Source organism: Lactuca serriola, chromosome 8, assembly GCF_051521515.1.
Source record: "Lactuca serriola cultivar US96UC23 chromosome 8, Lser_US96UC23_V15, whole genome shotgun sequence".
NCBI lineage: Eukaryota > Viridiplantae > Streptophyta > Magnoliopsida > Asterales > Asteraceae > Lactuca > Lactuca serriola.
In genome coordinates, this window is record NC_136415.1 from 123,029,462 (window position 1) to 123,101,550 (window position 72,089).

The 72,089-nt window shown below is 36.6% G+C and overlaps 1 protein-coding gene across 1 annotated transcript; it reads left to right on the plus strand.

Annotated features, from left to right (window-relative positions):
• The first annotated feature begins 28,561 nt into the window (after positions 1-28,561).
• On the plus strand, positions 28,562-35,817 carry LOC145067844 (polygalacturonase-like). The gene is made up of 9 exons (XM_079014882.1): positions 28,562-28,837; positions 28,981-29,112; positions 29,618-29,785; positions 30,778-30,798; positions 31,056-31,263; positions 33,580-33,661; positions 34,682-34,790; positions 34,938-35,054; positions 35,304-35,817. Exons 1-9 carry the CDS (start codon positions 28,589-28,591, stop codon positions 35,568-35,570), a joined length of 1,353 nt encoding a protein of 450 aa, XP_078871008.1. The 5' UTR covers positions 28,562-28,588; the 3' UTR covers positions 35,571-35,817.
• The last annotated feature ends 36,272 nt before the right edge of the window (positions 35,818-72,089 follow it).

The following is a 72,089-nucleotide window of genomic DNA, read 5'->3' on the forward strand; positions in this document are numbered from 1 at the left end:
AGATGCTATTGGCACAACCTGTTATACTTAGAATCGATCCCTCCTTAATAAATGATTCTCCATTACCCCTTATGAAATTCTGAATAAAGTAAAACCTAACGTTAAGTTGTTTCATGTTTTTTTGTTTCATGTGTTTTCTCTTCAATTCAAAAGAGTAAATGAACAAATTTGATGTGAAAGCAGATAAAGGAATTTTCTTGGGGTGCTCTCTGACTTCGAAAGCATACAAGGTTCTCAACAAAAAGTCATGACTAATAGAAGAGACCTATTATGTCACTTTTCATGACAATTATTGAAAGAAGTTTCAGACAACAGATCGTCAATCCGAGGAGATTTTTCCAGTAAAGAATCCCATGACCATTCCTCTTTTTGATATGTATGAAGAATTTTTGAATTTATTTTATAAACCAGAGAAAGAAATCTCTTTGGAATCCAAGGCAGCTGATAATAAGGAGGACGAGCTAAATAATATTAACGATGATGCTACGAAGGGTCTTGAAAACGATCCACCAAATCTGAAAGACTCTGACATTATGTCTCAACCACAAGTTGTGAATGCTTCACCGCAGGGGGAGGGTTTCAAGTCAACCTCTTCATCTGGCTCACCTATTCAGGGGGATCATGAAGTCCCGGAAATCAGCTTAGAACCTCCGTTTGAGGGGGAGAATCCAATTCCGGAAAAAGGGCCGGATCCATCATTCGAGGAGGAGAATGTGAATATAAATGATGATTCATATGTTCGGTTAGAATTTGAAACTCTTCATGCGGAACTAGATCCAGCCTATGATATGAATTACTCTCCACTAAAAAAATGGACCAAAGATCATTTGAAAAATCAATTAAACGGACAAGTTTCCTCAGGAAATCTAACAAGGGCACAACAGAAGCCAAAGCAAACTGCACTATTCTCCAAAGTGGAATTTTGCATGTTTAATTCGCTTATCTCTAATATTAAACCCAAAAATGTTAAGATGGCTCTTGATCATTCTGATTGGGTGCAAGCAATTCAATTGGATCTCAATGAGCTCAAACGAAACAAGGTTTGGATGTCACACCCCAAAACCGGAAAGGCGGAAACGTTTGGGGCGGAGGACGTCATGTATAGTATCATAGCAATGCATAATAGTAAACAAGAAACAATATCATCCATTACATTAATAGTATAATTAAAAGCAAGTGTGTTCTGTGTATAGTAATGAGACACCAAAAATGAATAATCAAAATAAAGATGAGTGTTAAAAGTGCTCCGTCTTCTCAAAACCTGGACATCTGTACTTGTCTACTGGTGACCTGAGAATACAAGTTATTTTGAAAGAGTTGATCAACATTTAAGCTAGTGAGTTCATAAGCATTTTAGTGCCATTTGTTGCATAAGTTGCTGAAAGTGTTTGAAAATGTTTGTTGTAAATGTCGGTAAGTGTGTGATGTACATGTTTGAATCTCCAAGAACATCCTATGTTTTCTACTTATCATGAAATGTAGTCTTCTACCAAGACTCGACTGTTCTGTATGTTTATTCTTTCTGAAAAAGTAACTGTTTTTCCCAAGTATGACTATCATTACCAAATATATAGTTTACATTACAATTTATATGAGAAGATCATGATAAGAATGTAATGGGAAAATGCATATGTACTGTAGTATGGTATGTAGTGACTACTGTAGTACTAACTACCTTTAAACCTATTATAGTTTACTAGTAATGTTGTTTGAATGACTGAGTATGTGTGTACACCTTTGCTACCCAAGGGTGTTGAACTGATGCAAGAACTTTTATATCTACACACATATACATACTATATAACTAAGATTTAAACGACCCTCTGACAAACAACCGATACCCTAAGTCCACAACCAAACAAGGAACATGAAATAAAGTGAGTTATTAATCCTAAGTCTTTGCAACCTTATTTACATAACTATATATGAATAGACATGACTTTGACAATCTATAAGTTTAAAAGAGTTTGATAAATAGTTTAGCATTTAAAACGGTTTGATAAAATGTTTTGAAGTAATTTGATTTATAACACAGCTTGAATTATAAGAAATCCATTTGTTTGATAGTTATTAATCACATGTGATTGATATGATAATTATAATGTTTTCAACTTGTATCCCCCCCCCCATAAAAGCAATTAAAATCATTTAAAAGGTAAGTTAAGGGGTATGAACTCACCTGTAGTGAGTGATTCAAATGTAAGATCGATATAGGATGTTGAGTGTCAAGTGAAGTCTCGAGCACAAACGGATCCTAATAAGCATATAATGATACATATATGGATATAATTAGTGTATATAACGACTAATTATGCTAGGTAACTACCTTAGGGACTAGGAAACACTTGGATTGAAGTGATACAATCATATATGATTACATTAACGGATTTACGGCCACACAAGGGTGTGCACGGCCATGGAGTTCACGGCCATGGGGTTCACGGCCATGGGGTTTATGGCTAAAGAGGTTTACAACCAAGGGAGTTGACGGTCAATGAAGATCATGAGGAGGGTTTACGGTTCATGACGTTCATGGCCAAAGATGTTCTTGGGAAGGGTTTACGGCCAACGGAGATGCTCATGGTCGTAAACTCTTGATGATCAAGCTAAAGTGGTTGATTTCAAGGATGTATGCCAAGAGCTTTTAAAGGATACTAGTATATGGAAGGATACTTACGTTTTGAAGCTTGAAGGGGTGTTCACGGTCCAAGAACTAGTGTGTGTTCTTGGTGTAAGTGATGAAGATTTGAAGATCTACCCAAAAGAGATGAAATCATGGATGAAATCATAGAGTTTTACTAGATTAAGAAGGATATCAACTTATAAATGGAAGAATCACTTACACTTTTGAAGATCAAGATGAAAGTTCTTGATGATAGTTGAGAGAGAATCGATTTTATAGACTTGGAAGTGTGAGAAATGGTGAAAAATGAATATCATATATATATATATATGTATGTATATATATATGGGTGGAGTTTACGGCCAGCCAAGAGATTACGGTCGTAATCTCTAGTTTACGGCCATAAACTCCAAGACTTGGAGTTTTCCAGCTTGAATGCTGAACAATGAACTTTAGCAGATTCTTCCTAACACCAAAACCTTGAAAGTACTAGGCCTAGAACACTCTAACAGGCCCTAAACAATACTAAAAGATAGCAGAAACAAGTCTAACTTTGATTGATTTGAGTGGTTGTACAAGATAGAAATTTCGGGTTGTCACATCATCCCCCTTTTAGAGAGAATTTCATCTCGAAATTAGAGTTTAAGCAATTACAATTAACTAAGTAAAAAGATGAGTATATTTTAGTTTCATTTGATCCTCGCGTTCCCAAGTGAATTCAGGTCGCCACTTGGCATTCTACCGAAGCTTCACTATCGGGATACGGCTTTGCTTCGTTTGCTTGACCTCTTGGTCCATGATCTCTTCTGGTTCTTCCACAAAGTTGAGGCTCTCGTTGATCTCGATCTCGTCGAGTGGGATTACAAGAGTCTCATCGGATAGACACTTTTTTCAAGTTTGAGACGTGGAAAGTAGGGTGTAAGTTACTAAGTTCGCGAGGTAGTTTGAGTTTGTAAGCTATAGGGCCGTTTCTAGCGATAAACTCGAAAGACCCTACGTATCTTGGATTTAGCTTTCCACGCTTTCCAAAGCGTATCAATCCATTCCAGCATGATACTTTCAATAAAACGCGGTCACCAACCTGGAATTCCAAAGGTTTCCTTCTCTTGTCTACATAGCTTTTCTGTCGGTCTCTATATGATTTCAATCGTTTACGAATCTGAACGATCTTCTATGTCATTTCCCATATGATTTTCAGACCTGTGAGAGTGTTGTCAGGAACTCTTCCTTTAGTTAATTGTGTGTCACCCACCTCAGCCCAGCACAGAGGGGATCTGCACTTTCGGCCATAGAGGGCTTCAAATGGAGCAGCCTTTATACTCGTGTGATAACTATTGTTGTAGGAAAACTCGACAAGGGGTAAATGAGTATCCCATGCCTTCCCAAAGTCTATCACACAGGCTCGCAATAGATCTTCCAAGGTTTGAATAGTCCTCTCAATTTGTCCATCGGTTTGCGGATGGTAGGCTGTACTCATGTCCAGGCTCGCAATAGAACTTTGTAGCAACTGCCAGAACCTTGAAGTGAATCTATTATCCCTATCAGAGATAATAGATACAGGAATACCATGCAGTCGTACGACCTCCCTAATGTATGTTTTCGTTAGTTTCTCCATCTTGTCAGTTTCCTTGATAGGCAGGAAGTGTGCAGACTTTGTTAACCTGTCTACGATCACCCAAATGGTATCGAGACCACCCGATGTCTTGGGCAACTTGGTTATGAAGTCCATTGTGATTCGCTCCCACTTCCATTCCGGTATCTCCGGTTACTATAGTAAACCTGTGGGTTTCTGGTATTCAAACTTCACCTTGGCGCAAGTAAGACACTTACTCAAAAAGGTAGCAATCTCTGCTTTCATTTTAGGCCACCAGTACAACTTTTTGAGATCCAGATACATCTTATCTGAACCTGGGTGGACGGAATATTGAGTATTGTGCGCTTCAGTCATGACCAAGTCTCTAAAACCCATGCTTCGATGTCCATATCCGGTCCAGGAGATATAAGGCTCTGCCACCCTTGACTTCCAAGTTTTTATCCATCCCTCTTAGGGATTCACCCGCCACCTTTTCAGGTTTCAAGGCTTCTAGTTGAGCCTCCTTAATTTGTGTGGATAGATGTGAATGTATAGTCATAGTCAATGATTTGACTCTACGACCAGCGTATTCATTCCGACTTAGGGCGTCAACTACCACGTTGGCTTTACCGTGATGATAATGAATTTCGCATTCGTATTCATTGAGTAGCTCTACCCACCATCGTTGTCTCATATTAAGCTCCTTCTGGTGGAATATATGTTAAAGGCTCTTGTCATCTATAAAGAAAGTGCTTTTTGTACCATACAGGTAGTATCTCCAGATCTTCATAGCAAATACCACTTCTCCTAACTCAAGATCATGCGTGGTATACTTGATTTCGTGTGTATTTAGCTGTCTTCAGGCATAGGCGATCACCTTACCTCGTTGGACAACAACACAACCAATCCCTTGGTTGGATGCATCGCAATAAACTATAAAGTCTTTTATCCCTTCTGGGAGGGATAGTATCGGTGCGCTGCATAAAGCTTGTTTTAGCGTTTGGAATGTTTTTTCTTGTTTTTCTTCCTAGTCAAAGGCCACGCCTTTATGGGTCAATGTAGTAAGTGGTTTCGCGATCCTTGTGAAGTTCTGAATAAATTTGTGGTAGTAGCCAGCGAGGCCTAGAAATTGACGAATTTTGGTAGGATTCTTCGGTGTTGACCAGTTCTCAATGGCTATTATTTTGAAAGGGTCCACGTGAATTCCCTCTTCGCTAACCACATGACCCAAGAATTCGACTCTGCGAATCCAAAATTCACATTTAGAGAACTTCGCATAAAGTTTCTCCAATCGCAGTGTTTCTAAGATCTGTCGTAGATGTTTACTATGCTCTTCCTTACTTCAAGATTAGACAAGTATGTCATCGATGAATACAATAACAAATTGATCCAAGTAAGGACGACACATCCAGTTCATTAAATCTATGAACATTGCGGGTGCATTAGTTAATCCGAATGGCATCACTACGAACTCGTAGTGCCCATAACGAGTTCGGAAGGCTGTCTTCGGAACATCTTCCTCTAACACTCGTAACTGGTGATACCCGGATCTCAAATCAATTTTTGAAAAGTAATTCGACCCTTGCAGTTGGTCGAACGAGTCGTCTATGTGAGGCAGAGGGTAACGATTCTTGATGGTAAGCTTGTTTAGTTCTCTATAGTCGATGCACATACAGAACGATCCATCTTTCTTCTTTACGAACATGACCGGTGCTCCCCATGGAGAGAAGCTTGGTCTAATAAAGCCCTTGCTGAGCAGTTCGTTAAGTTGACCGGATAGCTCCTGCATCTCAGCTGGTGCTAGACGATAGGGCGATTTGGCTACTTGGGTAGCCCCTGGAACTAAGTCAGTTTTGAACTCGACTTGGCGCTGTGGTGGTAATCCGGGTAGCTCTTATGGAAAGACGTTCGGAAATTCTCGTACTTCTGGGATGTTCTTTATGTCATTTATCTCTTGGCTCATATTGACAACATGATCAAGGAATGCATGACATTCCTTTCGTAAGTACTTCTGAGCTTGTATACTCAAGATGATAGGATGGTTCCTGCCGGGTTTGTCGCCATAGATAACTATAGTTTTGTTAGACGGTAGATTAAGGCGAACGGCATTTTCATAACAAATGATGTCAGCACGATGAAGAATCAACCAATCCATGCCGATTATGACGTCGAAACTTTTAATTAAGACCGAAATGAGGTCGATTGGGAATGAATCGCTATCTAGGGTTAGAGTACATCCTATGTATATACTGCTAGTGCTCTCTGTCTTTCCGTTAGCCATTTCTACAGTAAATGGTTCTTTCAATGCACATGGTTTTTGTTTAAGTAAGTGAGCAAATTTATGGTTCATGAAACTCCTTTCTGCTCCACTATCAAACAGTTGCATGCATATGAGTTATCAAGGAGAAACGTACCAATGGCCACTGTAGGGTCAGCTACAACTTCCTCGTAACCTATAGCCAAAACTCTTCCTAGTCCCCCCGCATTCCCTGCCTTCAGTAGTTCCTTTTGAAGTGACCCACCTCGCCACATCCGTAGCAAACCTGGCCCACACCAACGACGGGGACTTGGTTAATCGGCGTTGTCGGAGACTTACAGAATCGGACAGTGTGCCCTTTCCTGTTGCAGTTAGAGCACTGCATTTCTCGACAGGGCCCGTTGTGGTGGAAGTTTCACTTGTTGCACTTGGGCAAGATCCCAGCATACTGCTTCATTGGCGCAGTATCAGTAGGTGTTATCGCAGCATGAACAACCACGACCTGCTGCTTTTTAGCAGAGTTTTGTGTCGCTTTGTTCTTCTTGTTATCCCAAAACTTACGCTTGTAGTCAGTGGCTTTTGATGGTTCCGGTACAGTGATGGTTGTTGTTGTTGGTGGTGTGCGAACTCCATGATCGATGTGATGGGTTTTAGCCATAAGAACTTTCCTATGTGCGCATGCAAAACCCTAATGCTTGGATCTAGGCTTTCTAATTAAACATGCTTTGAATCCAACACTTCTAATGGCTAATTAGGTTAAATAACAACATTGAAACAGATCTAGAACCATACCTTTGAATTCCTTGTTGACCTTGTTGTATTGGAGCTTCTAGAGTCACAATTGTCACTCCTCTAATGGCTTACAAACACCAATAGCAAGAAAGATGATTTAGGAGAGAGGAGAGGGGAGGAAATCGGCCAGGGTTCTCTTACTTTAGGTGAGGTGTCGATTTCCTTCAGCCATGGGGTCTATTTATACTTGTAGACTCCTTAAGGGTTACAACCTAAACCCTAATTGGATAATCTTCTCTTAAGGCTATCCAAATCCTATCCTTAGATAAGCAATGGACGATTTTGAAGCTATCCTAGCTTCTAGAATCCGTCCACTATATATCTATAAGGATTTATAGTCTAAAGCTTAACTATTAAACAATTGACAGTTTATACCCCTTTATTTAATTAATCTCTTTAAGTCACCAAATTAATTCCAATTAATTCTATGACTTATATTAATCAAATAATAATATATTATTCTTTATATTATTCTCATAATATATTAATAATATTTACTCTCTCTTAATAAATCATCCTATCAAGTTGCTATGGTGAAGGCAACCCAAAAGGACCATGCACAACCGGGTCAAATACTTACCTAATATAGTTGTAGCCTTAGACATTATTCCAACAGTCTCCCACTTGGATAAGTCTAGTAACTATATGCACAAGTACAATTCGGTTTGCAATCGTAGCTCTCAAAGACGCTGTCAAACTCTGATCTAATCAATCTTGTCCTTTAGATAAGGGATCGTACAGTCCTCTGTTAGATATCATGCTGACAATCCTATGGAATAGTTAGACAAGCATTTAGGTTTCTCAATCTATGATTTATTCGACATAGAACTTAATCGAACACATCAATTCAGTTCTGACCGGGCCCGGAACATAAGTCAAATCAAATCATCGAGCGGCCGAGATATCGCTTTTACCCTCTTAGATAAAAGTTACAGATAAACTTCGACTTATATGCATTTACTTATTCATTAACCAACTATACACAACAATGCGTTTTATAACACCGAGTTACTGATGCGTTTTCGCATTATCAATGTACAATCAATTAACAAATAACAAACCATATATCTAGGTTTTAAGACTATATGATATTATCGTCTTGCGATCACCCTTTTATATCACATTCCATAAGGTGATTCCAGCAAGTGCGGGTTTGTTCCAATGCTCAAAAGTAGTTCATAAGCACTCATGAACGTTGCAGCAACCCTTTGCTATGTCTAACACCATTTAGACAATCTACATTCCAATTCATGACAATCTTCATTCATATCTACTTCCAACATATGAACGATTGTGGACAATTCGAATAATTCGATTATTCCTAATAAACTCAATTATTCTGGAAGTCAAAACATGCAAAGTGAAACAATAGTTAAACAATTAACATAAGACAGTAACATTACTCATAAATAAAACTCCTTTATTTAATCATCAGCTGTTAATTACATTTATCTATTACACGTTTCTAATACTATCTAATCTATGCTAATATCATCCTTCAGCCCAATACTCCTAGCATGCTGAAAAATGCTTAACCCTACTAAGTCCCTTCGTAAGCGGATATGCTGGGTTATCCTCTGATGATATCCTCTTCACTACGAGTTGTCCTTCTTCTACACGATGTCTAATGAAGTGATATTTTCTGTCGATATGTCTTGATCTACCATGATCCCTCGGTTCCTTGGTTAAGGCAACCGCTCCTTCGTTATCACAAAAAATCTCCATGGGCTCCATTATGGAAGGTACGACTCCAAGATCACCGATGAAGTTCTTTAGCCATATTGCCTCCTTCGACGCTTCGCTCGCTGCAATGTACTCTTATTCGCACGTTGAATCAGCTACGGTTTCCTGTTCGGAACTCTTCCATGTCACTGCTCCTCCATTTAGGGTAAAGACCCAGCCCGACTGCGAACGGTAGTTGTCCCTGTCGGTTTGAAAACTGGCGTCACTATACCCTCGCACCTTCAAGTCATCACTCCCTCCGAGGACTAAGAACCATTCCTTCGTCCTCCGAAGGTACTTAAGGATATTCTTCACCGCAATCCAATGTGCTCTGCCAGGGTTCCCTTGATATCTTCTAACCATGCTCAAAGCGAAGGCTACATCAGGGTGAGTACAAGTCATAGCGTACATGATTGAGCCAACTGCGGAAGCATATGGTACTCAACTCATTTCTGCTATCTCAGCTTCGATACTCGGACTTTGAGTCTTACTCAACTTGGCATTACTTTGTATCGGTAATTCTCCCTTCTTCGAGTTTTCCATACTAAATCGTTTTAGTACTTTATCTAAGTAAGTATTTTGACTAAGTCCAATTAGTCTCTTACTTCTTTCTCTTACTATCCTTATTCCCAAAATGTAAGAAGCCTCTCTGAGGTCCTTCATAGCAAAGCACTTCCCGAGCCAGGACTTAACCTCCTGCAGAGTCGGGATGTCGTTTCCTATGAGTAATATGTCATCGACATATAGAGCGAGGAAGCTTACTATACTCCCACTAGCTTTGACATATACACATGATTCGTCTTTGCTTCGTACAAATCCAAACTCTTTGACTTTCTCATCGAAGCAAAGATTCCATCTGTGAGACGCTTGCTTAAGTCCATAAATGGACTTCTCAAGCTTACACACTCTATTGGGATGCTTCGGATCCACAAACCCCTCTGGCTGAGCCATGTAAACATCCTCAGCCAACTTTCCGTTAAGGAAAGCGGTCTTGACATCCATTTGCCAAATCTCATAATCATGAAATGCGGCAATTGCTAGCATCACTCTAATAGATTTTATCTTCGCAACTGGTGAGAAGGTTTCATCATAGTCAACTCTGGGAGTTTGAGTAAGGCCCTTCGGAACCAATCGTGCTTCATATGTGTGCACGTTTCCATCCACGTCGGTCTTCTTCTTGAAGATCCATTTGCACCCAACGGTCTTACGTCCGGGCACATTATCAACCAAATTCCAAACTTGGTTGTCATACATGGATTGGATCTCACTATCCATTGCCTCTTTCCATTTTTCAGACTCCGGGCCTGCCATGGCTTCCTTATAGCTATTAGGTTCATCTATATTTATTAGTGAACCATCACTAATATACGTGTCCCCTTCGGTAGTAATATGAAAACCATAAAACTGGGGATGAACTCTAACTCTATCGGAATGTCTAAGAGGTAAGGACTCGTCAATCGGTTCAACCGGAGTTTCCTCCTCGGTTGAGTGCCAGCGGTAGAGGTTCCTTCATCTATCGACTCTTGAATCTCTTCAAGCTCGATTTGCCTCCCACTGTCTCCTTGGCTTATGAGTTCTCGCTCTCGGAAAACTCCTCTCCTCGCAACGAAGACAACATTGTCCTTCGGTCTATAGAAGAGATATCGAAAGGATGTCTGCGGGTAGCCGATGAAAATACATCGCTCACTACGAGGTTCGAGCTTGTCGTGAGTATCTCGTCTTACGAAAGCCTCGCAACCCCAAACCTTGATATGTGCCAACGAGGGAGCTTTCCCTGTCCACATCTCGTGAGGTGTTTTGGCAACCTTCTTGGTAGGGACTCGGTTAAGGATATGGGTGGCAGTCTCTAAGGCATACCCCCAAAAAGAGATAGGTACTAAGCACGACTCATCATAGAGCGAACCATATCCAATAAGGTTCGATTACGCCTTTCTGCCACACCATTCAACTGCGGTGTCCTAGGAGGCGTCAATTGCGAAACTATTCCACACTCATTGAGATAATCGTGGAATTCAAGACTTAGGTACTCTCCTCCTCGATCGGATCGAAGCATCTTGATTTTCCTGCCCAATTGATTCTCCACTTCATTCTTAAACTCTTTGAACTTTTCAAAAGTTTCTGACTTTTGCTTGATTAAATAGATATACCCATATCTACTATAATCATCGGTAAAGGTCACGTAGAAGCGGTTCCCATTCTTCGTGGTTGATCTAAACGGTCCACATACATCGGTATGTATTAGGTCCAATAGACCATCACCCCTTTCACACGTACTTGTGAAGGGTGATTTAGTCATCTTTCCAAGTAAACAAGACTCGCATGTGTCATCTTCCCTAAGGTCGAATGACTCCAACACTCCATCCTTTTGGAGTTGGGCTATGCGTTTCTTGTTGACATGTCCAAGACGACAATGCCACAAGGATGCTTTATCCATATTATTGGAAGAATGTATATTCAAAAAATCATTTCCTAAGTTATCAACAATCATAACAGTTTCATAAATTCCATTACATGGTTTAGATTCAAAGTAAAAGACACCATTTAGATAAGCCAAAATAGAACCATTCTCATTATTAAAAGAAAATCTAAATCCTTGTCTATATAAACCATGAAATGAAATGATGTTTCTAGCAATTTCTGGCGAATAGCAACAATTGTTCAAATCTAAACACAAATTATTCCTAAGCACTAAAGAATACACTCCAATCTTGGTCACAGGTGACGATCTTCTGTTCCCCATGATTAGATTGATCCTTCCTTGCTCCACATCCCTACTTCTTCTTAGTCCCTGCACATTAGAACAAATGTGATAACCACAACCGGTATCAAGAAGCCAAGAAATAGCATGATTGGAATCGTTAGATTTAATTGTGTATATACCTGCGAAAGATGGCTTGATCTTTCCTTCTTTGATTGCTTGCAGGTACTCTGGGCAGCTTCTCTTCCAATGTCCTATCTTGTGGCAGTGGTGGCAATCTGCCTCCTTCAGGTTAGGACAGGGCTTAGCGGGATCAACTTTGGTCCCACTAGAAGAGGCACCATCTCGGGCTTTAACCTTGCGATAGTTCTTTGATGAAGCTTTCCTCTTCTTTCCCTTTCCTTGACCAATAGCCAAGACATGAGCAGTAGGCGGATTGGGAGTTGGTGCAACAGACTTGTCTTTGAAGTTGCTCTCAGCAACCCTCAAGAGACCTTGGAGTTTGCTTAGGGTGACCTCTTCTTTGTTCATGTGGTAGGTCATCCTAAAATGGTTGTAAATCAGAGGCAAAGAGTGAAGCACCATGTCGATCGCCAAGTCTTCCCCAAAGTCAACATTTAACTTGCGAAGGCGGTTGACATACCTTTGCATCTTTTGCAAGTGCACGGTAAGAGATTCTCCATGACCCATCTTAGCGGAAATCATGTTGGTGAAAATCTCATAACACTCTTGTCTCGTGTTTTGGTGGTATCTCTCCAATAAGTCTTGGTGCATCTCGTACGGGTACATGTCCTTGTAGGACTTTTGGAATTCGGAGTTCATGGTGGCAATCATGATGCAATGTACCTTCGTTGTATCTCGCTCATGAGTTTCAAAAGCGGTGATTTTGAGCCAGAGTAGCGATTTCAGGGTTGATTTTCTCAAGCTTCTCATCGAGGACATACTCCTTATCCTCATAGCGAGCAATGGTGCGAATGTATCTTATCCATTCGCTACAGTTCGTTCCATCGAAGGTGACCTTTTGGCAAAGGCTCATCAACGTGAAAGAACTAGCAGCAGCGTTGTTAGCGTTCGACATCTACAAATAGAAAGGACAAAGATAGATTAGAATAAGAATCGCTAATTATCACCCAATAAGAAAATTAGGGCTAGGATCCAACAATAACATTTACATACTAGAAAAGGGATGCCGTAATCTAACATGCAAATAAATTGAAGGTAAGTGAATGACGATTCACTAATTCTCCATCACAAAACATAAACTATTAGTCCTAAGTGTATTGAGAATTCCTAGGTTCGGATGAGATTCATTGAAACTATTCAATGCCATGTTTAAATCTCGATATGCCCCTCTTGTTTGTGACTGGGATGCCGAGGATCACAAAGCGGGTGTGAATTACCATGCAAATTCACATGGTGCCTTCATTGTAACGATCACCTATTCGATGTGCCGGTAAACCACACACGCTCCATCAAACTATGATAAACAATGAATCATCCTTTGCCACCTTTGCTTAGAACCAATTAGTGTGCCGGTAAACCACACACGCTCCACTAACTTCTTAGCAATGGTGCAAAGTGTAATTTCATGGGATTGCATCAATTCACTTTTCCTAAAGTAACTAAGATTGGGAAATTTTAAAATATGTGTAGTTACTTTGTTATTACTTATTATACTTTTAATGAGAGGATGAGGTTGCCCTATCCTACCCTTTCGGCTAACGACCCTCCACCAATCAAGCAAGCGGATTATGCGCCATTTTATAGGCTGCAACCTTATACCCACCTTATAGATCGGCTTCGTGAATGAGGCCTACTAACGGTAAGACTAGCATTTAGTTATACATATATATATATATATATATATATATATATATATATATATATATATATATATATTATTCTAGTAATATCATATTAGTATAGGGTTGTATTTTAAACCTTTTAAAATCTAGGGTTTGAAATTTAAGTTGTCTAAATTAAAACTTTTAATCACAAATATAAATTTCAAAAACTTGAGGGCAAGTTTTAAACATTTAAAACATAGAGGATCAAATAACAAATAATTCCAATAAACAATTAATATCCTAATTATCTATATTTGATTTTATTCAAGATTTCTTTGAAAGATAATTACCAAAATAATTAAAATAATTAATTAATTATCATATAAGGAAATTAAATATTTTATTAGTTGATAAATACCTTTAACTAGATCAAGATAATAGTCATATATATCAAAAAATCGGATTTAGGTTGATCTATTATGATTAAGGTAAGTTTCCATAAGATAATTATGAAAAAATCCCGAATCTGGCCATTCCTGACGCCTGGACTCGCCGAGTGCACAAAGGGACTCGCCGAGTCAGGTTTACTCGCTGAGTCTACTTTGGAACTCGCCGAGTCCACTTTGGAACTCGCCGAGTCCATGACTCAGAAACCAAAAATCGAATTTTGCAGGTTTGTTTCAGTTAATCAAGCAACAATTTAATGAAAACCAAGCTAGGATCTGATACCACTTATGGGTTTTAGCCATAAGAACTTTCCTATGTGCGCATGCAAAACCCTAATGCTTGGATCTAGGCTTTCTAATTAAACATGCTTTGAATCCAAGACTTCTAATGGCTAGTTAGGTTAAATAACAACATTGAAACAGATCTAGAACCATACCTTTGAATTCCTTGTTGACCTTGTTGTCTTGGAGCTTCTAGAGTCACAATTGTCACTCCTCTAATGGCTTACAAACACCAATAGCAAGAAAGATGATTTAGGAGAGAGGAAAGGGGAGGAAATCGGTCAGGGTTTTCTAACTTTAGGTGAGGTGTCGATTTCCTTCAGCCATGGGGTCTATTTATACTTGTAGACTCCTTAAGGGTTACAACCTAAACCCTAATTGGATAATCTTCTCTTAAGGCTATCCAAATCCTTTCCTTAGATAACCAATGGACGATTTTGAAGCTATCCTAGCTTCTAGAATCCGTCCACAATATATCTATAAGGATTTATAGTCTAAAGCTTAACTATCAAACAATTGACAGTTTATACCCCTTTATTTAATTAATCTCTTTAAGTCACCAAATTAATTCCAATTAATTCTATGACTTATATTAATCAAATAACAATATATTATTCTTTATATTATTCTCATAATATATTAATAATATTTACTCTCTCTTAATAAATCATCCTATCAAGTTGCTATGGTGAAGGCAACCCAAAAGGACCATGCACAACCGGGTCAAATACTTACCTAATATAGTTGCAGCCTTAGACACTATTCCAACACGATGAGCCGCTGTGCCAATCGCTTGGCACTGTCGAAGGTAGTGGGGTTTGAAGCTAAGACATTCCCCTAATATGGAGGCACCAGCCCCTAGATATACCTCTCAATTTTATTTCCCTCAGTAAGGACCATTCCCGGACATAGTGCCGCCAGATCGCTAAATCTAGCAGTATAGACCACTATGTTGGAGCCCTTCATGGTTAGGCTTAGAGTTCCTGTTCAATTTTCTGAACCTCGCCCCTCGGGCAGTATTCTTCAATCATGAGCTCCTTCAGAGCTTCCCAACCCATAGAATTAGCCACTATTAGAGTAAATGATTTGACATGGATATTCCACCATGTTAAGGCTCTGTCCAAGAAGGTGCAGACAACAAATTTTACTTTCCTTCCTTCCGGACATGAGCAAATCTCAAAGATCGACTCCATTTTCTCATACCATTGCGAGAGGGCAATGATTCCACCAGTTTCGTTAAAGCACCTAGGCTTGCATTTGGTGAATTCCTTATATGAGCACTCCCTAGAGCACACTGGAACATCACCTTGAGTAGAATGTACAGCTGTTCCACCCCCGCTAGCACTGCTAGTACTTAATTGAGCTAAGTTTGCCGCAACATCCGCATATACCGCAGCTTGGAGAGATGCAGGATTATATTGTGGAGGAGGTGGTGGTGGTCGAGTTGGAGTTATCAAAGGGTTGCGTCTTGTTGATCGACGTGGAGGCATCTTTCAACTATAAGTTTACAAAGATGAAGATAATGGTAAGAATTCAATAGATATAATAATGAGAGTGATCTATGGACTAACTCACCATAGCCAAATAATTAGATGAGAGTATGACTTTAATGAAGATCTAAGAATAGAAGGATGAAAGAATTTGGATCAAAATTTATAAAAAGATTAGATGTCTGTCCATAAAATTGGCATTAATGATGTAATAAGTTCGGGAAAATGACCTAGAACTCGGTCTTACATCAAACCACGACAAGAAAATTTTGACAGCACTAAGACTTTAATAGACTGAAGGTTCAAGGTTTTATCATAAACAGGAAATTAGTACTAGAGCCTTTACATAGGCCTAAGCTATATCCAAAAGAGAAAGTAGAGTAGACTCTACTTGCGATGAGAACCACTCGAATGAGTCCTTGATTCTGCAAGACGACGCTCCATGTCTATCATGCGCCTTTCAAACGTTGCCTGACGAGCTTAGAGTCCCCTAACTTAATCTTGGGTTTCATTAAGTTCCCTCTACAAGGTTGCATTCTTGTTCTAAGTTCTTCCATGAGCAATTTCCAGATGGCGAATACGAACTATATTGACTCCCGCATCGGCATCAACCTCCATGACTCGGTTGATGGCTGCCCTTCCCTGCTCCTCATTGCGAGCAACTCTGCGAACTAGAATAGGCAGGATTCTATCTGCTGAGCCTCCCTCTCTCATATTGTAGAAGCTTCAGTCTCCGTTGTAGGGTAAGGATTGACCTTGCTCGTGACTCCATCGGTTCAAGTTTGTTGCCCACAAAAGTGTGGGGCCTTGAAATTCTGGTCGAGGGTTAGGATTTGGGATAGGAGCCGCCGGAGGTAGATTACTGACTTTTGGCTCGGAGTCAAAATCTTCAGGGAAGTTCTCTGCGAAGTCATCATCCAAAGGAATTGCATGATTCTCTTCCGGCTCTGCATCTAGCCATCCACCATTACCTTGGTTAGGAAAGTACGGGTCGCTGGGGAGATGGAATCCAGCCATGTTATCTATGCGAGAATAGGGATAAAAGAGATAGTTAATAGACGTACTACTTAAGATAATTATAGGATGATCCTTAACAGTAACTTCAATACTCATGTAGCGCATACCAGTTATATGTAATTAAAACATGATAGACCTTCGAATAAGTGACCCTAACTCTAAATCCACAACCAAACAAGGAACATGAAGTAAAGCAAAGATCACAGATTCTAAGTCTATGACACCCTAGTCACATATAACCTTAGAGTATCCACTCAGCAACTATTGACCTACTAGTAAAGACCTTTTAGTTTTCACATAAGTAATTATAGTAACACAAAATACTACTATAGTATGTTAAGTTTATGTTCTGTTCTAAAGTTTTCATTGTGACAGTGTTGGTAAGTTTTTAGACTTGCTGCAACACCACAACCATTCTTGGGCACATCCTGATCACTTCTCGGAAATATATAGTTGATCAGGCAATATCACTCCCAGATCTTATCATATGTCCCCAAGCCTACATGTGATGTTCAACAACCGCAATACTTTTGTTCTGTTCTAGTATGACATTGATCCTAGTATGAATGCATGTATGTATATGTATACTTTAGTTAAATATTTTATTATTTAAAAGTATAAACTCTTGGTCATGGTATTTTAATCTCGATATGTTTATAGTTGTATATCTTTTATGGGTTGATATACTTAATTCACTACAAACAAAGCTCTGATACCAATCTGTCACACCCCAAAACCGGAACGGAGGAAATGTTATGCGCGGAGGACGTCATGTACAGTATCATAACAATGCATAATAGTAAACAAGCAACAACATCATCCATTGCATTAATAGTATAATTCAATACAAGTGTGTTTTGCGTACAGTAATGAGACACCAAAAATGAATAATCAAAATAAAGACGACTCTTGAAAGTGCTCCGTCTTCTCAAAACCTGGCCATCTGTACCTGTCTACTGGTGACCTGAGAATACAAGTTATTTTGAAACAGTTGATCAGCATTTAAGCTGGTGAATTCATAAGTATTTTAGTGTCATTTGTTGCATAAGTTTCTGAAAGTGTTTGAAAATGTTTGTTGTAAATGTTGGTAAGTGTTTGATGTACATGCTTGAATCTCCTAGAAAATCCTATATTTTCTACTTATAATGAAATGTAGTCTTCTACCAAGACTCGACTGTTCTGTATGTTTGTTCTTTCTGAAAAAGTAAGTGTTTTTCCCAAGTATGACTATCATTACCAAATATATAGTTTACATTACCATTTATATGAGAAGATCACGATAAGAATGTAATGGGAAAATGCATATGTACTGTAGTATAGTATGTAGTGACTACTGTAGTACTAACTACCTTTCAACCAATTGTTTAATTAAGGTAAAATGTGATGAGATTGTAACCATACTTGATTGACTAGGAAACCACAAAGTTCGAAGACGTCGAAATTATATGACATTCGTCACCCGTAGACCTGCAGGTCCCACTGTAGCTAGCAGCAAGGTGTAGGAAGGTTAGTCCCGTATAGATCTATACACAAATTCACGCTCTCCTTCCAAGAGACTCTAGTTAAAAGCGTGACAAAGTAGTATATTGCCATGCCATGAAGTAGTGGCTCACATTAATGTTACTGTATTCTTGTATTTGTATATTATGCTCTCTCTGTTCTAGTGTATTTTATGTTCTCTTTGTATAGTGTATAGTATGTTCCTCCTTGTTTCTCAATATAGTATGTTCTTTCTGTTTCTCGTTATAGTATGTTCTTTTCTGTTTCTCGTTATAGTATGTTTGAACTGACTCATTTATGTTTCATTGTACTAGAAATAGTGAGTAGTAGATCTCTAAACTATACCTATTATTGTTTACTAGTAATGTTGTTTGAATGACTGAGTATGTTTGTACACCTTTGCTACCCAAGGGTGTTGAACTTATGCAAGAAGTTTTATATCTATGCACATATACATACTATATAACTAAGATTTTAACGACCCTCGGACAAACAACCAATACCCTAAGTCCACAACCAATCAAAGAAATAGAAATAAAGCAAGTTATCAGTCCTAAGTCCTTTCAACCTTATTTATATAACTATATATGTATAGACATGAATTTGAAAATCTATAAGTTTAAAAGAGTTTGATAAATAGTTTAGCATATAAAAGGGTTTGATAAAATGTTGTGAAGTAATTTGATTGATAACACAGCTTAAAGTATAAGAAATCCATTTGTTTGATAGTTATTAATCACATGTGATTGATACAATAATTATAATGTTTTCAACTTGTATCCCCCCCCCCATAATAGCATTTATAATCATTTAAAAGGTAAGTTAAAGGGTATGAACTCACCTGTAGTGAGTGATTCGAATGTAAGATCGATATAGGATGTTGAGTGTTAAGTGAAGTCTCGAGCACAAACGAATACTATTAAGCATATAGTGATACATATATGGATATAGTTAGTGTATACAACGACTAATTATGCTAGGGAACCATCTTAGGGACTAGGAAACACTTGGATTGAGTGTTACAATCACATATGACTGCATTAAGGGGTTTACGACCACACAAGGGTGTTAACGGCCATGGTGTTCGCGGCCTTGGGGTTTACGGCTAAAGAGGTTTACGGCCAAGGGAGTTTACGGTCAATGAAGATCATGAGGAGGGTTTACGATCCATGATGTTCACGGACAAAGGTGTTCTTGGGAAGGGTTTACGGCCAAGGGAGATGCTCATGGCCGTAAACTCTTCATGATCAAGCTAAAGTGGTTGATTTCAAGGATGTATGTTAAGAGCTTCTAAAGGATACTAATATATGGAAGGATACTTACGTTTTGAAGCTTGAAGGGGTGTTCACGGTCCAAGAACTAGTGTATGTTCTTGGTGTAAGTGATGAAGATTTGAAGATCTACCCAAAAGGGATGAAATCATGGATGAAATCTTAGAGTTTTACTAGATTAAGAAGGATATCAACTTATAAATGGAAGAATCACTTACACTTTTGAAGATCAAGATGAAAGTTCTTGATGATAGATGAGAGAGAATCAATTTTCTAGACTTGGATGTATGAGAAATGGTAAAAAATGAAGGAATATCATATATATATATATATATATATATATATATATATATATATATATATATATATATATATGGGAGGAGTTTATGGCCAGCCAAGAGATTACAGCCGTAATCTCTAGTTTACGGCCGTAAACTCCAAGACTTGGAGTTTTTCGTCTTAAATGCTGCACAATGAACTCTAGCAGATACTTCTTAACACCAAAACCTTGAATGTACTAGTCTTAGAGCACTCAGACAGACCCTAAACAATGCTAAAAGATACCAGAAACAAGTTTGACTTTGATTGAATTGAATGGATGTACCAGATAGAAATTTCGGGTTGTCATATTGGAGGCTTATTCCCACTCCGAAGGTTGCATCTGTCGTTGGTCTCAAAGGTGTTTTGTAATAAGCTTAACAAGGAGGGGAATGTAATGCGAAACAAGGCTCGGTTAGTAGTCAAAGGGTATTGCCAAGAAGAAGGGATTGACTACGAGGAAACCTTCACACTAGTTGTAAGGCTGGAATCTATGTGCATTTTTCTGCATATGCAGCACACAAGAACTTTGAAGTCTATCAAATGGACGTCAAGTGTGCCTTTTTGAACAGAGAATTAGAAGACACGGTGTATGTGGAACAACCACCTGGGTTCGTAAACAAAAAATATCCAGACCACTGTTACATTCTAGACCAAGCAATCTATGGTCTGAAGCAAGCTCTGCGAGCCTATAATGAAACTCTTACTAGATTCCTAAAACAAGCTAAATTTAAACAAGGCTCGGTCAACCCAACCTTCCTTCGCAAGAAAGACGGTAAGCATCTGATGATCGTCCAAATATATGTTGATGATATCATCTTCAGATCTGCTAATCCTAGATTAACCGCAGAGTTCCAAGAGTTGATGGAGACTAAATTTGAGATGAGCTTAATGGTCCGATTAACTTTTTCCTTGGTTTGAATATAAGACAGAGTCACCAGGAAATCTTTATCCACCAGGAGGCTTATAAGAATACCTTACTTGCGAAGTTTTGAATGGTGGGGGATTCAAAGGTGAAGATTCCAATGGCATTTGAAACAAAGCTAACACCGTCTTTGGACAAACCAGCTGTGGATATGACTCTATATTGTCAAATGATAGGGTCATTGATGTATCTAACTGCTACTCATCTAGAGATCATGTTTTCTATTTTCTAGTGTGCTAGGTTTCAAGAAAAGCCTCGCGAACCCCACATGACCGCTATGAAGAACATCTTCAGGTATCTAAAGCGAACCTCCTCGCTCGGAATTTGGTATCCATCTAGTTCAGGATTCTTTATGCAAGCATTCTTGGAAGCTGATCTCGGAGGTTGTAGTCTTGATCGTAAAAGTACAACTGGATGATGTCAATTTCTTGATGACAAACTTGTCAAGTAGCAATCAAAGAAACAGACCTGTGCCTCCCTTTCAACCGCCGAAATTGAATATATAGCGGCTGGCTTCTGTACATCATAGGTGATATTGATTCAAAGTCAGTTAACGGATTATGAAATAACATGAAAAATACCCTTATACTATGATTTCGAAAGTGTTATTCGCATCTGCCACAACCCAATACAACATTCGAAGACCAAACACATCGCGCTAAGATATCACTTCATCAAGGATCATGTGGAAGATGGAAATGTTGAAATACAATTTGCTAGATCCGCTAATCAATTGGCCGATATCTTCACTAAAGCCTCGCCTGAAAAAACCTTTAATAGAATACTTCAAGGATTAGGTATGATTGAAGCAGAATCAGTTCTGAATCAACCTTCGCACCCGTAATTTATTGAATGAACGGCGAATTGGTCTGAACGCTCGGAGTGACTCGCAGTCCACTGTTCATTCGGAGGTTCAGAACTCCTTGTATCCTTTGTATATTTTTTATACTTGTGTTTTCATTTTATATTTTATGTTTTTATTTTTTTCAAAAAAAAAACAAAACTCAAAAATATTTTCTTTCTGTTTTTATTTATTTTTCAGAAAAAATCAAAATTCCATAAATATTTTCAGTTTTATTTCCTTTTATGCAAAATATCAAAAATACCAAAAATAATAGACACCTGAGCGGGATTGAAAGAACACATCATAAAACTCTCAATTGCGACTGATGGGGAAGGTATTTAACTCTAAATCTTTACACTAGTTAAGTGTCCCTAGAAGCATGTTGTTGCATGTTGTCTGAAGCCTCTGAGACTCTATGTTTGAAGCCTTAATGATTCGATAATACCAATCGTTTCTTCCCAATCAGCCTGATAATTCACATAAGTCATTGAGCTATCTTACTCTTCTCATATTGAGTTAAGATTTGACTGCTTGGTCATTATTTTGTATAGCAGAGGTACATTATTCTTCGGAACCACCTCCAACAATTTCTCCATCACTTTCGCTTCCATGAATGTAACCCTTGAGACTCTCGAAGTTTACCAATGAGGTTTATGGTTACACAAATTTTGTGTTAATGATCTTAAATACGTTATCCCCATGAATTGATTGAAACCCAAAATCCAACACATATTCACGAATTGACAGTGAACAATTTATATGTTCTAGATTAATCACCATGGAATTGACGAAACTCCACTTTTGTGGTTCGTACCTTGAAATCTTTTTTTTTTGCGAGATCTTAATGGAATGTTCTAGACCTAAGACATTTCTTCCCATAAGATCCATTTTTTATTTTCTTGAGATTTCTATAAGTTTTCCAATCACTCAAATTAATTCCGAACCATACTTGTTCTTATGACTACACTAGTCAGACAAGTACTTCATCCGAATGTTCGGACTTATGTCAAGTTATGGAGTTTGGTTAAAGATGAAGCCACCCTTAAGCCTTATTGAAAAGATGCCTTTCACTATTTCTCAACAAACAGGTGATCGTAATTCAATGGGACCCCACACAGACACTTCCGAGTCTCTCTTGACTCCGAAGGAAGAGATCGTTACACGGGATCTAACTGATTCATGTCTTTTCTGACATCACTAGAATCCCTAAGAAATTTTGTTTTATTTCTTTATCTTTGGCACAATCTTGCACGAAAATCCTTGTGATTTTCAAAAAGTCTGGTTCGCAGTTCTATTGGTTACTATCAGATTTGGAGAACAAGCAATGGCACTCAAATACGAATGGGCAAATCAGAAAACGCGGTCTTTAAGGAATACGATACGACGAATATTTTGGGATAAGAGTGCGATAATGGCACGTGCAAATTTAAATTTTTTCTAACATCACGGTTTGTCAGTTACGCCACCTGACATCACGCCTGTCAAATAGGCTTTTTCAGGCGCTTTTTCTGGGAAAATGAACAGTCTCCAGCTGTTATTCTCTCTCCTAAACTAACTTATAAAAGGAATTTAACGGTTCATTCTAACATTACCATTTTCAAAGAATTACTTACAGGCATAAGAAACCCTTTCTCAAAGACTGTTCATCTTCTTCTTCGACGATTTCAATGGCTTCCTCATTTGAAACTCCCTAGGGCGCCGATTAAACTACATCATCTAGTCTACCAAGCATCAAGGCCTATCAAAATCTTATTTTGGACCTTGATCCATCCAAATACGATGCATTTCTCCAACCTTTCATAGAATGCCTGAAATACTCTCTACTGTTCATCGCCCTATCAAAGATAGAGAATGTTCCATTGGCCCTTCTCTCCAAAGCTTACTCATCTACTCAATATGAGGAAAGTTGACCGATCATCAATTTTGAGATTGATTCTGTCAAAACCACCATCACCAAGGCATGTTTCAACCGTCTGCTAGGGCTTTCTGACGCTAGAGATCTGATCGATCATGAAACCATCTCCTCTTCTGCCATTCTCGAAATGTTCTACCAAATAGGATATAAGGATCATCTTGTTGTTCTATCAAAGTTTAAGAAGCCTAATCTACCTCCAATGTGGAATGGGTTGTTTACTCTTATCTTCAATAGCTTCTCTAAGAGGACCACAAGGTCAGATAGCGCAAGTAAGCTTTTCCTAACGAGGTCTATAATAAGGAGTCAATCTAGACTATGGTTACATTCTTTAGACTCAACTGGTTCAAAGCACTTTGATTGTAGCAAGGCACACATATATCTCTTGTGCTTGCTTTTGGGCTATTGTCATTCAATGAGTAATCAATCATCATCTTGTTCATGTGATTGAGGGTTCGGAGATTGTAGCAATTCTGATGTTTCATACTTCTAATGTTGTCGTCTCAGATAGCTCACGGTTCGCATTTTTCGGATCCATTACAAAGGTGAAGCTTCACACTATTCCTCCCAGCAGTGAAATAATCGTTGCCTATCACAGCCTTCCAGCATCAGGACCTCGTCCTTTGACCCCAGAAATACAGAAAGTTTTAGAAGAGGCAAACAAGCCTTAAAAGGGAGGTAAACGAAAACAAATGGTTGGACCTTCCGAACCAATTCAGTCTCCGAAAAAGAAGAAAGTGAAGAGAGTTGCTCGCAGACCACGGACTCCTACTCAGAGTGATGCAGAGGATTCGTAGTCAAATACAGTCTCTGATGTTCGCATTCCAGAGAAAGTCAAAAAGGAACAAGAAGACACGTCGGCCACTTCACATCCAATGGTCTCAGAGCCAGTTACTACAAATCCTAAGGTAACCTTTTCAATGCCAACTTTTGTTCAGATAACAGAAGAATTTTTCTAGGATTTCACTCCACCTTCTCCTACTGCTACTACTACTCCCATCTCTATAGCACCATGTCTGAATGTTTCATTGGGAGTTTCGCAACCATAAGTCTTAATTGCTCAATCAGCTCCTGTCTTCACTAATTCAACAACCACACCAACAACAACTACAAGTACGCCACCAGTCAATGTCAACGTATCTGATACAGGGGCAGGGACTTCTGGTTTTACATTTGGTGTTAGTTTTACACCTATTTCACCACTTCGAACCGATGATCCAGACATTGTGTTCGGAGATGATCAAGACAACTTTGACGACTTTCATTTTAGTTCGTTCAACGTTCAAGACTCCAGTGATGATGATGCTCTGATGACCCATCGACAGTTCAAGATACTAAAAAAAAGTTGGGTTCTTTACTTTAATCATCAAAGACCTCCTCCAGCTCAGATTATTCTATTGCCGCTCACAACGCCTTGCTTGAAACAATGATGAAGGAGAATGTTGTGAACCTAGAAAAAGCTAATAAAATTGTTCAGGATTCGTCATCTGTATGCAAGGATACGACCTAAAAAGTCAAAAAACTAATTCCTGATACGTAAACATTTATGGGTAACTTCCAGACTTTTTTAAGTCAAGCATTACGAAAGAGAATCATGTGATTACCAATCTTGGCACTACTCTCCACTCTGAGAAAGCTACTCTTGAGAAGCTTCGTACTGGAATGCAAACTAATTATACAGAGTTCCAATCATTCATCTCCTCTAATATCGAGAAACTTCAAGACAATTTGGCAATAGAGAAAAAAAATAATGGATGAGCTTACAGTAAAAACAGAGAAAGTCAAGGTTATGTCTGTGAAGCTTACTCATGTGAATCAACAAATTAAAGAGCTTAAAACTGAAATGACAATCATCAAAAGTTGTGTGGCTGATATCAATGCAGATTTGCACAGCTTGATCGTGACTCGTGACTCTCTCCTCACAGTCTCTGTCCATCAGCATCTAGCAGAAAAGTTAAAGCCTATTTTCTCAATGATGGATCGGATTGTAGGTGTTTCGGAATATTCTATTCCAAATTAAGGGGGAGAATATGTACGAACTTCTAGTGCGGTTCATTAAGCGGGTAATTAAACTGGTGCTGGTACACATGAAGAAAAGCCCAAGTCAAAGGAATCGAAGGGTAATGTATCTTTGAGTTCAAGAGGTAAAGAAAAGGTGATAGATGATGATGATGAAGAAGAGGATGATGATGATGCATTGCTGAGACACAAAACTCGCGATGCAAAACTTGATAATAATTTATGAATAGTGAGAGAAGCTGAAGAGAAAGAGAAGGCTGCTCGTGAAGCAAAGGAAACTCTAAAAACTCAGAAAACCATTTTTCCACTGTGGACACTTGAGCGAATTTTGAATGAGGCAATTGATAATTCGAATAGTTATTGGCTAGAGTCTGTCGAATCGTTCGAGTTGGAAAACTCTCTGGATTCGTAGCTTGACCTGACCATTACGCCGAAGGCTTTTCTGTTTCAGAGTTTTGACAAAATTGCGAACATTTCTCCTGCTGATAAAGTTGTTGATCAGGTGCTCTTCGTGTTTTATCTGAAGCACATGAGGCCACAATACGAAACGTGGGGCTCAAAGAAGATCGCGGTTGTAAAAGTGTTCGGACCAATTAAAACCGATAACTTTATTAATGCTCGCTCCAAGTTTCCTTGTGGGGCAGTGAGTTCAACACGCGAATTTACTCTCGCAGATATGCCCTACCTCAACCCATTCGATTGGATTTTTTTGTTTCTTCTACTTATGAAGGATCAACAAATATTCGAGCCTATCATTGCACACTTAAAATGAATATTGATCTGTTACATTCAGGAGGTCGGTAAGATGGACGTGGAAATTGCCACGGTCCTTAACAAGAAACCCACAGTTCTCCCCAAAGAGCCTCCGAAGGATCTTGATACAATGAAGTTGGGGAGGATACGAAGGAATGAGTGGAGTATCGCATTTCAGATAAGGGAAAAACCAGATGCGAACTTTCACAGAGTCGGTTTCTATTTGCCAGACAAACATTTATACTCCTCCTCTTGTCTAGAATACATCGTGGATTTTGTGGGTCAAAATAAAGTGAACAACGCTGCGGAAAAGAAGTGTTTCTCAGACATGATCAATTGGTATGTCCTGGTTCACAAGACTCTTTTGGGGATTATGCCGAAGCTGTTCAAGGTTCAAAAGCGACAACAACAATGAAGAATCTGCCTTCCTAATTCACACAAAGGGGAGATTGTTGGGCTATAATGTGTTTTGTTAATTTTGTATTATATTATAGTCCATTTGTAACGGGTTAGGCCTGTCCACCCGGTTTCATTATTGTGCTAGGGTAGGGTATTTATAATGCATGCATCCACCGTGATTTGTATCGATTCTCTTGTAACCCTAACGTGCTTTTACAGTAGCAGTTCTTAATCGAGCTCTTCTAAAGCACATATTGTAATCATTCATCACTGCTTTGATCTTCATTCTTTGTATATGATTCTTATTCCTATTCTTGAATCTATCGATCAACTCTTGATTTATTCTAACACCATGCAAGAGTTATGATGTCTTAATGGATTATTAAGTTAGGGTTTAGCTTTTGGACCTTTTCTAGCTATGGAAAGTCATAAAGGTGGAAACGTTATGACTAAGAACAATGTTTTGGGTCTAGATCTGTATTTGGATAAAAAGTCTTTAAGGGATAAGAACTTAACGAGAAGAATTGGATCCATACAGGTATATTGAGCATACCAAGAGGTACGTCACGCGTATTGGGCTGAGTCCCCATGGTTTAGAAGATTTGCGACTACGCCCGGCGTAGTAGTCGAGTACGCGGGGCGTACTCAACCTACTTTGACTTCCCTTGACTTTTGACTTTATGACATGAGTTGTGTGTCGGATAGGCAAGCCAGACTTATGGTGTGGGTTCGGGAGCAATCCAGATATGAGTTGTGGGTCAAAAAGGCAAGTCAGACACATGTTGTGGGCTCAGGGGTAATCCAACCTGATGGCTATGAACCTAGTATACATGTTATATATTTGTGTGGTGGTATTTGGGGGAACTCGCTAAGCGTTGGCTTAAGGTTTAAGTGTTATGCTTCAGGTACTTCTGATGATCGGGGCAAGGCGAGTGTGTAATCGTACACATCTTTCAGTGATATGTTTAGGAGATTTTATTATACTCTGATTTTGGATATTTGTATTTGATATTTGGTTTTTGACTTAGGTTTTGATCGAAAACAATTATTATACCTTAATTGGGAAATGAAAAATTTTATCATCATTTTTGGGATGTTACATTCAAATTGTTTGATACAACATTTTGAAGCATCTAACTCGGTCCTGACTTCTCTGAAATATCTTTTACTTAGTTATATTCAAGATTAAATCTTACTAAGTGACACATTGATTCAATATATATGACTAAATAAACAATCATTTAACATTAATAACGTCAACAAAAATATTGTTATTAACGATGACAATGTTAATAAAATTAATGTAGTTAACAATAATAAAATAACATTGCACGGATAAATAATAAAATAGTATTAATATTGTTAACAATATTATTAGCAAGACCTATAGAAATAATATGAATAATAATAATTAATGATAATGAAGATAATAACATTAATAATATTAATAGTTGATAGCATGATATTTTATTATATTATTAGGACTTGTTTACAATATTACTTGTATGCTAGTAGAATTGTTCTGTAAAATGGTTGCTAACGTTTAGAATAATAAAATTATATAAAAACGAAAAGCTAAAATCTATGAAAAAATATTTTATTTAGCTTTTGAATTATGAGTTTATTATATAAAATAAATGTTAAAACTTCTATTATCAAAGGATTTTTTAAGCAAAGTGTTTTTTAAAAGCTAAAAGCTTTTAAATGCTTTGTGCCAAATATGATTTTACTCTATCCAGCATAATAATGATTATAATAATACTTACTATTATTATAATATTAATACTAATATTAATAAGAGTAATAATGACGATAATCCAAGAAAAAAAATTGGTAGTTAGTAGAAACCATAATCAATGAGTTTGAAACCCCACACCTTGTTCTATAAATTCAAAGCTACATCATTCTCGTACTATCATTTGCCCATAAACAACCTTAACATTCATATATCCCTTACAATATGTCTTCCCAACGATACTTTCCGTTTCTTTCTTTTCTTCTTGTCCTTGTTCTCTTCTGTGTCTCATGGTACCCTTGTACTTCCCATGAATCAGGCTTATGTAGACCATATTCTCAGTATATGAAAACCATTAAAGATTTCATGTTTCAAGACTCCTACGTTTTTGCTGATTTAGCTCTCATTGCAACTAAGACGTTCGATGTCGATTCGTATGGTGCTAAAGGTGATGGCAAAAAAGATGATACAAAGGTACATATGATTTTATCTTTTTTGACATGGTTATAAGCTGTTCTATGGTTTTTTTCTTCTCTTCCTCCCATCATAATAATAGTATTTGATCTTATACATGGCTTTTAAATTTGATATATATAATGTGTTTGTTGTTGTTTTAGGCATTCAAGAAGGCATGGAAGGCAGCATGTTCATCAACCACAGAAGCAATTTTTAGTGTGGCCAAGAACAAGAAGTACCTTGTAACGCCAATTAAGTTTAAAGGTCCTTGCAAATCTTCGCTAACCATGGAGGTCAGCTTTAAATTTTCCTTGAAGATTTGTAGATACAACGAGGTTTCATTTTTTTTTTCTTAATTTATGAATAAATTTTGAATTTTTACCGAACAACCATGTTTATACAAGCTTTTACAAACTAGTAACATATTAATTAACTGGTTGAAACATGCTTTATATGCCAATTGTGTATATTAGTAAACAGATTAAACATTAAACAATTTTAATGCATAAATTAGTAAAAAAAAATGAAACATTGTTGCATAAATAATCATTTAACGAGTCACCCGAGATAACCGGTTCGGTTATACTTTGTCTAAAAACACATAAATGAAGTAAACTCTATAATATTTTAAGTAAACAAGTATTTAACCCTAATTATAGAAGCACCATGGCCGAATTAATACTCCATGACGGCAAAAAAAATTGAGTCATTTAAAAAGAATAAATATATGTTAATTAGGATCGAATATTTTTGCAGAATGTGTGGTTTTGGAACCAATATTTACATATATATTTACAGGTTTTGGGGACCATTTTAGCGTCAAAGCAAGAGTCGAAATATAAGAAAGACGAGAGGCATTGGCTTAGAGTTGATCATGTTGATAACTTGATGATCCGAGGAGGGGGAGTCATCGATGGCAATGGAGACTTTTGGTGGAGTAATTCCTGCAAAGTGAACAAGACACTTGTAAGTAATAAGTTAATTCATTACGGGCTTAACTAATTACCAATATAACAACCTACTACATATATTATTTTTGTTAATGTATGTAACAAATAGTTTTAATTACCAATTAAGTTACTAATACGTTCTTTATAAACACAAGTGTAAGTCTATATATTGATATATTTAACATGAAAATGTTGGTTCACCAATCGCACACGCATTAAATGCATGGTTGCTATATATAGCTAGCTAGTCAATTAACCTATTAATATTCATAATTCACACACACTCACACATGGTTAACTCGGATTGAGTAGCGATTTGCCAAACTCTTAAATATAACGAGTAAGGTTATGGCAAGTATCATAAAGTATTTGTCAATTACTATTATCTGAGATAAGGGCAGTCTTATGTGAAGTGAACATTACTGATTATTAATTTAGTTAAAGTGACATAAAACACACTTATCATTAATAGTCATATCTTTATATTCTAATAAAAAAAAAAATTTATTTGTTTTTTTTTGTCATTTGCTATCTATTAAATCTCATAATTAACGTCATGTCATTTGTTAATCTATTGATTTTTCATTTTAAATTTTAAATTTTAACTCTAGTTACATTAAACTAATAATATTAGAATAAATATTAAAATAAAATTAATACAGGTTATAAAATAATATAATTTCATATATTTATTTAAATCAATGATTATAATTTTATATAATTAAAAAAATATCTCTTAATTGATAATTTATTTAAAATAACTTAATAATAATTTTGATTTTTTTACAATGAAAATTTAACTAATTTTATAACCGTACGGATTATAAACTAGTAGAAATTGATATAACAATAGCGTTTTAATGCAGTAACCGAAATCTTTCGTGCACAATTAACTACAATTTTGTATGCATGTATATATTATAAACTCAATAAATGACAAATTTTATGATATTTATTTTAGTTCGTTATTAATCACTTATATTTTTTTGTGGTGATAAATGCATGCAGCCATGCAAGGATGCCCCAACGGTACGTTCGATCTCCATTCCCTTTCATCCTTTTTGGTTCAGTCTTTTTGGTTAATCATCAACTTTTATATTGATCATCATTTTTTGTAATAAATCAAGTACAGAAATTTTAAAACTGATTTTTGGATCAATTATAAATATTTACATACAAATAACTATCGTACAAATTTTAATTAAAAAAAAAACGAGTTGATCATTTTAATAAAGCTTAGGATGTGAACATTTTCATAAGAAACAATTATTGATTGGCAATGGCAGGCTTTGACGCTCTACAAGTGCAAAACATTGATGGTGAATGACTTGACAATTCAGAATGCACAGCAAATCCATATTTCTTTCGACAATTGTGAGAATGTTCGAGCTTCAAATCTTCAAGTGACTGCACCAGGAGATAGCCCCAACACTGATGGAATTCATGTCACCCATACCAAGAACATCACAATATCTAATTCTGTTATAGGAACAGGTTCTTTAATTTTTTTTAATCATATATATTTTCCTAAAATTGTTATTTAACATTTTTATAAAAAGATAAGAACAATCATAGAGTGAGTAAAACGTATATCACCTAATATAACCCTTTACACAAATTTTATATGCAAATCAATAGGATAAAATTCAACAAATTAACTAACCAAAAGGGAATCCACAATGCATTGAGTTTCATATATACACATTATTTATATTTCATATAATTCTATCAATTTTTTTCTACAATACAAAGTTTAATGAAACCTATTTAAATATTTATTTAAAATTAAAAAGTTTTCCTTTTTTTCATTAAAGGGTTCTGTAACATCTCAAAATCACGAATAAACTTTTTGATATTTAAATCACCGAATCACATAGTATTTGTTCCAACAAAATCCATCATCGTAAAATGTACCATAATCATCAGAGTAAAATAACAATCATCAATGCAGAAAATCATCAGGGGGAATGTTGTGCAGTTAAGTCGGGCCCTTCCCTTTGGAACTGGAAGTACTTGAAACTGTTCAAACCATAAAACCGTAAGCAAAAATCTTAGTAAGATCCCAAAAATACCACATACTATACATGCATTGCTATGGACTAACCCCATGGTATTACATACAAGTTTCATGGACTATCCCCATGGTCTTTTTTCGTATTGTCATAGGTTACCCTCATGGTCTTTTTTCGTATTGTCATAGGTTACCCACATGGTCTTATATACATGTGTCATGGGCTAAACACATGGTCTTTCCTTGCATTGTCATGGGCTACCTATATGGTTTTATATACAAGTGTCATAGGCTACCTTCATGGTCTTTTAATCAAATGATGCGGGCTACCCGGAGGTCTTCTATGCAAGTATTACGAAGACAACTAGAATCCTACACGGTATAATGAGAAAGATTCACCTCATAAGTGTCGTAAACACCTAACATGTTCTCGCAGACAAAGAACGGGTGCTACACACCACCTAATAAACCACACAGGGTGAACCCTCTTAGTCTACCTTCTAAAACTAGCAAATTGACCAAAAGTCAACCAAGTCAAAAGTAAAGCAAGTCAAAAGTCCACTGTCCAAGACAACTTCAGTGAGTCACCACGTCGTGGCCTCATACTGACCACGTCGTGGTAGAATATGGACAAAACAATCTGTTTGCCCCTAGTTGCCACGTCGTGACAGACAAGATGTGACATGGTGAGGACTAGGTCTCAACGGCTAAATGGATTAACCCGTTTTCCATCAATTCCATGAGCTCCAAATCTCATATATGGTTCTTCCCAAGGTCTTGATGGAAAAAGTTTCCAACTTTTTCCATTAAAACATCCCAATAAGCCAAGATTTCTAAACCTGAGTCCTTAATGACAACTTAAGGCATGAAGTCAACCATTTACCATTAACCACATAACCCTAAAACACCATAAAAATCAGTGTTTATGGACATGCATGTCCCTTCCAAACTAGGTCAAAATCAATGAAGAAGAGAGCTTAAACTTAAGTATGAGAACAAAAACCCCAAGGAACCATAGATCTAGAACACATAACACCAAAAGGACCTTAAGGACCCATCAAGTTGCCAACTTTATGAAATCTCTTCCTTTAAACTCTCACAACATGAAGAATAAAGGACAAGGAATCAAGATCTAAGAGCATGCAACCTAAATTTTAGATCTTGATCACTTACAAATATCTAGAAAAGGTGATTACTGGTGATAATGAGGATGACTAGATGAAACAACGCACCAAATGAGCTTCTTTCTCCTTCAAAATGTCAAGAACACCACAAAATTCTTCAAAAGCTCAACAATGGAGGCTAGATCTGATTAGGATTAGAAAAGAAGGTGTTAGAGGCTGAGGGTGAGCAAACCATGGATCACACTTTCTTTATACAGGGCCTAAAGCCCAAAAAATTAGGGTTTTGCCCTGAGGCTGTTGTCACAACGTACGTACAAGATTTCATGTCGTGAGGCACAAAATTCATCCACGATCTTTCTCAGCCATGGCACGTCGTGAGGATACCTATCCCATGTCATGACCAATAAAATTTATAAATAAATTTGAATAAATTACATTTGGAATTCCAGATGTTACATGTTGAATGGTAATTAGATCATAAAATTAATAATGTCAATATAACATCTCATAATATGATTAAAGTTTTATCAAGTGAATGTTTGTCAACACATTGACTTTTTCCATTAAACTCTTTGTTATGGATGCTATAACTTAAGTTTCCTAGCCTATCTAATAACAAACTATTCATGTCTTTATTTGACCTTAATTATCTTATTGTCATTAATTGTATTGAAGGGGATGATTGCATTTCAATTGTGAGCGAATCAAAAAATGTTCAAGCCACAGGTATAACATGTGGACCGGGTCATGGGATTAGGTATGGATTACATATATATTTTGTTTTATATAAAGTTATGATACATAAGTCACAACATATATATATATATATATATATATATATATATATATATATATATATATATATAGGGCGTGGTTATAATGTGGATGGAAAACTATTGTGCGAACATGTGGACAATGTTATTCTATGAGAATTACTAGGAGAATAGGTTCTTTAGTAATGTGAATACGTTCAACCTCACACAAATATCGTCGTTTTCATGCATTCTTACTAAATCTTATTCATTTTTGTTCTCACACATCATTTTTCACTCATTTTCATTCTTATAAAATATGACTCAATAAACATTCTGACAACATTCCGACAGAATGAGATTAATTAAGAAAAATTCTATAATAACCTTATAGATGATTTAATTAGTGAGAATGTGTGATAATGACAATAGTTATGTAAGATTTAACATATTCACATTATAAAACCACATATTTTCTTTGTCATTCTCACAGAATAGCATTGTTCACAAGTCCGCACAATAGATGTCAATCCACATTTAAGCCTAGCTCTCTCTCTCTCTCTCTCTCTATATATATATATATATATATATATATATATATATATATATATATATATATATATATATATATATATATATATATATATATGAAGAGTGAAACTTATACTAAGGCTGTGTTTGGCGCGCCACAGCTAGCTTATTTTTCGAGCTTTTTTATGTTGTCGTGTTTGGTAAGCCAAAAAGTAGCTTATATGCTAGCTTTTTGAAAAGCTACTTAGACTAGCTTTTTAGGAGCTTTTTTCAAATTTTCCAAATACACACCTTAATTAATTATAGAAACACACACTCTTAAATGTCATTTTATGTAATTTTATATATTTCAGCTAGCTTTCAGCTAGTTTTACCAAACGTTATTTTTTTTCAACTAGCTTTTCAGCTATCAACTAGCTGTTTATTTAACAGCTAGCTTTTCAGCTAGTCCGCCAAACATAGCCTAATAATATTATGGTTGCTTGTTTATTCAGTATTGGGAGCTTGGGATCTAAAAACTCAGAAGCTCATGTTTCGAATGTCATCATCGATGGGGCTCAACTTACTGGAACGACAAACGGTGTTAGAATTAAGACTTGGCAGGTAATTTAGTAGACTTTGTTGGTTTGATAAATTAGTCTTAATATAACTATGAATTGTCACTAATTCGTCATTATTGCACTAAAACAAAAAAAAAAATGTTAAATGTTAAATGTCACTGATATTTGGCTTTTACTATGATAATTGTAGGGAGGTTCAGGGAACGCAAGTCAAATTACATTTCGAAACATTAAGATGAAGAATGTGAACAACCCTATCATCATAGACCAAAATTATTGTGATCAAGCTAAATCGTGTAAAGAACAGGTCACTAATATTTGTTATCTTTCATAATGTTTGGAGTATATTTACATTACGATTAGTTATTACCTATGATGAGAAACGACATAATACAATGGTGAAATGATATCTTTATAAAAGAAAAAAGTTGTGTTTCGATCTAAACATATTATCACGCACGATAATTAAACTTTATAACTCTGATAATATGCACGCTAAATGTTACATAACCTACATGTCTTTGATGCTTTTTCTTTATGACAAAATAATATACAGGATTCAGCTGTCGAAATAAAAAATGTGACTTATCAAAATATTACTGGGACTAGTATGGATAAAGACGCAGTAACATTCGATTGTAGCAAAAATCATCCATGTCAAGGGGTTGTATTACGAGAGATCAACCTTACACGCAAGGACGGTGGTGACACTATGGCTGTTTGCAACAACGTCAAATTAACATATGTGGGAAAAGTTTATCCAATGTGCCCGAAAGATACTATTCAAAAACAACAAGCAATTGGAGCGTATAGTTATCGTTGATCATACTATTTGTGTATTTAGTAAATTATTATAGTGTATGTATACTATTCAAATAACACATCATATTCTCTTTATAGGGTTGTTTATAAATCTAAACTCGTCAAATCTGTTTGCAACTTAAGTCATTAGGATGAGCCAATGAGGTAGTTTGGGTTTGGGTAGGGTTTAGTCATTAGTGTGGGTTATATGAATCGGCCGTATCCAATTGTGAAATTAAATTACAAATATTTGAATAAATAATGCATTTATGCTTTTTGTTGCAAATGAGATGTATTGGTGAAAATCTGTTTTTTATAAAAAGTTTATTTTGACATGATGTTTTTTTTTCAAATATGACATTTATTTTTTCGGTTTTTATAATTCTAACAATCAACTCGGTTCAGGGTCGGTCTATTGATTTTCAATGCCCGGGGCAAGATTCTAAATTAAGCTTTTATTTAATTAAAAAAAATAGCAAAAATGAAATAAATTTTATAGTCAAACGAAAACAAGGTTACACAAACAAAAGCATACATAAAATTTATCTAAAACGATGCCTCCTTGCATTTTTTGAAGCAAAAACATCTATTATTTTATCATAATCAAGACTTCGTAGGAATTAACTTTCAATACTAAAAATTGCTAATCCATTTAATCTTTCTTGAGTCATGGTACTCCGAAGATATGATTTTAATAACTTCAATTTAGAAAAACTTCTTTCCGCGGAAGCAACCGTGACCGGTACCGTCAACAAAATCCTATATGCCACCAACACATTGGGAAACATGTCCATTTCCTTTGCAAACTCCATAATTTGAATGGTTGTCCAAGGATGTTCACCTTTGTAAGCTTCATCCGACAACATTTCCTGCAAAACTTGTAACTCAATAAATAAATCTTTTCCATCAATATCAAGGTCCTCACCATTTGTCAAACTAGTTTCAAGTTTCTTACAACATTTTTTTAATTCATCATCAAATAAAGATTTTAACTTTAAACCATCAAACAAAAATCCAAATATAGATTCAAAATGTTGCATTTGCTCAAATCTACTTCTCAATTGATTTAGAGTCATATCTACTATAACAATAAAATAATCAGTTCTAAAATTTTCTTGAGAAGATTGTTGTTCTCTTTCGGTATTTGGAATTTCATCAAATTGTTTGTTTCTACTGTAAACACGTTTGATAGGAAATTTTGGTTCAACTCCGATATTTTCTGCTATTTCTTTAGCCTCATTAATAGCAGAGTCAAACCTATTTTCCCTATATTTTTCAAAATAATTAACTAATCCCTCTAAGTTTTTTATTGCAACATCAAGAATCATATCTTTGGATTGTAATTTTTTACTTACCAAATTAATTATATAAAATTTCATGCCATATCACTAAACTTAAAATAAATTCAAAATTAGAAAATTCACCATTTACTAGTGATTTCGCATCTCTACAAACCTTACCATCATCACTCACTTGAGCTAATTTTGTTAATGCTTCTTTTATTTGAAAAAGTTGAGTTTTTATTGCTTTAACACTTTCAATGTGACTTTCCCAGCGAGTAGTAGATAATGATTTTAGGGTTAATTCATCAACATGATCAAGTAAAACACTCCATCTATGTGTGGAGCTAGAAAAAACATTATATATTGTTTGATACGTACCAAAAAAAGTTTTAGCTTTATGACAAGAATTTGCTATATCACACAAAACTAAGTTTAAACTATGACATCCACAAGGTATATAAAAAGCTCTTGAGTTTATATCAAGTAATCTTTTTTGTACACCTTGATGTTTGCCTTTCATATTTGCTCCATGATCATATCCTTGTCCTCAGATACAATTTATATCCAAGTCAAGAGATTTTAAAGCATTTTGTAACACATTAAAAAGTCCTAAACCAGATGTATCTTCTACAATTAAAAACTCTAAAAAAAACTCTTCAACTTTTATTGGAACACTTGTAACATCAACACATCTAATAATTAAAGTCATTTGTTCTTTACGACTTCCATCCGGAGTGCAATCTAGAATTATTGAAAAATATTTTGAATTTTTTATTTTTCTAATAATTGCACTTTTTACTTCGGATGCCAACATTTCAATTAATTCATTTTGAATTTTATGACTAAGGTAATGAAAATGACTTTTTTTTATCTTGAATAAGTTGAAAATGGTGTTTCATTACGGGATCAAACTCAACAATCATTTGAAGTACACCTAAAAAGTTACCATTAGATTTCTCATATATTTTTTCATTAGTTCCACGAAAAGTCAAGTTATATTCAGCTAAATATTATACAACAGCAATAATTCTTATCAAAACTTCTTTTCAATGTTGAGTATCTTTTTTTATTCTTTCTTGTAACTCTTTATCGATTGTTTCATTTTTCCTTAACCTAAGTCGTGTTTGTGTCCATGTTTTTAAATTAATCATGTGTTCAGAACTATGTTCATGTTCATTCAATTTTTCACTAAGATGTTTCCAATCATTAATTCCTTCGGTTGCCAAATTACTTCTAGATCGAGCTGTTTTAAATAACTTACAACAAAAAAAACACTTTATCAAGTTCTTTCGAATAAACCAACCACTTTCTATCGTAAGAATCACCATTTCTTAATTTACGAACATAAAATTCACAAGAAAAATGTCTACCTAGTGCTTCTTTTGAAAAAAAAAATTTGTTATTTTCAATTTCCCTAATAGGCCATTTTTCTACAAGCAAATCTTTCATTTTTAAATCTAACTTATCCCATACTCTTGGATCAAAAATATTAATATCACTAGATTTATCAACAACATCATTATTTTCAAGATCATTAAAATTTTCAATAGGTTCATTAGAAGTTTCAATTGGACCTTTAGAATTATCAACAAAATCATTAGTTTCAACATCATTAGAATTTTCGTCATTATTTTCACTTCTAAAAAAATACTTATTTAAAGATCCTTTAATTTATTAGTAAGATCTTGTTCTCTTTGTTTTCTTTTTCTATTTTGAGCACCAGATGGTTGTTTTCTTGGAAACATATTTAAACTTCTCAAAAAAAAAATTAAAAGTCAAAATGTAGTAACAACAAAGAAAGATACAACCTGAAGTTACTTAGCAATCTGTATCCACAATTTGAAGTTATCAATCCGTATCCACAACCTAAACAAAAAAAAAAAGAAATAGTATCCTTTAGATTTTCAGAAATTAATCTAACAGTAAAAGCATATTATTCAAAAATAAAAAACACATAATTTTTTCAACTTCATACAACAAATTATTTAGAATTCAGAAAACCATATCATGATTCAAAAAAAAATACAACAGTTTATATAAAAACAATTACAGCTTTAGAGTAGTAGAAGAAATAGAAAAAAAGTTTATATAGAAAACCATATCATTATTCAAAATAAAAATACAATTACACTATTAAAATAGGACCTCATTTTGATATGGCAGACTCCCATTTCATGTATGTACATCACATATATTGCTCTTTTGATATGGCAGACTCCTATGAATGATGTTACCCATGGTCATTTAGATAGTATAAATATCCAATGAATGTGATGTACATACAGTTTATATAAAAACAATAAGTCGATCAGATTATATACACATTTCAGATTATATAAAAACAATAAGCCGATTATATAAAAATCAATGAATGTGATGTACATACAGTTTAATCAGAAAAATCAAAATACGAATACACATTTCAGATTATATAAAAACAATAAGCCGATGACAAATAAAAACAATAAGCAGAGTTCAGATTATGCAAGAAATTTGAAATAATAGATAAAACTTACTGGATTATTAGGACTTCAGGAGGACAAATTCAATCAATCCCAATTTGGCACCTTTGAATCTTCACTTTAACACAACAATTTACTGCAATAGATAAACTATTACAGCTTTAGAGTAGAGGTAAGAGGTCGATTCAGAAAGAAAGAACATAGGAGAAGCTAACGAGTAACGAGAGAAAGTGCAAGAGAAGGTTGCCTGAAGCTGAAGTGGACGAGAGAGGCAGAGAGAGATGAGCCGATGACTTACTTGTGAGCGATCGATATAGCCAAGGGTGTAACGGTCCTCTCCATTCTCCAGAAGGACGCCGACGCCTCGTGTTCTTCATCTTTGGGCGAAGAAGAATTGAAGAATGAAGAGTCGATATGCTTCTGTAGGTTGGCGCTAATCAGTAATTAGGTGATTTAGGTCTCCATCGGTTGTTGCCACTTGCCGCCTCCTGCCCTTAGTCTTCACATTTTACTGGACTAACCAAATCCTAAGCAAGATACAATACACTATAACAGGCTTTAAATTGATGCCCCATTACACCTTGATGCCCTGGTCTGTGGCCCAGCTCGCCCTGGGCTTGGGCCGGCACTGACTCGGCTATCAGTTGGCATGCCATGTTGATATAGCATGTTTGATGAGTTGACATGCTAACATGACATGATAGTGTGACTCTATTTAATGACATTATAATCCGGATGTCAAAAAAAATCTAAAATGAAATGACTTTTATGATAGTTATTTAAAATATAGTGACTTTTGTGAAGTTTCCAAAATATATTGACGTGTACGATAGTTATCTAAAATATAGTGATTTATTGATTTTTGTGAAGTTTTCATAGATGGTCATGTTGATAAATTAGTTGTGTTCTATTTAACAATTTAAAAATCATTAAATATTTAGTTTAAAAAATATCTATATATCTATACTAAATATTTTTTCTTTCAACTACATGTATTTGAAACCTCAAAACTTTTCATATTTCATTATAATATGTCTATTTTATAATTTCAATGTTTTTTAATGTGAAATATTATCATATTAATGGTGAACATTTTGCATTATCAATACAATATACTTGAAATGTTTAATTTAAATATCATGTTAAATCGAAAATGTAAATTAAAATATCAAAGAAACTTAAAAATATTCCAAAACTATTTATTTAAAATATTTTAAAAGGTTTAATTGTTTTCGATTTAACTAAAAATATCCAAAACCATTTTTTATAATAATTGTAAATTTTTCAAATAAATAGTTTTTAAAGTAATTAAGAATAATAATAGTTGTTAAATGTGACTTGAGCATTTGGAGCATTCTCATGGAGTAATTGGGTTCAATGGAGCACTTAGAACTCAATGGAGCATTTGGGGTTTATGGAGCATGTGATAAAGGAAGATATTTTCTAAGAAAGGAATGAAACATTAGACATAGGAACGAATCAAGTGACAAAGTAACGGATCTTCCAAAAGGTGCTTTAGAGCAACTTGGAGCAACATGGAGTAACATGGTCCAAGATGTTGAACCAAGGCGATGTTAAGCCAAGGAGATGTTATGCCACATCTGTGAGAAGTTGTGCCAAGACTAAGGATGTTACACCATCTTGATGAGATGTTGCGCCATGAAGGAGATGTTGCACCATAATGGACCATCTTGGTACATGATGCGCCATCTCAATTCCTTTGTTGTGCCATATTGATCCACATATGCTTAGAAGATCATTATGCTTAAGAAATATACCATGATGTGCCACCATGATGGATGTTGGACCATTAGTGTTCATGATGTGCCATATGGTGGTCCATCATGTGTATTGCTGATGTTGATGGGTTGTATGACATGGAAGAATGTTCTAGAAGATGATTCATGACGAAATATGATTGGTTGTCACCATTCATGGGCCTATGGGCCAATGGACTTGGCCCATTAGGGTTTTAGGTCTGATCCCTCAAGTATAGATAGGGATGCATGCTAGGTCATTTTATATCTTGAATTATAGAGTGTTAGGCGAATCTCTGTGAAAATTGTACTTGTAACCTCTATTTAAGAGCTCTAAAACAAAGAATACTCCCCTCTTTCCCGTGGATGTAGGTCACCTTGATCGAACCACGTAAATATTGTGTCTTATGTGCTTTTGGTTTTGCTAGTTATCCGTTTTACTTCCTAACAAGTGGTATCAGAGTTGTGGTTGGTGTTTTGTTGATTGAAGATCGCATCTCACAAGTTCGATTTGGAGAAGTTCAATGGTTCGAATGATTTCACTTTGTGGAAGGTGAAGATGAAGGTTCTTCTAGTTTAGTAAGGATGTGCAACACACTTGGAAGGAGAAGCAAAACTACACATAGTGCCATTCTATTGAGCTTAATAGATAAAGTAATGAGGGAGGTCATGGATCAAACAACTGCTTCTGGGCTCTAGGAAAAACTTTGTAACAAGTACAAGAACAACTCACTAACGAACAAGTTGTATCAGAAGCAAATGTTCTACATTCTTAGAATGTCTAAAAGCACCCAAGTGAAAGATCATTTGGATAACATCAATCGCATCATCTTGGATCTACAAGGGGTTTATGTGAAGATTGCAGATGAAGATCAAGCGCTCATTCTTTTATGTTCACTTCCGAACTCATATGAGAATTTTGTTGATACCATGCTCTATGGTAGGACAAAGATCACTGTGAATGATGTGAAGGACTCTCTGGTGTCCAAGGAACTAAAAATGAAAGTTTTGGTTGGAGAGGAGGTGTCTAATTCCGGTTTTTCTGCACAAAGGGGAAGGAAGGAAGATAGGAAATGAAGAAACAGAGGGAGATCACGTTCTAAATCGAAGTCTAAAGGTTCATCGAATACAAAATGTTATAACTGCAAGGATAAGGGGCACTTCAAGCAAAATTGTCCACAACTAAAGAATAAGTTCAAGAGTGAATCAAGCAGCAATAACACTGTTGTTGTGGTTCAGTAAAGTTTAATGAAGGAGACGATGGTGATATACTGATTTTTAGTGCATCTAGTTGTGTAGATGCTTGGTTCTTGGATTTTGGAGCATCCTATCACAAGACATATAATCGTGACTGGTTCGACTCCTTCAAAGAGTAGGATGGTGTAACATCCTAAAAATTCATACTAAAATTTTCATTTTTAAAACAATAAATCATACAAACAAGTTGTTCCAAAACCGATCACAGTGAATATATTATTTAAACATCAGAGTAATATCATTAATTGCCAATGCGGAAAACTCTAGGGGATGTTGTGCAGTCATGTCGGGCCCTTCCTTTTCATACTGGAAGTACCTAAAACCATAAACATAAAATCGTAAGCACAAAGCTTAGTCAGTTCCTAAAAATACCACATAATTGTTGGGTTTTGAGCATTCTAACACTCCTAAGTGTACATGCAACCCTAAATTCCTTAGATCTATGTTTTCTCTATTATACATACAAATATGAACATCCAAGGTATTATCCTAATCTAGCATACAAAACAATGACTATAGCAAGATAGAATACATACCTCTTTGGTGTAGAAAGTCTTCATGAAGCTTGAGTGCCTAGTGCCCCAAGTATGACACCTCAAATGGTTCACACAACACCAAATACAAATGGAATGACTTGAGAGAATTCTACACTTTATGAAAATCGGCTAGCCTTTCTTACTCTCTCTAGTGGCCGATTTTGGTCAAGAATAAGATGCTTATATAGTTAGGGTTACACCATGTAAACCCTAATTGACATGGCCTTTCATTTCCATGATCCATGGGTACAAATACACCATGGAGCATCCATGGACCATCCTATGGGTTTTAGCCCAACTTGATTATCCATGGAGCATTAGTCCACTATACAAGTATGGATGATTTACACAATCAACCCATATATTTAATTAGTCTTCTTTTGATCATTTAATTAATCCTAGATTAATTCTTGATCAATACTAATTAAATAATCTTATTATTCTTATTATTAATATACTAGCACCTATAATATATTAATAACCATAAGTGTCTTATTTCTCTCATTAAATTCTATCCAAGTGCATGATGCCATGCAACCCAAACGGACCATGCCAGGTCGGGTCAAGTCTTACCAATTATAGTTATGGACTTAGACATTAATCCAACAGTCTCCCACTTGGATAAGTCTAAAACTATTATTGCGTATGACTTCAGGAACCAACTGGCAATCGTAGCTCTCAAAAGCTTCTGTCGAACTCTGACCTTATAGATGAACTCTGACCTTTGTCAGTGACTTGTCCATTAGAAAAGGGATCATATATTCCTCCATTCTAGATATCATATGGACTGAGACATGGATTATAATCATTCTCTCTGTCCATTTGTTGTTTCCCGATTTCCGATTTATGACGACTGACTAATTGAACAAATCAAATCAGTCCTGGCCCGGCCGAGCACTTCCATTTGTCATCATCAAATCATCGAGGGGCCCACAGATATCGCTTTTATCCCGAAGGTAGAAGGAATGGATAAACTTCAACTCATATGGCTTGTTCTACTACTTGTTGAATCATACACAAAGGCACGTTTTATAGCACCGAATTACCAAATGCGTTTTCGTGCAATCAATGTACAACCAACTCATAGTAACAACTCATATCTCTAGGTTTGAAGAATATAAGATATTATCGTCTCATGATCACTCGTGATAAAATCCATGAAGTGATCCAATGAGCGCGGGTTGAATCCAATACTCATAACTTATGAGCACTCATGAGTGTTGTAGCCCTTTGTCCAACACCTTAGACCTCTACAAGCCAACCCATGACAGTCTTAATTCATATCTACTTCCAACATATGACCGAATGTGGATGGTTTGAATAACTTAGTCATTCCGGAAGAATAACCCAGTTTATTCGGGAAGTCAAAACATGCAAAGTGAAACACAATAATAATTGAATCCAATATGGTATCAAAACCTATGAACATAAATAAAACACCTTTTATTTATCACCATATGATTACACATTATTCATTGTATACTGTTTCAGCTATCAACTTTATTCTTGAATTTAAAACAATAGTTGTCCCATGCTCCAAGCATGTACACTATGTTTTCTAAACACTAGTCATGCCACACACCAAGTATGCATACTATGTTTGCCTATGATCTTTACTTTGTGAACTAGATCAATTGAACATAACTTCAATGATTCTCTTTTCACACTCCCAAATCCTTACTGCAAATGCAAGAATTCCAAATTCATGCCATTTACTGAAATCTGTTAGATTCTAAACTTATATGCATTGAACCTCTTGTAATGATTATGCACAAAGTCAGAAGGACTTGACAACAACCATTACAGACCAATTCAAAGGAGATTAGCTCCTTGGGAACATCCTTCTTGCATTAAGTTTCCTAATCTTAAACAGATTGAAAATTCTAACTTTGAAACATTTCCAGATTCCATTTTGACTATCACCTGAACAAGAGTTGCCTCCTTCCAGATTATGTCAATATGGTCCTTCCAAAATTATCACTATACTTCCAACTGTCCTTGAGCAACCAATCTTTGGTAAACCTTAGATTGTCCTCGACAATTGTTTAATCCTTTTAGTCATATCCAATTCTAGACCTTTTCCTTTCTTAATGCCCCAGGCATTTGGAAAATTTTAGAATGGATGAATACAGCACATGTAATCGATCCGATATCCGAAGCATATGCGACACGATTCATGATGTCTCACATAAAGACTAAACCAGTCTTTTGCTATAATATTTCCATTTCAATTTGCCGAGTTCTCATAATTCAGATTATGAAAAGGGATGCCGTAATCATAATCGAATTTTAGAACGCAAATAATGGAATCATATACAAAATTTCCTTATGTTGAGCCATTCCAACATGAAATTCATATATATCCTTGACTAAAGGATTAAAACCTCACGATCTAAGCTTATAGATTTGAGATGAAGTATAATTTCCTCTCCCTTAATTATAGCAAAACAACTTTTCCCAATTGAAACCTTTTGTTTTTATAATTAACATTGCTAGCTTGCAATACTTATCATAATTATCATGCTCCCACTAACATGATGATTATTAGCATAACACTTATGCTCCCACTAGCTTTGACATGTACTCAGAAATCAGCTGACTTTCTTACCAAAGTTCAGATTTCTGATACTAGATTGTTTTGATAAAATCATACACCTTCCCTTAGATAGCACCCTTGTGTGTCTAAAAAATTATGAAGAGGGATGCCGTAATCATAATGGTTAGACATTTTTGCCACTTCTCACAAGTCCAGGTTAGTGTGCCGGTAAACCACACACGCTCCACTAACGACTTTGAGAATGCAAATATCACAATTGCTATCTAGCTAAAATCTACTTAGTGAAAGTGTTTCCTCACCATCATTTTCATAAATCGGAGAGAAACCTTATGACACTTAGATTTAATGGTGTATGTGTTCTTATCCATGTGAATTGTCAAAACCATAGTCACAAGACAAAGATAAAGACAAATCCAAACTCATATGGACTCAACTCAATCTTAATTTTCTTGCCACCTGGCAGCTCAAGGGCCTACCATTGCTTCCAAGTTGTTGTGCAACAAATTGAGAACTCTAAGAACTCATATGCAAAGCCAACTTTAACTGGAATGGGCACAGAATATGTCAACACGATAGGTTATAAACCTCAAGTCGTGTGCTAGTGAAGAACTTCAGGTTCTATTCTTGATTAGTTCTTGAGACTTTTAAGACTCCCACTGTCCTCTTGACCTATAAGACTCCCTTGTCAAATATCCAAGAGATAGTGTGGATTCTAATCAAGACAAACACTTCACAAAATTGGCCTAAGTTGGTCTTTGTTTTATCCAAAACATCGCAACTTACCAATTTCAAATGTACAAGAGTATAAAACTTTTACTCTTACATTTGACAAGTGTTTTAAACCTTCTTTAAGACATGTCACTCAAATTACAATCTTGGAGTATGACTCTAAGACTTGTATTGGAACGAAGTATGACTCATCTTCTTGATTTAACCACTTCAACAATTCAAGTTCCTCTTCTTAGTCATAAGAATGCACTAAGATTTTCCTTAGAGAACTAATTTTTTGATATGGTTTCTTAATCATGAAGATGATCACAAAACTGATACTAAAGTACTCTCCCATTTTTTCAGATTTGAGAAACTTTTATCCTTCTGCCTAATTTGATTCTTCTTATTCGCTCTGCCATACATTGGAACCTTTTTCCAATGTCTCAGAATTACACTTAAGCTTGTAAGTGTAACCATATTTACTGAAATTTAGTAAATTATGACGAATAATCTTATCGATCTTTTGTGGTGGACTTGACCAGTGCACAAGAATGTGTACTCGATCCCTTAGTCCTTTACTTGACTCACACATCCATGTGAATAAGTAATTAGTCTTAATTTTCCAATACTTGAAAGTTCTCATTCATCATGCTATACTACTTGCATGATTCCAAGTTCCGGTCCAATTGAAACTTGGGTGATGGGAATCTTTCCTTATTTGGTAAATTTAGACATTACCACAAATGAAAGAATCAATTTCATATTTCCACTCTTGCTATGAATGGAATCTTATAAGCAACAATTTTTCCTCAAATGCCATTGTAAGGATATTTTAAAATAAATAAGATCAAAAATTTTCTTTTATTTTAAAACTTTGCGGAAAAACTTATCCTTACAATCCATATGAAAACTTGTTGTTATCTATTCCTAAGCAATATCTCATAACTCCTAAGAAGAAGCTCAAGAATCCAATCTTCAAACTACGCGATAGAAATCCATCTATGCGATCAGATTCAGCATATTCTTTCTTTAAGTTTCTTCACTTTTCTTTGATTCTTAAAACATCACCATGTGACCTAGTCACATCATGTATCAAGAATCTCCGAATAGAAACTTAACAGAGTTAGATAGTGGACTTTACCTGAAGTAGAGTCAAACTTATTGACTTTAACATCCTTAGGTAAATTTGGCAGCTTCGCAACCAATGCCCCTTCTTTTGGCAATATAAACATATAGACCCTTTGATAATGGTACACGGGACTATCACAGACTTAGTTTTTTCTCTTTACCATTTGGTCAACCGAGTTGACTATGGCCGATCCCTTTCCATTGGGAAGAGAATGCTTTTCTGGATTTCCTATGTCACTATTGTCAATGTCCATCAAGTTTTAAGGAAGTTGATCTTAACAAATAGATAAGATCATTAAGGGTCTTGTCATAGTGTGTTTCATAGGTGTCCCAAAGGAACTCACTAGGTGACTTAGAAAGTGATTGAACCACCAACTTTCTCAAGACTTTGACACCCAACTCTCCCGGCTTGTCAATATGTGACTACATCTCCAAGATGTGACCACACCTAGACCTTGCCTTGCCAATACGGCTTGAGTGACCTTAAACTTTTCAAGAACATGTGGGTTAGGGAGAATAATTGGAGGAGGTGAAAGAAGTATGATTTCCAAGGGACATCATCTTCATTTAGGAAAGCTTGTTTCAAGAGATTTGGGAAGATCATATATGTCTAAACCAGACATCTTTTGGGAGATATTCAAGATAGTTGATTTTAAAGTCCTTAATATGACACCCAATATGAAATATTAAGGCTAGGACCCGACAAACTATTTTATAACTTAGAAGAGGTATGTCGTAATCCAAGCTATAAAATATTTGAAGGTAGGTGAATGACGATTCACCAATTTCCACCAAGATAAACGAAATGTATTATTAGGTTTTAATTGGTTTTTTGAAACTCCTAGATCTTTGAGATTCATTGAACTATTCAATGGCATGTTTCAATCTCGAGTGTGCCCTTCAGGTTTTGTGACTGGGATGCCGAGGATCACAAAACAAGGTGTGAAGTAACCATGCAAATTACTTGGTACCCTTAAGTGTTTACCCCTTAATCGATGTGCCGGTTAACCACACACGCTCCATCGATACTATGATAAACATTAAGTTACCCTTTTCCTACCTTGTTAAATACGAGTTAGTGTGCCGATTAACCACACACGCTCCACTAACCGACTTAAACAAAGTGCAAAGTGTAATTTCGTGGATTAGCACCTTATTCACATTTTCCTAAATAACTAAGATTGGGTATTATTAAGAGTTTAGTTAATTAGTATTTATCATTAATACTTTTAATGAAGGGAGAATTATAGTCATGTCAAACCCGTTCGGCTAACGACCCTCCACCAGTCAAGCAAGCGGTGGGTGAGAGTGGACACCCATTAAGTTGCCATTTTATAGGCAACAACCTTATACCCACCTTATAGACCGGCTTCGTGAATGAGGCGTACTAGCGGTAAGACTGATTTTACTCTTATACATATATATATTATTAACTTATAATATTATAAAGTATAAGGGTTGAATTTTAATTTATAAAATTCTAAGGGCTAACTTGGAGTTAAAGTATTCATAAGTGAAAACTTTTCAAATTCCAAAACTTGAGGGCAAGTTTTGAAACTATTCAAAACTAATTAATTCCATAATTTATGTTCTTAGAGTAGTTTTAATCCAAAAACTCTTCAAGTTCCATAACTTGAGGAGAAGTTATGGAAGACTTTAAACTAATAAAAGAATTAACTTTTCTTTATTTTATAACTTATGGAATTAATTAAGGTTACACTTTATTTATTTATTTATTAATGAAGTGACTCTTGAACCTCCATAACTTAAGGACAAGACTCTTCATCTTTTGTAACCATTGCCAACTTTTATGAGTTTTATGAAACTTAAATGTGACTTTTCAAATAACTTGAGGACAAGTTACAAAAACACATTTTAGAATCAACTCTTAGATTAATTTGGATTGAAAACAACTATTTCACTCAACTTTTCTACTAATCTAAGCAACTCATAAGAACAAGATAATTCAAATCAAACTTTTTCATGTAATTACTCTAAACCTTAAACTAATACAAAACATGAATCTATTGACAATTATCTTTGAAATTGGATTAGCATGAACATTACCACATCAAAAACAAGTTTATAAGTTCAAAAACATCTTAGGGTAATGTTCCTAGTCCAATTCCAACCAAAAAAGTCGAATTTATGCTGTCCGGGGGTCCAACTCGTCGAGTGCATGAACCAACTCGGCGAGTTGGATCGATTTCATCACTTTTTAGGCATGGACTCGCCGAGTCTCCTGATGGACTCGCCGAGTCTGATGATCAGACAGCAACAATTTCGATTTTTTTAAGTAGTTTTGCAAGTATAACAAGAAAACAAGCCTAGGCTCTGATACCACTGTTGGGTTTTGAGCATTCTAACACTCCTAAGTGTACATGCAACCCTAAATACCTTGGATCTATGTTTTCTCTATTATACATACAAATATGAACATCCAAGGTATTATCCTAATCTAGCATACAAAACAATGACTATAGCAAGATAGAATACATACCTCTTTGGTGTAGAAAGTCTTCATGAAGCTTAAGTGCCTAGTACCCCAAGTGTGACACCTCAAATGGTTCACACAACACCAAATACAAATGGAATGACTTGAGAGAATTCTACACTTCATGAAAATCGGCTAGCCCTTTCTTACTCTCTCTAGTGGCCGATTTTGGTCAAGAATAAGATGCTTATATAGTTAGGGTTACACCATGTAAACCCTAATTGACATGGCCTTTCATTTCCATGATCCATGGGTAAAAATACACCATGGAGCATCTATGGGCCATCCTATGGGTTTTAGCCCAACTTGATTATCCATGGAGCATTAGTCCACTATACAAGTATGGATGATTTACACAATCAACCCATATATTTAATTAGTCTTCTTTTGATCACTAAATTAATCCTAGATTAATTCTTGATCAATACTAATTAAATAATCTTATTATTCTTATTATTAATATACTAGAACTTATATTATATTAATAACCATAAGTGTCTTATTTCTCTCATTAAAGTTTATCCAAGTGCATGATGCCATGCAACCCAAATGGACCATGCCGGGTCGGGTCAAGTCTTACCAATTATAGTTATGGACTTAGACATTAATCCAACAATAACATACATACAACTAGGCTTAACCTTGGGGTATATTCCAACCCAAATATACATATATGGGCCTGACCTTGGAGTGTATTTCAACCCGATCAACACATATAGGCCCGGACCTGGGGTCTAATTCGACCCAATAACATATGTGGGCCCTACCTTGGGGTATATTTCAACCCAATTATGCCATAATGGGCCCCACCCTGGGGTTTATTTCAACCTAACCATGCAACACATATAAGCACATAACAACAATCATACCATGCAAGATTCACAAAGACAGCTAGCATATAACAGATCCTAGTGGGCCGACATTGGTGCCTTCGACCGACGAGTACAGTGAGGAGACTCACCTAATTTACAAAGCCAAATAACACTCAGTTTAAAACCGTACCGACCACTGCTAAATACTCTTCTGCTAACTGATGGATGCTTAACACCTCCTACCAATCCATACAAGGTAAACCCTAAGTCTACCATATAAAAATAGAATTTGACGAAAGTCAACAGTCCGTAATGCCAACTATCAATCATCACGTCGTGACCAGCCCTTGATCATGTTGTAAGAGCTCACTCGGTCCGATTCTAACTCATCCCGACTCAACCTAGCCAACTCAGCCAAGGAAAATCACTTGAGCTGACCTCACGACGTATGCAGCCTTTCCACACGCCGTGAGCCCCAAGAAGCTCATCAGAACGAGATCAACCACTCCTCACATCGTAAGACACATGTCTCACATCGTGAGAACAGTCTAAAGCAAAAAGTCCAACTTTTTAAGTACTTAATCCATTAAGCCTTGCACTCTAACTTTCCAGAAGGTCTTATAACTCCTTAATACACTAGAAAGTTGATGCTTTTAATATATATGTGTCCAATACATGTCTAGATCTCAATTGGGTCAAAAGTTGAAGAAAAAGATATCCAACTTTCATGCAAGGTTCCAAAATTCAACCATTCTCTAGATCTGAACTCCAAAACACTCTTAAGACCCTTATAACCCATAAAGTTGCCAACTTTATGGTTTCCATTCATTCAAACTTGCTCAACCAAGGAGAAAAGTGGGACAAAACTTAGATTTAGCCTCCTATAACAATAAAGGTGGAAGCTTTGATACTTACAATGGTCCAGAAACAATGTAAGGCGATGATGATGATGATGATGATTCCTTGCAAGCCTCTACTAAAGATCACCTTCTTCTTCTTACAAACCAAGAAAGGTTCCAAAATGACTAATGATCAAGAAAGGGATGAAGGCTATGGTTTTTTGAGGTGAAAGAGGTTTTGAAGGTTGATAAGAAACCCTAAAATGAGTTTAGATGTGCTTAAATACGAAGGAAACCCTAAAATATCATGGGCTTTGGTTGCATCAATTCTTAAGTCGTGAAACTCTAAGTCTCATGTAGTGAGACTAGTCTCAAACAAAAGTTTCATTTAAACCCATCTCACGTCGTGACCACCCAAAGGTCACATCGTGTGACATCCCCATTTTCACCGCCAGAAAATACCGATTTGTTTATGCTTTATTTTAAAAATCAGAGTATCCTTTTAAAGAAAAGTGTAACGGAATTTGTTCCCAGAAAACATGATCAAGATATTATCAAAGCATTTTCGAAGAAATGTATTTTGTTTATATTAAAACTTTGGGATGTAATCGTCAATACATAAACATAAGCATAAACAAACCTTACATTCATTTACACTAGTGATCTACATCTCCTTTAATCTCTCAATGTAATGTAGCTTCATATCGACACCAGTGATACAAATAAACTAAGTGGGTCGGGTTGGGAAAACTGGTGCGTACATAGGGATTTCAATCCCACAATTATATATATATATATATATATATATATATATATATATATATATATATATATATATATATATATATATATATATATATATACATATATATTAAAACTCACAAAATATACAATTTCACCATATATATGCAACTCTTACCCCACCTTGTCAATCCTCACAACGACACGGTCCATACTCTCGGATCTAAAGTTTTCCTCTTTACTTAATCCGTACTCCTGGATCAAAAGTTAATGGCTTTACCTAATCCATACTCCCGGATCAGGTATTTCTAATCCATGCTCTCGAGTCAATAATTGTGCCCATTACATACTCCCGGACTAGGGACAATTGACTATGTCTTAATCCATACTCCCGGATTAATGACAGATAACTATGTCCTATCCATACTCTCGGACTAAGGACAACTAATTAAGTCTAATCCATACTTTCGGATCAATGACAAGTTTTGAAGTTATTCCCTCCGTGTATATCTCACTCGTACCCATAAGGAGATACTACCCAATATTCCTATTAATTAATCATCATATATTATCAGGTATGCTCTTTAACATGTATTTCAGGCAATAACAAATATATCGCACATAAACATATAATTTAATACTTGTACTAAAATAGTGTTCATGAAAGGGACTATGCAATCACTTGTTAAAGTGATGATTCCAACTTGGACAACGCTTCGCTTCATCACAATATGATTTCCTTCGACGGAACCTAGTATGATTACCACTAGATTTTATTCTAATATTTATTGCAACTAATTACAAGTGGTGTTATTTTATAAGTGTCAAACAATACTTGTCAACCACTATGTACAGACAGGGTCTAGACATAAAACACCGGAGGGCAGGACCATTTTGGAATATAACACTTCTGAAATCCAACAACTATAGGCGGCCCTTTAAACCATATTCGCCGTACCGCGAGTAGTTAAAAATATTATAATAAAACCTTTTTATATCATATTTTATAATATATATATATATATATATATATATATATATATATATATATATATATAAGGTTATAATAATGATAATAAATTTAAACATAAGATATACTTAAAGTAGGCTAAGCGTAACTCACTTACTAGGAGGTTTGCTAGTAACCGGGCTTTGCGGGGACAGAACTTCCGGAGCCGAAAAGCTCTTTTTCTCGGAGCCTTCGGGTGCTCCGGGGCCTTCTCCCAACACTAGAAGATTATATGGGTTGGGGAGTGTTTAGAGAGAGAGTAGAGAGAGAGAAAGAAAGGGTGAGGAGTGAAGAAACATGGAGACCCTCTCACCTCCTTTTATAGCCTCCAGTACTCGGTTACGCAGGGCGTTCCTATGGAGGTATGCAGGGCATATGTGCGTATGCAGCGTGTAGGAGTGAACAGGTGTCCTACTTCGGGTGGGGCGATGTGGACTTCTCCGGACAAAGCATGCGAATGTGGGGCATTCCCTCTACTTGCGTGGGGCGTTCTTCTTAGCATCTTCGCAAATTCCACTCCCGTCTTCTAAAATTCATAAATTTCACATACGATCTCCATTTTTGACATTCTATATATCCACACGTAGGTAGAAACTTACTCTACAAATTTCGTTTATACTCCGTCAGCTAATTTTGAATTTATTTTTAAAGTTATATTCTTAACAGGCCGTGACAGGAAAAGTACGTTAAAAATTCATAACCTTGTCATCCGACGCCTGTTTTCGTCTGTGTTTTCGTCATTGAGCTCCTAGTTTCGAGATCTTTGATTCTTGTTTAGGTTGTGCCGGCTAAAAATCGGTCGATCTAATATTCGAATTCCGGGCTGCATACTGTTATGCCAAATCTTAGAAAAATCATAATTTCCTCATACGAAGTCATATTTTTCGTTCTTTTTATGCACGCTCTCGGTTTAACATATACTACAACTTTTGTTTAGATAGCTAAGGCAAAAAAGTACTTTATCGAAAATTCACTTTTTTTTTGTTACGCGGTGTCGTGTCGGTTTTGTCGTAAAACATCGACAAGTCATAACTTCTTCGTTATAAATCGGATTTCGGTGTTCTTTATATGTACAGAACCCTTCTGATATATACTAAAAAATTGTTTATGATTAATTACTATAAATAATAATCTATCAAAACTCATTTTTAATGCTCATTGTCTCTAAATTGACTAGCCCGAATCTACGGGCATTACAATTATCTCCCCTTTAGGATGATTACGTCCCGGAATCATCAATGAAACAGGGCTTATATAATGACTCCATATGTTATCTCTTCATCCTAGGTAATAATCGTAACTTCTATGTTCCTTCAAACAAGTATCTAACTCTTGGACTTTTTGACTACAGGTCGTGATCAATCTTGCACCCGCTCTTTATTATATGTTGGGCTTTCAATTATGACCTTCAAGTCACAATCTTGATCCTTATTGGAGACTCCTTCTTCTTCTTAACAAACTTAAGATAGGTTCTTTCCTTTGATTACCATAATAGACTGATAGGTCACGTTCTAATGACCTTTCATCGTATGATGCAATGCTTAGACTCAGGTCTTTTAAAGTCAAATTCAAAAATGGAATATATCTTCCTTCATGTTCTAATGTGATATAATCACATTCTAGCATGTAGCACTTCTAACTACAAGCCTATTTCTTTAATAATGATCGTGATACTTCTATTGATCACTTTGATTATCTTTCACTTATATCCTCTGGCTTAAGTTGGATGTTACATCGATCTTGGTTCTCCGAACCATGTAACATACTCTCCTTAGTCGGACTCGATTTGATATGACCACTAGTATCGGAATAACAATCATCTTCTTACTCATTACTGAAACAATGGTGACGACATACATGAATCAAACAGAATCAATTACTAGCTTCTTGTTAACCTTGTGACTTTCCCTGATCCAAGTGCGAGTCATGTGCTTCCGGTAGTATAGGCCTCTACTCCCTTTCACACCTAATCATACTCGTCCCAAAATTGTCTTGCAATTTCCATGTCACCATTCAAGAATTTCACATAGTCATTTAACACATCAGATGACATAACCAAGCTTTATATTATTTCTTGAAACGATTACATAGGTGTTCAAGTTCACCCTACACTAGGCCTCTTATAATAGGTTACACCACATGATACTATCTATATGGCTATGTCATATAACGATCTTAAGATATGTAGATCCTTACTTCTAATCCCTTGCATCATCACCTGCTTCATCAAGGATCATTTGGAATGCTCTTGCCTTTGGCTTCGGTGGCATGTTTGGCCTTGTAGCTCCTTCTCTATTTGGGCAGTCTTGTTTGAAGTGTCCTTCTTTACCACACTTGAAGCGTACTTCTCTTTTGGTTGCGCATTTATTGGCATAGTGACCAGTCTTCCCGCATCTAAAGTAGGCCATCTCTTTAGAGCTTCTCCTAATGTGCTTCCTTATGCACTTGTCACACCACTTTTCTTCATTGTTATCCCCATACCTCTTGTTGTTGGGGTCAAACCTTGGGAACTTATTTTTGTTTTCGGATCTTGAAGACCTGTCAATTTCCTCTTCTCGCCAACTTCAACCTTATTGGCGGTTCTTCTTTTGATCATTTCTTCAACAGACTTAGCATTCCAGATGGCCGCCTCAAGAGCAGGTGCCTGGCATACTAATACAAAGTACCCCCATGGTAGTTGTAATGCCCGTGTTTCTAGGCTAGGCATTAATATTTACATGATAGTCTAGGTTAACCTTTGTGACTCATTTTGAAGAAATGAAAAGGAATTATGTGAATATTATGTGTTTTATGTATTTTATGCTAAATTATTAGGGTTTAATTAATTAAGACTAAAAATGAGCGTCAAAAATAAATATTAGATAAAGTCGATATCAATTAATAAACTTGTAGTGGTTGTGACAAGGATTACAGATATATATATATATATATATATATATATATATATATATATATATATATATAGAATACTAAAATCCGAGTTATAACGAAGAAGTTATGACCTGTCAAAGTTTTGCGACAAAATCGGCATGTTGTTGAATGTCGTAAAAAAAGTGAGTTTTTGATAAACTACTTTTTAGCCTTAGTGATCTAAACGAAAGTCGTAGTGTTCGTTAAACCGAGAGTAGGTATAAAAATAATGCCCAAATCTGACTTCGTATGAGGAAGTTATGATTTTTCGAAGTTTCAATTTAGCAGTAGGCAGCTAAAAAATCGAATTTTAGATCAAGTGATTTTTAGCTGATGCGAACTAAACGAGAATCGAAGGTATCGTCAATAGTAGCACAACGGTAAAAAGACAGACGAAAACGGACGTCAGATGAAGAAGTTATGAATTTTTAACGGATTTCCTGTCCCGGTCTGTTAAAAATAATAATATAAAATTAAAGTCAAAGTTAGCCAACGAAGTCTAAACAAAAGTTGTAGAGCATAATTTTACCTACACGTGCATATAAAGAACGTCAAAAACGGAGCTCGTATGCGAAAGTTATGGATTTTAGAAGTTTTGGCACGAAAATCGAGAAATTTCGCATAGGTGGCTTCGGCCACATCACCCTAGCTCAAAACGCGCCACATGTCTGAAATTGGTGAGTCGCCAAAGCCAGCTGGCGAGACGTGTCGTTTTCCCTCGCATCCGAAGGCCAGTCCACTAAGAATCCGATGCTTGCCCTTTATCACATGTCCGAGCCTCGCAGCGAGTGTCACGTCCGAAGCCTCGGACTAGACCTTGATCCAATCAGAGGCCGACACCGAGCCCCTCACATGTGCAAACCACATGCGAGCCACCTGTGCACCCTCGCCCTGCTGCTGCTGCGTGTCCTCGCTGCTGACTCCCCTTCCTTAGCCGACTTCAGACCTCCTTATAAATAGAGGGCTTGCGAGCCTTCTTGGATACATTTGGAAATTTGCCATCTTTTACCCCTTTTTCAATATTTCCTTCATATTAACATCCCTCGAAGCCCCGGTATCGATTATAACCCCCAGAATACGCCACGAAGTGCCCGAGAATCCCAAGAAATTTATATTTTCGGTTTCGAAGCCCGACTCTCGCAAAGCCCGGTTTCTCAATAAAACTCCTGGTTTTATTAAAAACGATCGTTTTAGGAAACGAATTGCTGCCCGATTTTCATTAAAGCAGGTGAGTGTGTACTTACTTTCACCTTAAACATAGATATGAAGTATTTTATATAAAATGCGTGTTGCGTGAGTATATATTGTTTGTCTATTTGAGATGGATGTGGAAGGAATGATTTATACATGTTTTTAAATAATTTAAACTGTATATGTATTTTAACTACAAAAATGTTGGGTAAAACATGGGTAGATGAAATAGTGGGTGTGTGATAAAAGGTGAGTTGGATAGATGAGATGATCAGTGATATAAATCATGAGTTGAGAGTGAGTGGTCATATGAGATCATGAGTTGAGGGTGAGTGGTGAAATATGAGAAAAGCCCTTACCCAGACGTTGAAGGTGAGTGGTGAAATATGAGAAAAGCTCTTTCCCAAACGTTGGCCCCCATCATTCAGCAGAGTATGGATGACAACCATTGACTATTCTAGACGGTCGTGGAACACTAGCAGGCCCGAAACCTATAGGTGTGTGAACTATATGTTCATTTGTTGTACTCTAAAAACCCATTGACATGTATTGCAGGGGGGATTCCTGTGAATAATATTGTCGATAAATAAGAGCTATGGACTTAGCACATGTTGGATAAACCTTGACAGATCTGGGCTTAGTGCTTGTTGTATAAACCCTGGCAACGATGTGACTTCGTGCCTATTCCTTAGGATGAATCCTTAAGAAGGAGTCATAGTTGATTCTTAGGGTAAACCCTTAAGAAATAAATAAGATAATGGGGTTGTGGTAATTTGGTTGATTGTTGATGTTTAAGCATAATATATTTATTTATTGTGGGTTGAAAACCCTATATGCTCACCAGGCTTCCAAGCCTGACCCACTCACCTTTTTATATTACAGGTAGTGGACCCCGAGCATAGTCGGATGATGATGATGAGTGATTTTTGGATTATAGGCCAGTAGTTGTAAATAACTGTTGTAAGGCTTATGATGTCTTGTTTATGCTTTTGATCTGTATCGGAACATGACATCCCGAGGTTTTGATATGAAATGAAACTATACATTTCTTAAAGAAAGGTTTTGATAAACTTTTATCATGTTTTGTTTTGGGGACCCATTCCGCAACATCTTTTAAAAGATTTCTCTGATTTTATTTTAAAAAGCATAAATTAAATCGGTCTTTTCTGGCCGAGAAATTAGGGGATGTCACAGTTGGTATCAAAGCATTAGTTTAAGTGAACTAAGAAATTGTAGGATTTCTAGACTTAAACTTAGAATGCTAAGTGATGATTGTGAGATGAGTGTCTACCATATTTTAGACACAAGCACTAGTTTATTTTAGGAAAGATGCCTAAAATGCTTTTATGCGCTAAATTTTATATGTTTGCCATATATGCCATTATTTGTTCGGATCTATGGTTTGTTGCCGACCGGATCTGGAAACCTTATGTGTGTACAATTCTAAACGTATGACTACGATATTAGAACTAACATATAAACGTTTTGGAGTAATAACGAAGATTTAACGTATATCAAAAATAAATATCTAAATTCACCTACGATTGATGTATAGATCGAAATGGCGAGTACACAAAGTGAATTCGGAAACGATAATCCGCAGCCTGAGCCAGTCACGATGGTTGGGGTGCAGGCAATGGTGCATACAATGTTGGATCAACAATGGAAGAAACAAAACGTTTACTTCAACAAAGTAAGGATGGACTTACTGTGCCAGTACGTCAGGCATCTATTCTTGAGGCAACTATCTAGGTTGCTAAGTCTATTGAAGAAATGATCAATGACAGGACCGCCAACAAGGATGAAGTTGGCAAGAAGAGGAAATTTGAGGGGTCTTCAAGGCCCAACAAGAACAAAATATTCTCTAAGTCTAGCAAAAGAGGAGGTAAAGGAAAATGGTGCGGAAATTGCAAAAATCAACACTCTGAGAATTGTGACAGGAAGGTGAAGTGCTTTAGGTGTGGAGAAATTAGGCATTAAGCCAATCAGTATACGCTTCTCAAGGGGGCGGATCTGGAAACCTTATGTGTGTAGGATTCTAAAGGTATGACTAAGATATTAGAACTAACATATAAACGTTTTGGAGTAATAACGAAGATTTAACGTCTATCGAAAATAAAGATCTAAATTCACCTACGATTGATGTATAGATCGAAATGGCGAGTACGCAAAGTGAATTCGGAAACGATAATCCATAGCTTGAGCCAGTCACGATGGCTGGGGTGCAGGCAATGGTACGTATGATGTTGGATCAACAGATGGAGGAAACAAAATATTTACTTCAAAAAAGTAAGGATGGACTTACTGTGCCAGTATGTCAGGCATCTATTCTTGAGGAAACTATCTAGGTTGCTAAGTATATTGAAAAATGATCAATGAAAGGACCGCCAACAAGGTTGAAGTTGGCAAGAAGAGGAAATTTGAGGGGTCTTCAAGGCCCAACAAGAACAACGTATTCTCAAAGTCTGGTAAAAGAGGAGGTAAAGGAAAATGGTGCGGGAAGTGCAAAAATAAACACTCTAAGAATTGTGACAGGAAGGTGAAGTGCTTTAGGTGTGGAGAAATTGGTCATTACGCCAATCAGTGTACGATTCTCAAGGGGGTGTATTACGTATGTAAGGAAGAAGGCCACATTTCTAAGGACTGTCCGAAGAAAAATGAAGTAACAAGGCCAAGTGCACCGCCAATGCCAAGGGAATTTCAGAATATCCTTGACAAAGCAAATAACAACACTAAGAAGTAGAAGTAAAGACTTAATACCCGAAGATCAAGTTATGAAGTAGTAATGTGAATAATAACAAGTGGTTTAGCCTATTAGAGGCATAGTATAGGGTAAACTTGAACCTTTGTGTAATTATTTCAAGGAAATAATATAAACCCTGGTTTTGTCAATTGATGAATTGAATGACTAAGTGAAATTCTTGTATGGCGATTTGGAGAACTGCGAGACAATACTTGGGACGAGTATGAGTAGGTGTGAATGGTAGTAGCGGCTTATACTATCGGAAGCACAGGACTCGTACTTGGATCAAGGAAATTCACAAGGTTACCAAGGAGCTAGTAATTGATTCCGTCTTATTCTAGTCTGTCGTTACCATCGTTTCGGTAATGACTAAGAAGATGATTGTTATTCCGACCTTAGAGGTCATATCGAATCAAGTCCGACTAAGATGAGTATGTTAAATGGTTTAGCAAACCAAGTATGATGTAGCATTTGACTTAAGCCAGAAGATTGAAGTGAAAGATGATCAAAGCGATCAATAGAAGTATCGCGCTCGTTGTTAAAGAAGTTGGTAGTTAGAAATGATACATGTTGAACTATGATTGTATCACATTAGAACATGTAGGAAGATATAGTTTGTTCCGAAATTTTTCTCTAAGAGACCTGAGTCTAAGTAGTGCATTATACGATGAGAGGTCATTAGAACATGACCCATCGGTCTGTTACAATAAACGAAGGAAAGTACTTATTCTAAGAAGAAGAACGAGTCCTCAATAAAGATTTATTTTGTAACTCGAAGGTTACGATTGAAAGTCCTACGAAGATCTGAAGCTTTTTAGAATTAGTTGGATATTACCGAAGGTTTATCTAATGTTTTTCTTCGATCGTGACTCATATGACAGCTTTGACCTACAAAGGAGTTGTTTGTACTTCGAATGAGAAGCATAAGGAAGCTTTGATAAGTTAAAGAAGTGTGAAACATTGATTCTTTCGTTACCTGAAGGATTTGATGACTTCACAGTTTACAGCGATGCCTCTGGAGTTGGGTTAGGTTGTGTTCTGACCCAAAGGGATAAAGTGATAACGTATGCATCGAGGCAATTGAAAGAGCATCAAAAGAACTACCTCACTCATGATCTGGAGTTGGCAATGGTAGTATTCGCCTTAAAGATATGGATGCACTATCTTTATGGCATTAAATGCAAACTTTTCATTGATCATAAGAGTCTTCAATATCTCTTTAATCAGAAGGAATTGGACAGGAGGCAACGACGCTGGCAAGAGTTACTCAAGGAATACGACTGTGAGATACTTTACTACCCTGGTAAAGCAAATATTGTTGCTGATGCTCTCAGTCGGAAGGTGAATCTTGAAAAGAAAAGGCCAAGAGCATTGAGAATTAAAGTTGTCTCTACAATTATGGGAAGTATAAAGAAAGCTCAAGAGGAAGCTTTAGAGAAAAAATGACCGAAAGGAGGAACGTTTGGGTAAACTGTTGGTGTTTAATATAAACGTCAAAGACTAAAGGTATTCAAAGATAGGATTTGGGTACCTAAAACGGAAGGAGTAAGAGATCTTCTGATGGAAGAAGCTCACAAGAACATCTACTTAATTCATCCCGACAGTACGAAAATGTATAGAGATCCAAAACCCTATTACTGGTGGCCGACGATGAAGCTCGATGTTTCTAAGTATGTGGCTGAGTGTGTAACTTGTGCTAGGGTTAAGGCACAACATCAGAAACCGTATGGGAGTTTAGAACCTTTATCTGTACCCATGGGTAAATGGGAAGACATCACCATGGATTTTGTGACTAAATTGCCCAGAACAAGGAACGGTCACAACATGATTTGGGTGGTCGTTGATCGCTTCACTAAGAGTGCACATTTCATAACAGCCAACGAGAAATGGTCTATGGATAAACTTGTGAATTCTTACGTGAAGGAAATTGTGAGGCTTCACGGTGTTCCGTTAACGATTGTATCCAATCTTGACAGCCGTTTTACCTCAAGGTTTTGGAGGAGTTTATAAGAGGAATTGGGTACCAAATTGTGTTTGAATACAGCTTACCATCAGCAAACCGATGGTCAGAGCGAACGAACAATTCAAACATTGGAGGATATGCTGAGAGCATGTACCCTGGAATTCCAAGGTAACTGGGATGAACACTTACCTTTAGTAGAATTTTCCTATAATAATAGTTTCCACTCGAGCATCAAGATGGCACCTTATCACGCTTTGTATAGGGAAAAGTGTTGAACGTCGTCATGTTGGCTGGAAGCTGGGGAAAAGCAGTTTATGGGACTTGAAATAGTCCATCAGACTGCTAAAAAGTTGAAACTGATTAGGGAAAGGATGTTAGCTGCTCAAGATCGTCAAAAGTGCTATGCTGACAAGAAAAGACAACTGATATCATTCGAAGTTAGAGATTCGGTTTTACTTAAAGTCTTGTCGTTGAAGGGACTTATAAGATTTGGTAGAAGGAAAAAGTTGAGTCCAAGGTTTATTGGACCATTTAAAGTTCTTCAGAGGATCGGGAATCAATCTTGCAAGCTAGAATTACCGGAAGAACTGAAGGGTATTCATAATACCTTCCATGTGTGTTAATTAAGAAAGTTCACAGGAGATGTGCCCGACATAATTCCCATTTCTGAATTAAGGTTGGATGAAAACAAGAGGTTAATTGAAGCACCTGAGGAAATCATTGACCATAAGACTAAGAAGTTGTGACGCAAGATGGTCGATTTAGTGATTGTATGTTGGAAACATACGAATGGGCCAAATCTCACCTAGGAAAAAACGGAGAGTGACATCATGAGTCGCTACCCGTATTTGTTTGTTGATGTGTGATTCCAGGGACGGAATCATTCTAAGGGGAAGAGAATTGTAACGCTTGTGTTTCTAGGCTAGGCATTAATATTGACATTATAGTCTAGGTTAACCTTTGTGACTCATTTCGAAGAAATGAAAAGGAATTATGTGAATATTATGTGTTTTATGTGTTTTATGCTTAATTATTAGGGTTTAATTAATTAAGACTAAAAATGAGCGTCAAAAATAAATATTAGATAAAGCTTATATCTATTAAGAAACTTGTAGTGGTTGTGACAAGTATTACAGATATATAAAGAATACCAAAATCCGAGTTATAACGAAAAACTTATGACCTGTCGAAGTTTCGCGACAAAACCGGCAAGGTGCCGGATATCGTAAAAAAAGTAAGTTTTTGATAAACTACTTTTTAGCCTTAGTGATCTAAAAGAAAGTCGTAGTGTTCCTTAAACCGAGAGTAGGTATAAAAATAATGCCCAAATTTAACTTTGTATGAGAAGGTTATGATTTTTCGAAGTTTCAGCTTAGCAATAAATAGCTAAAAACTCGAATTTTAGATCAACTGATTTTTAGCCGAGGCGACCTAAACGAGAATCGACGGTATCGTCAATAGTAGCACAACGGTAAAAAGACAGACAAAAACGGACGTCAGATGAAGAAGTTATGAATTTTTAACGGATTTCCTGTCCCGGTCTGTTAAAAATAATAATATAAAAACTAAAGTCAAAATTAGCCGACAAAGTCTAAACGAAAGTTGTAGAGCGTAAATTTACCTACACGTGCATATAAAGAACGTCAAAAACGGAGCTCGTATGCGAAAGTTATGGATTTTAGAAGTTTTGGCACGAAAATCGAGAAATTTCGCATAGGTGGCTTCGGCCACGTCAACTTCGCTCAAAACGCGGCACTTGTCTGAAATTGGTGAGTCACCGAAGCTAGCTGGCGAGACGTGTCACCTGCCCTCACATCTGAAGTCCGGTCCACTAAGAATCTGACGCGTGCCCTTTATCAAATGTCCGAGCCTTGCAGGGTGCCACGTCCGAAGCCTCGGACTAGACCTTGGTCCAATCAGAGGCCGACACCGAGCCCATCGCATGCGCAAACCACATGCAAGCCACCTACGCACCCTCGCCCTGTTGCTGTCGTGTGTCCTCGCTGCTGACTCCCCTTCCTTAGCTGACTTCGGACCTCCCTATAAATAGAGGGCTTGCAAGCCTTCTCGGATACATTTGGAAATTTGCCATCTTTTACCCCTTTTTCAATATTTCCTTCATATTAACATCTCCCGAAGCCCCGGTATCGATTATAACCGTCGGAATACGCCATGAAGTGCCCGAGAGGCCAGAGAAATTTATCTTTTCGATTTCGAAACCTGACTCTCGTTGAGCCCGGTTTCTCAATAAAACTTTCGGTTTTATTAGAAATGATCGTTTTAGGAAACGAATTGCTGCCCGGTTTTCATTAAATCAAGTGAGTGTGTAGCTACTTTCACCTTACACCTAAATATGAAGTATTTTATATAAAATACGTGTTGCGTGATTATATATTGTTTGTCTATTTGAGATGGATGTTGAAGGAATGATTTATACACGTTTTTAAATAATTTAAATTGTATATGTATTGTATCTACAAAAATGTTGGTTAAAACATGGGTAGATGAAATAGTGGGTGTGTGAGCGGTGATATAGATCATGAGTTGAGAGTGAGTGGTCATATGAGATCATGAGTTGAGGGTGAGTTGTGAAATATGAGAAAAGCCCTTACCCAAATGGTAAAGGTGAGTGGTGAAATATGAGAAAATCTCTTACCCAAACATTGGCCCCCGTCATTCACTAGAGTATGGATGACAAACATGGACTATTCTAGACGGTCTGTGGAACACTAGCAGGCCCGCAACCTATAGGTGTGTGAACTATATGTTCATTTGTTGTACTCTAAAAACCCATTGACATGTATTGCAGGGAGGATTCCTGTGAATAATATTGTCGATAAATAAGAGCTATGGACTTAGCATATGTTGGATAAACCTTGGCAGCTATGGGCTTAGTGCCTGTTGTATAAACCCTAGTGACAATGTGACTTTGTGCCTATTCCTTAGGATGAATCCTTAGGAAGGAGTGATAGTTGATTCTTAGGGTAAACCCCTAAGAAATAAATAAGATAATGGGGTTGGGGTAATTTGGTTGATTGTTGATGTTTAAGCATGATAAATTTATTTATTGTGGGTTGAAAACCCTATATGCTCACCAGGCTTCCAAGCCTGACCCACTCAGCTTTTTATATTACAAATAGTGGACCCCGAGCATAGTCGGATGATGATGATGAGTGATTTTTGGATTATACGCCAGTAGTTGTAAATAACTGTTGTAAGGCTTATAATGTCTTGTTTATGCTTTTGATCTGTATCAGAACATGACATCCCGAGGTTTTGATATGAAATGTAACTATACATTTCTTAAAGAAAGGTTTTGATAAACTTTTATCATGTTTTGTTTTTGGGACCAATTCCGCAACATCTTTTAAAAGATTTCTCTGATTTTATTTTAAAAATCATAAATTAAATCTGTCTTTTCTGGCCGAGAAATTAGGGGATGTCACAGTAGTCCCTTTGTATACCTATCAATTTTTGTCAGCTCTTCAGGGACAATGCGGAAAGCAAACTCCATCTTGTTTATGATGGCATTAGTATACTCATCAATGGACATGTTTCCCTTCTTCAACGTCAGAAACTGATTCTCTAATTCTAGCACGTTTTGGGCTCAGTAGAACTTGCTTTTAAAGTGTACCAAGAATTTTTCCCATGTCAGCTATAGTGGCTCATTAGGGCTTATGGTCTTCTCTTGAGTGTTCCACCAATGAACAACGCCACCTATGAACTAACGCACTGCAAATGTGGTTTGTAGCTTGCTTTGCAACCACGTGTTATGAAGGCCAACTCCATTTCCGAGATCATAACTATAACTCCAATCGGATCTTATTTCCAGTGAAAGTTGATGTCTTTCAATTTGTAAAGTCTTTGTACTTTCATCAGTTTCTCTCGACTCCGTCCTCTTGGTTATCCCTCCTAACCACTGGCGGTTCAGCTTGACCAACAGTCCTACTATAGTTCCCTTCCTTCGACTGTCTGTCATTCAGTTCTGGTTGTTCAATAGGCAGCGTAGGTTCATCCGTATTATTCAGCAACATATGCCTCATCTCTTCCCTCTGTCCGGCCATCATAGCCCGAATAATGGCTTGTACTCCAGCCATCATGATGGCTCAGGTGCAGCTACTACCACTGATACTTGCTCATTCACTTGGGGTTGAGGCTGCTGATTCCTGTTCCCATTTACGTTTCCAACTCCGCTTCGGGTTCTTTCCATTTCGATCTATACACCAAAGTAGGTGAATTTTAGATCTTTATTTACAATAGACGTTTAAATCTTCCTTGTCTCTCTGAAACGTTACATGCTAGTTCTAATATCGTATTCAAACATTTAGAATCCTAAACACATAAGGTTTCCAGGTCCAATCGGCAATAGACCATAGACCCGAACAAATAATAGCATATAAGGCATTTTATAGCTATAACATAAAGCATTTAGCTCATAAAAGCATTTTAGGCATCTTTCCTTAAATAAACTAGTGCTCGTGTCTAGAATTTAGTAGACACTCATCTCACAATAATCGCTTAGCATTATAAGTTAAAGTGTAGAAATCCTACAAATTCCTAGCTCGCTTAAACTAATACTCTGATACCAACTGTCACATCCCCAATTTCACGGCTAGAAAAGAGCGATTTGTTTATGCTTTATTTTAAAAATCAGAGTATCCTTTTAAAGAAAAGTGTTGCGGAATTTGTTCCCAGAAAACATGATAACGATATTATCAAAGCATTTCCAAAGAAATATATTTTGTTTATATTAAAACGTTGAGATGCCATTGCTAATATCGAAACATAAGCATAAACAGACCTTTCATTCATTTACACTAGTGATCTACATCTCCTTTAATCTCTCAGTGTAATGTAGCTTCGTAGCGACACCAGTGATACAAATAAACTGAGTGGGTCAGGTTGGGAACCCTGGTAAGTGCATAGGTATTTCAATCCCACAATGTTATATAACATATATATATATATATATATATATATATATGTATGTATATTTAAAACTCACAAAATATATAATTTCACCATATATAAGCAACTCTTAGCCCACCCTGTCGATCCTCTCAACGACACGGTTCGTACTCTTGGATCTAAATTTTACATCTTTACTTAATCCATACTCCTAGATCAAAAATTAATGGCTTTACCTAATCCATTCTCCCGGATCAGGTATGTCTAATACACGCTCTCGGATCAATAATTGTGACCATTTCATACTCTCGGACTAGGGAATATTGACTATGTCTTAATCCATACTCCTGAATTAATGACAAATAACTTTGTCCTATATATACTCTCAGACTAAGGACAACTAAATAAGTCTAATTCATACTTTCGGATCAATGATAAGTTTTAAAGTTATTCCCTCTGTGTATATCTCACTCGTACTCATAAGGAGATACTACCCAATATTCCTCTTAATTAATCATCATATATTATCAGGTATGCTATTTAACATGTATTTTAGGCAATAACAAATATCTGACACATAAAAATATAATTCAATACTTGTACTAAAATCATGTTCATGAAAGGGACTATGCACTCACTTGTTAAAGTGATGATTCCAACTTGGACAGCGTTTCGCTTCTTAACAATATGATTTCCTTCGACGAAACCTAGTATTATTACCACTAGATTTTAGTCTAATATGTATTGCAACTAATTATGAGTGGTATTATTTTATAAGTGTTTAACAATACTTTTCAACTACTATGTATAGACAGGGGCCAGACACAAAACACCGGAGGACAAAACCATTTTGGCATATAGCACTTCTGAAACCCAACAACCCGATGCGGCCCTTTAAACCAAATTCCCTATACCGCGAGTAGTTAAAAAATATTATAATAACACCTTTTTATATCATATTTTATATTATATAAGTTTATAATAACGATAATAAATTTAAATCTAAACTATACTTAAAGTAGGGTAAGCGTAACTCACTTACCAGGAGGTTTGCTAGAAACTGGGCTCTGCAGGGGCAGAACTTCCCGAGCCCAAAAGCTCTATTTCTTGGAGCCTTTGGGTGCTCCGGGGCCTTCTCCCAACACTAGGAAGATTCTATGGGTTGGGGAGTGTTTAGAGAGAGAATAGAGAGAGAAAGAAAGGGTGAGGAGTGAAGAAACATGGAGACGTTCACACCTCTTTTTATAGCCTCCAGTCCTCGGTTGCGCATGGCGTTCCTATGGAGCTACGCAGCGCGTTCCTCGGTACGCAGGGCATACCTGTATATGTAATTCATAGGAGCGAACAGGTGTCCGACTTTGGGTGGGGCGACGTGGACTTCTCCGGACCAACCATGCGAATGTGGGGCGTTCCCTCTACTTGCACGGGGCATTCTTCTGAGCAGCTTCGCAAATTCCACTCTCGTCTTCTAAAATTCGTAGCTTTTGCATACGAGCTCCATTTTCAACGTTCTTTATATCCACGCATAGATAGAAAAGTACTCTATATCTTTCGTTTAGACTCCGTCGGCTAATTTTAAATTTATTTTTAAAGTTATATTCTTAACAGGCCATGAAAGGAAAAGTCTGTTATAAATTCATAACTTTGTCATCTGACGTCCGTTTTCATTTGTTTTTTCATCGTTGAGCTCCCATTAATGAGATATTCGGTTATCATTTAGGTTGTTTCGGCTAAAAATCGGTCGATCTAATATTCGAATTCCGAGTTGCATAATGGTGTGCCAAATCTTAGAAAAATCATAACTTCCTCATACGAAGTCAAATTTGGATGTTCTTTTTATGCACGCTCTTAGTTTAACATATACTATGACTTTTATTTAGATCACTAAGCCTAAAAAGTACTTTATCGAAAATTTACTTTTTTTGTTATGTAGTGTCGTGTCGGTTTTGTCGTAAAACTTCGATGAGTCATAATTTCTTCGTTGTAACTCGGATTTTGGTGTTCTTTATTTGTACGGAAACCTTGTGACATATACTACAACTTGGTTTAGATTATTTATTCTATGTAATAATCTATGCAAAGTCATTTTTAATGCTCAATGTCTCTAAATTAACTAGCCCGAATATGCGGGCGTTACACGTCGTGAGGCTCTAATTCTTCTAAAATTCCACCTTCTGTATCCTTGAAACCTAATTCGACTCATCCATGAAAACAGTTGTTATAGATGGTATAATCAAGATGGGTGATGATTAGGTGAACAATATCAAGGGTATTGGCACGGTGAAGATCAAGATGCACGACGTCATGGTCAGAAAGTTAGATTATTGATACGTTTCATAAATTTGGAAGAATTTAATTTATCTTAGAACATTGTCAAAAAAATGGGATGAGGTACACTGGTGAAGGTGACTAGATCAAAGTGACGAAAGGTTCTCTAGTTATAATGAAATGGAAGATGAATCATTGAGGGATTTATATCCTAGAAGGCAGTGTAGTTATGGGAATGGTGGCTATATCTCAATCCTTGAATGAAGGCGATGAGAAGCAAAGTTATGGCATCAAAGGTCGGGGCACATAAGTGAGAAGGGCATGTCAGATCTAACTAAACAAGGACTTCTTGGTGGAAAGGATACTAGGAAGATAAAATTTTGTGAAGCGTATGTCAAGGGAAAGCATCACAAAGTGAAGTTCGGTACCGGTCAACACACAAGCAAGGAAATCCTAGAATATATCCACTCAAATTTGTGGGGTCCTACACTAGTGAAATCTTAAGGAGGATGCTCATACTTTCTGATGTTCATTAATGATTATTCAAGGAAGGTTTTCTTGTACTTTAAGAAGACTAAAGATGAGGTGTTTAGAAGTTTAAGGAGTGGAAGACCATGGTTAAGAAAAGGACTGGAAAACAGGTCAATACTCTAAGGATTGATACTGGGATGGGATTCTACAATGCTCGATTTGATAACTTCTACATGGCAGAAGGTATAGTGAGGAACCACACTGTACGACACACACCACAGAAAAATAGAGTGGCAGAACGGATGAACTAAACACTCATGTAGCGTGCAAGGTGCATGCGAATATTTCCTAACTTATTTAAGCAATTTTGGGCAAATCAGTGAACATTGCTTTCTATCTGGTGAACAGATCACCATCAACTGCTATCGAATAGAAGACACCTCAAGAGGTATAGTCTGAGAAACCATCTAACTATTCTGGTTTACGAATATTTGGATGCCCCGCATATGCTCATGTGAATGATCGTAAACTTGAGCCAAGGGAAATAAAGTGTATATTTCTAGAATATGCGACAAGAGTAAAAGCTTATCAACTGTGGTGTATAGAAGAAGGAAGAACTCCTAAATTTATCATGAACAGAGATGTAACCTTTGATAAATCTGCCATGGGAAACTAGGGAGGAGGTAATGCAAGTCAAGCAGTGAACAAAGATCAAGGTGCTAGCCAGAAGTTGGAGTTTACATCTTAAACTCCAGAAAGAGTTGTGATAAAGTGATGAAGAGCAAGGCGGCAGAGAACAAACTGGACAAGATGAAACCCAAGAGCAACCCATGGAATCTTCGTCCAGTACTGATGTTGGTAAGGAAGATGGTCAAGAATATATAGCAAGCAGGAGATCAAAAGGGTTATTCGACAACCTGCTAGATATGTGAGATGTGTCAATTCTGGTGACCTTGACTCCATTGCTTTTTCTTTAGCAATTGGAGAAGACATTGACACTAATGAGCCTCAATCGTATAAAGAGCCAGTGGCAAGTAATGAGGCAACAAATTTGTTGATGGCCATGAATAAAGAAATGTAATCATTAGATGTAACCCCCGAGTCTTGGTGGTACTTATTTATTGAATGATAGCCTTTGGATGAGGCTCACAACGTAAGACATGGTGGTCATGTTGTGAGTGACGATTGACTAGTTGACCTGTGTTTTTGAGCCTCATGGCGTGAGACTCTGAATGCTCAGGATGTGACAACGGGCTGATGACCAAACGCCTAATATTTCAGGTATTTAATGGAATGAGAGGGCTAAGGTTGCCCATCCTTAGCCTCCCTCACTTTCTTGTCTCTTGTAAACCCTAATCTCAACCCACTTGAAGTCCTTAGACATTTTTGGGATCTTTGAAGCATTTTTGGTGTTTTTTGACTCCTTGAAGGGGAAGAAGACCTTGGTAGAGCAACCTTTGGCATTCCAGCTTCTACCTTATTACATCTTACATGCTAGATCTAAGTTTTAATCTCCTTTTTGCATGATTGTGATAGACTCCATGCATAAGATCCATAAAGTTGTCAACTTTATGGATCATTGAGTCATTCTCTGTGATATAATCTTTGGATCTGATTTTTGGTATAGTTTGAGACTCGAAGCATGAGTCTTAATCTCATTTTTCCCTCTTTTGACCTAGTGAGTGTTTGAGTCATGCATTAGACATGAATGACTAAAAAGATATGACTTTTATCATCCTTTTGGTGAGGGAAGACCCTCTAGAAAGTCCCAAGTTATGGTTGTAAGGAATAAGAGATTAATTCTCAAATATGGTCAGTGCATCACTCATGATGTGAGGATTAAGCATGTCACGTCGTGAGGATGCTTGACATCCCGACTTTTTTGTCCGGATTAGGTCACAACATGACTCAAGAATAGGTCACAACGTGATGATGATTGGAATCAAATTGATGGGCTGAGTTGACCCGCTAAGTTGGGACTGGGTCGATTTGATGGTCACGACATGACCACGAGCTAGTCACGCCATGAGGCTCAGCTACTGGAGTTTGGACCGTTCACTTGAGGACATTTTGGAACATTTGTGCTTTAGGGTTCTCTAGATGGGTTGGGCCATTAGTGGGCCTAGTTTGTATTTAGGCGATTATTAAGCCTCATGATTATGGGCTTAACCTTAAAAAGTAACTAGGGTTGGTATTGAATGATTTCAACATGAGGAACCGTTGTGCAGCAGACTGCAGTGTGAGATTTGCTATCTTCTGATTGAGGTAAGTTTTTCTCGTCGTACTTGTGGGTCAAAGGCACCAATGCTTTCCCACTAGATTATGCATCCTAGTATATAGGATGTTGCTATGTGGTAGCGATCAGTAGATCTGCCTGTATGTCTGTTGACTAGTTATATAATCATCTATTATTGGATATATTTTATTTTTTATGTATATGTCGACATGTTATATTGGGGTTGAGACTACTACTTTGTGCTGACTGTCAATAGATCGGGCAA

What these genes read in the sequence shown, in the direction of transcription:
- LOC145067844 (XM_079014882.1), top strand. Translation starts at nt 28,589, where the DNA reads ATGTCTTCCCAACGATACTTTCCGTTTCTTTCTTTTCTTCTTGTCCTT. An exon ending in AATCTTCGCTAACCATGGAG is followed by an intron (nt 29,113 to 29,617) that starts GTCAGCTTTAAA and finishes ATATATTTACAG; the next exon opens with GTTTTGGGGACCATTTTAGC. An exon ending in TAATTCTGTTATAGGAACAG is followed by an intron (nt 31,264 to 33,579) that starts GTTCTTTAATTT and finishes ATTGTATTGAAG; the next exon opens with GGGATGATTGCATTTCAATT.